We start from the raw sequence: 72,089 nt of genomic DNA on the forward strand, positions 1-72,089 counted from the left end.
ATTAGGACAGTCTCTCATATCGGCATCTGGCTTTTGTTCAAGATGTCCTTATTAGAGTTAATTAATGAATTTAATTGATTAGTCATCCTTATTAGTCATTATAGTCTTTCTTGGAAAAGATACGCGCCCGTAGAACTCAACTGTGAAAACGACGTGCTCTCGTGACTTTTTCATAAAAGTTTGTCCAAGCTGAAGCACACACACACAAAATAAACGGGGTGCCACAAACGCATACTTCGTGGTCGTAGCCATTTTTAATAGGAAATGTGCGACAAACTGGTGGCGCCACGACGTGGCTGGAGGCGGAGGTAGGCGTTGTGACCACATTACAGACAACAGTGTGTATTTGCGATAGCCGGAGCAACGCGGAACGTTCGGAATGTCTCGCACAAACTGTTGCATCGTAAATTGTAGCAACACACACAAGAAGTGCCCGCCAGGAACCAAGTTTTTTCGGTTTTCGACGCGGCCGTGCTTCCAAGATCAAAGAGAGCGGTGGATTCGCAGCGTACATCGTGTCAAGTGAGTGTCAAGATGTCGTCTACAGCTCTGTAAAAGGCTATGAGCTTAAATTGCAGAACTTCTTTGTAGTGGCAATGGAACTGAGTGGCAACCATCCATGTGGTCAAAGATATGCAGCACTCACTTTGTGGGCGGTAAACCGTCGACAGACCCTTCTTCTCCGTCCTACGCCCCAACCATCTTTCCGTCGTCGTACCGCAACGTGAGCACGATTGTCCAGGACAAAAGCAACCGCTACAATCGGTGAGCCACATTTGTGATTTCACAACTTTTTGTTCGTTTCCTTCCACAAACATTTGGATATTTAATTTCGGTGAAGGCGGCTACATGAATTCAGAACTAAACCAATTTGACAAAAATTTGATTCCTTTACAAAGCTGGAGAAAGCGGGCATACACTGCTGTACGTTCGACGAATACAGATGAAGCAGATGGAGCTGATGATGCCATTTTGACAAATGCAGATGGAACTGATGACGCCATGTGCTACAGTGACACACCAGATGAGGCTCCATGCAATGAAACGTTTGTGTCATCTTTTCTGAGTGAAGCAGATGCTGGCCAGATGCATGAGGTATGTACAAAAGGAAATACTTGAAGGCATGCGTGAAATGTACGCACCTATCAACCTGTCTCTTTTAGGTTGCTACACAAACAGACGAAAGTTGTGGCAACACAACTGGTATTTTCCTCAGTTGTGTACTTATCGCGACTGTTTCTGAGGCATCTGTACAATGCAGCTCGTTCCTGATGTCCCCAAAAGAGACACGTGAAAAAGGCATTGGAACCGTAAATGCAGATCAGTTTCAGCCCAGAGGCTTCCGTGGCTACGACTCTGTGACATCTGAAGGCGACCATGCTGAAGTCCTAAAAGACCTGACAGGAGCGTCTCCTACCTGCTTCGCAGTTCTGCTGGGGCTGTTGACACAGGTGCGAGGGTTATGTAATACCAGCAAAAGCTAAATTTATATTGAACCCAATATACGAGCCCAAAGAAGTTAGGATACTTCTCCAGTTATGCAAAGAGAAATAATTACACTCTTCTAACTGGTATTCCTTTTTTCTTTCCCTTTTTTTTTGTGTGTGTAGGTGAAGACTCCACATGCAATGGACATCAGCCGTGAGAGTCGCCTTCTGCTTTTCTTAATGAAGATGAAGTATGCCTTGACATTTGCTGCGCTGGGTGCCCTCTTCAGTGTGCACCGCACGACAGCTTCCCGCACATTCTATGCCACTCTGGACACGTTGTATTCGAAGAGGCAAGGGTGGTTAATATGATTTCCACGAGAGGTAGTGCAAGAGACGATGCCTCATTCTTTTCGGGAAAAGTACCCAACATGCAGGGTAATCATAGATTGTACACAAGTGCCAATTGAAAAGCCCCCTGAAGTCAGTGAACAAGTTAATTGCTGGAGCAGCTACAAGAGCAACTTCACATTGAAATTCCTAGTTGGTGTGACCCCTTGCGGCTTCATATCATTTGTTTCCCGTGTCTTTGGAGGGCGCTCAAGTGACACTTCCATTACAGCAAACTCTGGATTGCTAGACTTGCTCGAACCCAATGATCTTGTGATGGCTGACAAAAGATTTCCCTATATCCGGTGTGACCTAGATGCATGCCAGGTTACGCTGGAGATCCCACCTTTTGCTCGAATGAATGAGCAATTCGCAGCTTTAGAAGTGGAACGTACCTACAAGATAGCTTCCCATCGCGTTCACGTAGAACGCTGCATTCAAAGAATCAAAATATTTAACATCTTGAATGCAAAGTTGCCCCAAGAGCTCAGAAATCATGTGGACAAAATAGTAACTCTATGCTGCGTTCTTGCAAACATGCAACTTTCCTCCCAGTGTACTTAACTGAATGAACACGACCCCCAACAGCAAGATAACTATGGTTTTGAAACACAGCTGTACAACACCCTCTTTTATGATCACCTGCACCTACTGTATTGAAACATGCCATCTAAAACATGGTTACATCAATTTTAAGAAGTTGCTTTCATTACGCGATGTTGTGAATACCTGAAGCCCTTATGTCTTCAATTTAATGCATGTTCCTTTGCCTTTAGCAGTGTCAAACTCGCCATCCGCAGCCAGTGAAGCTGTTCCGGTGTACGTGGGACTACATCAAGGTTGCTGTTAGATTTTTTTCCTTTTAATCAAGGTATGCTTTTATAGCAGGAAGGTATTTCCATAACTGTCAAATAACAAAGATAACAAAATAAAATTTGTAATTAATTCCATTCAGTAGTCATAAGTCTTCTTTGCAACAGAACACACAAATATATGAGCATATAGAGACTTCAAGGCATACATAAAATGGGAAGTATGAGAGAGAGGGGGGCAAGTGTCCAGCTAGTGACTAGACCTGGAGAGTGTGGTTCAGCTTCAAGCTTGGTTGTGTGGGCAATGGAGAAGAATGTGCTCGAGATCTTCAACAGCACCGCAGTGACAGCACTGGGGAGAGTCAATTTGTCTCAGGCGGTAACACCACTGCGCTGTAAAAGCAACATCGAGGCACATTCAATGAACTAATGAGGGCTTCTTGACGAGAGGTATGTTGAGGCATGCGGAAAGCGAGCGCTGGATCAACTCTGCTCAGCATGGCTGGGGGAAGAATGTCAGCGGTTCGTCGGTGTGAAGCCAGGGAGGTCATGAGGCATCAAAGTACAGAACGACAATCTCCCCTCAGCAGCGCAATACGCGTCCGTCTCCGTGACGAGAGAGAGCTGCTTCTGCCACACTGTCGGCCAGTTCATTCCCTTTGACACCGCAGTGGGCTGGAACCCATTGGAAAACCAGCCTGGGACCTGCTTCATAGCCAGGGTTGTAAGCCATTAGGACATTCATCACCAACGGTGTGGGTGAGCCTCGGATGCCCGAATTTGCAATAGCTTGCAGCGCAGATGTAGAGTCTATGAACACGACCCATTCCCGTGGGGTAAAATCAACGATGTGCAGCAGACAGAAAAGTACGGCATAGAGTTCAGCAGCTGTGGATGAGCTTATTCTAATAAGAATGAGTAGTGGAAACAAGAAGTATGACGAATAAATGACACCCTTCATTGTATTACTTTGCTTCCTTTCTTTCCTATGATCTTTAACATTAAGAGATCCTCAATCATCGATGAAAGTCACTGAAAAGGTTAGCCAGCTGTAGGACTCGAACCAATTGAGCTAAGCTAAGACGCCTTCTCAGCGACTTCCTGGGTGCGTCATCTGAAAGGACAAACCAGTCACTCTCTCTCACTCAGCCTCCTTTCACTCTTACATTTTTGCTCACTCATACACACATTCATACGGCGGGGTCGACACAGGCGGCAACTGTTGAACATGAGACAAGTGATGTTCTGAGGCTGGAACAACATAGAAGTATGTATGTTTTTGTCCCTTTTATGTTGCTCCAGCATCAGAACATCAGTTGTCTCGGACTGTAATAACGATCGGATTGTGCAGCTGCATTTTTTGGAACGTGCTCCACAAACATGACAAAGTCAGCAGTGGTACGCGAGAAGGACATTCAATTTGGCACAACCGCGCCTGCAAATAATCAGAACAAATTAAGGAAGAAAGAACCAAAAACTAGAAGAGCTGTACTTCAAAAGGAGAAAAGTATTGTGTCTCAACGAGGTGTTACCAGTTTCTAAGTAACTTCAATAAGCTTACATCACTACCTGATTAACTGTCCTAACGAGCGTGATCTAATTGCGTGGAGTAATTATTTGGGCTGCTTCTGTGTGTCCATATTCGCGAGGCATTACGCTGAAGACACCGCTGTCGTTCACTAAAAGACACTTTCTCCGGCGATGCTTGCTATAAATCATAATAAACACATACACCTATCTAATACAATGGCTACGATTTTACGGGACGATCTCTTTCTGCCATGCGAGTCTATCTTTTCCGGGACCATTCCTTCTGGAACAATTTTCGTCCAGAACGCAGCACGGGAGATTATATGCATGATTGCTGTAAACCTCACATCGTTTCTTACTGAACTATTGGCTGTGAAACGTGCTCTCCACTATCCCCAGCGCTGCACCGCAGTGACGGTCTAAGTTTCGGAATACAAAACATAACGTAATTAAGAATCGAACGGCAGGACACCTGTGAAACACTGTTAGGATACATCGGAGTACTGGCACCTTACAAAATTGTGTGATGAAAAAACAACGATCAACGGTTGCAGCGCAATAAATACTCATAATCTTTGTTGCCTCCCATTGCTTCCTCTGGGCACACACGGCGTTTTAGGGCCCACCAACGTGGCGGCCCGAATGCGTGCCTCTCCCATGCGCGATTCAGCCTTTATATGGAGAGATCAGTGGTGTGAGCTTTTGCGCTGTAATCACTGACCGGGTTCCTCGGATAACGTCAGTTTAAGAACCAATAGTCCCACGCCAGTTCCACACCAAGAAGGAATCGCTCACCGCTCCAGGGATTGTTGACCTGAGGGCGTTTTACGCGCAATTGGGCTTTCAGAAACATAAGATGAGCTCTGTTGGGGAAGGCAATGTTATTATGATATTAATGCGGGGTTTTTAATGCACCGGATAAGTTTAATGTGGTATGAAATTAGGTGCCCAGATTTTATTGAATACATCTTGCTCGTTGAGTAAAAACTGGCTGCACAATGAACATTCGTCAGATCATACTCATACAGTGGCACGCCCTAACATTGCATGCCCCGGATGCAACTGCTTTGAAACGTCGCATAGAGTTCTTTTTTTTTTCTTTGTCTCGTAACTGACGCAACAAAGCTGCAACTGAACTACTTCCCCTTGTTTTTCAAACTGTCCCTGCCCTCCGTGACTTGTCAACGTGCCACAATGAAACGTTGCGGGGATGCTGCTCTCGCGAGGAAGCCAGGCAATAAAAAAAAATCTATATATATCTACAGAAACGAGCCACTCCGCCTTCGTTCGATTATTGCGAACTAAGCGAACTTTGTATGTGTAACGTCGCGCAACTGTTAAACCTTTTGGGCTAGACTCTCGTCAAAAGTCCTCCTCCCAAGAAGTGCTTGTGCTTGTGAACTTGTGGTTAGTATAGAATGGAATAGCTATTATGTTGCCCAAATATTTGGCGGGACGCTGTTCATGGGCAAGACGAATTGTGTGTCTTGGGCCGCCTTCATCCTGATCTGCGTCAATGTTTGCCTTTTTGGGCCAGATGAAACGTCACTGAAAGTGTGACGGCGAACTAAGAAAAAGTAATAACGGTACTGTTTGGTGTTTTAAATCGACCTCGCCCAGACTCCTAGTACACTGTCGTCGATGAGGACGATGCGGCTCCTCGTATTGTCCGAAGAAGCTGACAATGCCAATGTTGCTCCAGTTACCGAAATATTGTATCGCGATACTGATGCTCGTTAGTTAAGTGCAAAGTGTCAAAATACCGATAGCGTTATTTTTTTATTTTTAGTGCCCCTATGGTTAATAAAAAAGTAATCTAATACTTTAACTGGTACCTGAGTTGGAAATACGAAGGAGATGCAACAGCGAAATTTCGTGAATAGCCATAATAGCAAATTGGGAGAAGACACTTTCGCAGAATGAGGACAGCGTGTTTGTCATGTAACTCCGACACTTTGCTTGACGTTTATCAATAGCGAATTCTCAAAGTTTTATTCTGTCATCATAGCAGACCGTGGTCTCTGTGGCAGCGGACAGAGGCTGTTCAATTATTACGTTAGCTGTAGGCTCATATATATACAGCTTGGACTCCACTGAGCAAGGAAACCTATCCGAAGTTGACAATAACACAGCATATGTGAGCGTGACGCAGTCCGGCAGGGCAGTTTTGCAGCGGAACGCATGGCGCACCGTCAAGCACCTGACCTCTGTTCGTTGACCTCAACTGTTTTATTGAGCCCAGCGTGGTTATTTCCTTCAGCTTCGAAGGAAAAATAAAAATATGTACTCGTTTATTTTTCTTAACTTGCTTTCTTTTCTTTTTGCTACCGAACACGTTTTTGGTATATTTCCCGTTACAGAGCACGTAGGCGTGTTCACATGCTTCGTGCCGAGCGCTAGGCGGATCAGCATCAAGTTAATAAGAGCAAGAAATATCGTCGGTGAACAAAAGATGGGGCAAAAGTGTACCGTTATCGATACGGAGACGGCGTTGCCATATATTGTTTTAACGGAAATAAGTTTCCGATACCGATTTAAGGAAGTATCGCGATCCGCGCTTCTATACAAAAAGGTATCGTTTACGGTAGCGGCGTTACTTGTAACGGAGTTACGTAAAGCAGTGCGCAATACTTCACAATTGCGGATTTCTGCAAGAGGCGGTGACGTCTCCGCGAAGTTGGGTCTCGCTCCTAGCAAAAAGGAGAGCGTTTCCCCCTCTTTGACTCACGGTGGAAGTTTCGCAGCTCTGTCGAGCAGAGGGACGTCGACGTTCCGCCTGCAATGCTGCCACACACATTGCAGATTGCGTACCTTTTGGTGTCATACTTCTCCGAACTCCAAATTAATTTCGTAGTACTTGCTTGTCACATCGTCAAACAATAGTTTGGGAGAACGCAGCCAGATACACGTAGATTGGAATGACATCAACTAAAATAAGATATAATAAATATAAATTCGATAAGATTCTGAACGTACAATTCAGTATCCGTATAAATCAAACAACTCAGAAAAGCTGCTGATGCCTGGATTTGGACCTGGGCCGTCTTATTTCTGGTGAGGTACCCTACCGCGATACCGTGACAGATGAAGGCTGTTCGCAAGCGCTGTCGTGGTGTGGCGGTAGCATATCTGGCAGGAAATCAGGAGAGTCCAGGTTCGAATCCTGGTGTGAGCACCTTTTTCCTGAGTTGTTTGATTCAATATGATTCTAGGCATTGGAGGTTTTTCGTGTTTGTGTCGTCCATGTTTGTAGCCTGCTTCGGTTAATTTCTCGATGTTTCAGTTTAAACAATCCGGGGAGCGTAGCATGCGCCAGGATTCGTGGTACAGCATGGCCGTTCCCAGATTTTTATTTTTATTTTTTCAAGGGAGCGGGGGGGCGCAATGTGCGCAACCCGCTCACATCGTTCCCCGAAAATTGCTGTCGAAAACTATATGCGAACACCATGTGAGCATGGCTGCGAGGAGGAACTGCGTTTGTCGTAAGAAAACGACGAGAAAAATAAATGAGAAAGACACACGGATCGGGATTTGCATCTTTTCCCAACAGCAATAGAGGGTGAGGGAAAGACAGACTTAGTGTTTTTTTTTTCTTTATCTCATCAGTGTCACCAGTTTTTGTCACCAGGTTACGTACGTTACGCACTTAAGCACAAAACTTCCATTACTTATGTTTGAAAGTACTACGGTACTACATCCTATAAAACTTTTATAGATAAAGTTTTATATTGAGAAATTCCAATTTCTCGCCGCTGAAAATAGACCAAAGTGATATTGACCCATATATATCCCATATAACGGCAAAATAAAAAATAAAAAAATCCCAAAAGTTCTCGGTAGGTAAACGCCATTGACCTCACAATTTTCAGGCAAGTAGATTTTCAATATATTTTTGATGCCACATATAGGTAAAACACCTGTACAGGACCTGTAGGGAGGGAAACAAGCACGATATTATACAGCTCACTGGATATGAGCAAAAAGCGAATAAACGGCGAAAATGTGAGATACTGTTTCAGCACTTCACGCTACGTATTAGGTTTCCCCTACAAATCTCAGAGAAAATACATATTTAGCTGAAACCTCCGCAACTGCTCATCTTTGTAGGCCCTGTGTATGTCTTTATTATTATTATTATTATTGTAGGACGTGGGCAAGCGTAGGGAGTAACGACACAGCTCCGTATCATGTTCATAGAAACCTCAGCGTAACGTGACATACTGATTCAAGCTAGCTAACTCCAAGCTGGTAGCGAAAGCAATCAGCAATACCATGTCAGACCTATCGACACGCCTACCTGCATGATGAGCGAGCGATCCTTGGTGTTCCCCAACAACGCACTGTCTTCCCGGGATATGCTAAGAGCATCATGCATGGATGGGGGTGACATCCCCAGGAGGGTGATTCTGATCCTCAAATCATCAACATTCATTTTGGCGCTATATACCGTCCACACGGTATCCCCAGAACATCCACAGACGGTATGTGAGGACAACTTTAGAACAGTGCTAGAGCACTTCTAGGATGAACCATTCTTTTATATTTATATCCCTTTTCAGTGTGCACACTTATAAAATAGCCCCCACCTATGCCAGAGTTGACACATTGAACCCATATCAATGTTTTTATTGCACAGAAAACAGTTGCAGCAAAATGGTTGAATACTTGACTTCGCTTTTTATCATCCGAATGTATGCACTACATGCATTACATTAAAATGTGTAAAAAATATCCCTAGTAAATATACGATACAAAGAAGTTCTCTACGTGGCTTGACGTATGTTCTCTGGTACAGATATCACAGAAACATCACTTGCATATATGCGTCCAGACGTTCGAAATGGTGCATGTGAAAATCTGCAAAAAAATATAGAAGGTACTCGATGCAATATACCAGCTGCAAAAAAAAGAAGAAAAAGAAAGATACAAATGATGATGATGATAATGATCGGAGTTTTAACGGCGCATCGACAACATAGTCATAATGCGCCAACACTGTGATTAAAATGTGACTAGTTAAAAATAGATGGGTTGTTCAAAAACGAGAGAAAAAAAACAAATAAAATGCAAGCCTAAAACTACCAAAGATTCACAATTCCAATGTCTTTTAAAAAATTGAAAACTCTACGAAAGGGGATGATAGCCTCATCACCGAGCAATAGCGCTTGGTGAAGAGGTAGGAAATATGTATAAAACTCCGTAAAATGATGCTGACGATGAGTTTCGTGGTGTGAACGTGTGATGAGTATGTGCAGAACAGAGAGAAGCTCACCACAATGCGTGAACTGAGGCGGCTCCTCTCTGCAAAGTAAAAACTTGTGTGTGTATGCCTGCTATGCTCAGTATTTCTTTTTTTTTTTGCCCTCTAACGCACAAAGAGACAGTACACATGTTTTCTCTACATGCTTGAGGAACTTGGCCGGCTGGCCCAGAGGATCGAGCGCTCGCTCAGCCTGCGATAGGTACGGTGACCTATCCGTAGCTTTGATTGTAAAGCACTGCACAGACGATTATCCAGGTACTCTCCATCACTTTGAATGTGAGGTTTGATCAAGTGGAGTTTGTTGCATGTCTGTGTATCCCAGAAGCTCTACCACTTAGTGTAAAGGGATTTCTTGAGTGCTGACCCGATATCTTGGACGGGGATTTCGAATGGAGTTATGTCACTGGAAATGGCAGCTGCAGCAGCCTGGTCTGCTAATTCATTACCCAAAATACCAGTGTGGCTCGGCACCCAGCACAGGATAACAGAATAGCCCCTCATCTGTGCTGTGCTGGCCAAAGATTGTGCGCGTTGCACAAGTAAATTCTTTTGTTTGTGTCTGCTACAAATGGAATTAATGGAGCTCAAAGAATCACAGTATATGATGGCTGAATGTATGCAAACTTGAAGAATGTTCAGTAAACCCTCGTTAATCTGACATACTTGCTTTATAATCGTTTTTCTCGGGAACCGTTCCGCTGTCATGTAAATCCGTTTAAGGATGTCATGTAAATCAGTTTACAGGACAGTGACCAGGATTTTTGTCACAAAGGGGGTCAAACACAGGCATTATCTTCCCGCTATTATGACCACGTCACATGACCCTCAAAGTAGCGCCCGGGAGAGGCTATCTCGTACCCCGCTCAGAGGGTCACACGTGTTAAAGTAGGGCGTCAAGGATTGGGATGTCGGCTGCAGTACATGCAATCATATTGTGTAACAAAACTAAAGTATCTTTCTCGTCAAAGTCGGTCGTGACAGCGTATGGGTCACCGTTTGCAATGCATTCATCCGCAAACCATTTCGGACAATGTCTAGTTGAGCGGCACCACTTGATTTTCACCTTGGAAGCTGTACCGGGTGTTTCAGTTGAATCCCCGGGCTAAATAATTCGCGACCGGGTGTACCAATCGACGAACTTTCTTTTTTACAAGTATCTGTCCGATACCACCTACAAGCTACGCACCGTGTGAATGAGTGGGAAGCGCTCGTTATTTAAATACACATTCAAATGAGTTTAGTAAAAAACATAATTTCTAAAGCAGGACGCTGTCGGCATTAAAATGGGTGCTACCCCTTTTGGGACCTTCCGTGGACACCTTTTAGAGAAAAATCTGCCACCTAAGCGGGTTATTTGTTGCAGTAATTAATTGGTTTCGGTTTACATATTTTGTCGCGACTGGTCGCGGTGAAGCGCAAGAGGACGTAGTTCATTGGTGTAACTCACTGGCGTAATTCACTGGTGTAAGGACATACTTCATTGGTGGATAGGGCAGTGTAAGAGTGTCCATTTGCGCTTCACTGCGACCAGCCGTGACAAAAATATGTAACCCGAAACCAATTAATTACTGCAACAAATGACCCGCTTCGGTGGGATGATGTTTCTCTAAAAGGTGTCCACTGAAGGTCCCCAAAGGGGTAATACCCATTTTGATGCCGATAGCGCACTGCTTTAGAAGTTATTTTTTACGTTATTTTTACCTCTTTTTTCTTTTTACCTCTACTCTCTCTTTTTTTTACCCCCCCCCCCCCCCCCAGATTCACACGATCGCAGCTTGTAGCTGGTATCGGACAGATACTCGTAAGAAAGAAAGTTCGTCGATTGGTGCACCCGTTCGCGAATTATTTAGCCAGGGGATTTAACTGAGACACCCGGTATACATTAATGCAACTATGCAAGGTGCAATCCATTATTAATATGGGGCGGTCGGTTCCACAAGCTCTTCCAGAGACCAGTTTCTCACAGAAAGTTTCGGCAGCAGCCCATTCCCTACCAATGAGTACCTTCGCACACCTTGCCTCTTTCCCGCCATGCTTATCACCCGTTATTTTTCGCCCGTTGCTAGGAACGCACTACAGCCGCACTGGCTAAGGAAGTAGACTTCGTGCTTAGATTTGGTTCTGAGTGATGACGGATAGCAGTTTCAGATGTCTCACAAGGGCAACAAAAATGTGAATGTATAATAGAAGGTGTACTTTTGCGGCAGGCAGTGTAAGGAAACATCTAAAATGGCTATCCATCGTCACTCAGAACCAAATGTAAGCATGAAGTGCACTTCATTAGCCAGCGCGACTGAAGTCACCTAATGAAACATAGCCGTGTGTTATTGGTAACGGGTGTGAGAAAACAGGAGAAAGCATCCTGCCAAAGGGGCGGGGTGTGCGAAGGCACTCCAAGGTGAACTCTCCTGCTGCCGAAAGTTTTTGTGAGGAACTGGTCCCTGGTAGAATTTGTGGAGCTTACAGCTGCGTATTATAACGGATTACGATGTACCCTGCATACCCTGCATTCAGGTATGTTGATTTCAGGGTAGAAATTGACTGGCGCCACTAAGCTGGACACGGTCCACGTTTCCCGTGCACTCAGTGGTCGACGCCCGTGTGACTGTCATAGAGAGATGATAAAGGCACGGCGTTAGTAGCAGTTACCGTTGGAAAGGTAGGGCCAGCGCACACTCATTTTCTTGTTTTAGTTTCGTTACACGTTCTCTCCCATACTGCAGCCAATTAAACCTTCCTTACCTCCAGAAATCAAAATTGGCCGACTTTAATGATGTTATGAGACAATGACTAGTTATCCACACGACTTGCCATATCTTCTCTGCGCTATAATACATCACACAAGTATATACTGCAGAAATTGCATATACACATACACATCTTCAAAATGGTACGCGTGAAAGTACGCAAAAACAATGCAAGAGCTGCTCGGTACAACATAATAGCCGATATAAATTTTGCAGTGTTTCCTGAAAATTTCACTTCACTTTTCATGAAAATCAATTTTTGCGGCACGCAGTCAGAAAAAGCCCGGTACTTCACATGTTTTCCGAGCTATAAAATACTGCAGATGCATTGCGGGAGTTGTGTATGCGCGTACATACGTGCAAAAACTTGAAAATTTGTGAGAACAATGTGAAAACCATTCAGTCCAGCTGCATGAAACTGTTCAGTGTTTCCTGAACTCTCTTGCTGAGATTGGAGGAATGGAGCCACTATGCTGTACGTTGTTATGCTGCTTTCTTGCTGAGTCTTTCGCGTGCATGCCTCAGCCACGTTTGTATTGCTTTCTTTACTTCGGCGAGTGTCCCCTCATTTGTTGCTTTGCTGATAGCGCCTAGAAGAATCAACACATTGTGTGTGAGATGCAGGTACTACATTGGCATACACATAACACAATCCCCAAGAACACAATGACCTCCTAGGTATGTCCGAGGAAAATCATCAGCGGACAGGGATAACATCCCCAGGACTTCCCTACCAGGTCCTCAATTTGTTAGAAATGTGACAAAGTGAGACTCCCCGTCATGTCCTCAGGACCTCCTATGGGAGCTACCAAATGACGCGGCTAGTACAGTTCTGGGAGCAAGCAGATACCTTAGTGAATTATTTATTTTGGGAAGTTCGGAATTGAGTTTAACCCGAAGAAATCACTTCATATTATATGTTGTAAACCATACTTACTACACATCACGTTGCAGCACTCTAATGAACTGAAGTTAATTTTGCCGCCTGTCCCTGTCCTGTTGAATTGCTCCGCCACCTCATCTGCAATTATTTTGTAGATGATGCGCCTCGCTCTGTCTCCACTGCTTGTGTCTCCAATTTTTGTCATCTGTCGCTGCTGCAGAAGAGCATGTGAAGCATAAGATTGGCTGTAGAGTGGGTATCAGGCAATGGACATTTCCCTAGGCTTATTGATGTGCACGAGTAAGCATAGAACTCATCGAGTGTTGTAGGCTGAAACTGAGTTGTACAGTGAAATAAAAGCTACCGACAATAATGAAAGGCTTCACTTGAAATGCGGTACATTGTAGATGCGTAAAGTAAAGGTTCTTCAAACACAGGCTCTAAAGAACAAATAAAAAATACACAGATCATGTAGAATTTTGCACTGAGATACTGTCTGTCACCTATAATCGAACGCCGGGATGCTGTAACACTCAACAAGCGACACCCTGTATAAAAAAACACACACATTTAAAGCTGCAACTATATCTTGATATCTATCTGAAGCTGATTCATTTTCTTTTTTCTTTCATTTACTGTCAGACCTCCAACAGCTTTTGCTTCTGTTCATTTAAAAAGTTTGTCACATTTCGCTGAGCAGGAATCGGAAAGGTCTGAAACAACAACAACCTTATTACGAGACGATGACTGAGGAGTTTCATGGCCGGGGACGATACTCTACTCCATTGCTGGTGGTGATGCCGGGAATGAAATAATGAGGAGAAATAATAAATAATGAAATAGATATAATCCGAATATATACCCATTGTCAATGCGATATCTAGTATTTTGTCATTCGTATACTGCTGCGCGAATGTCTTTCGCTGTTTGCGAATATTTTAGCGAATACTGCTGTGCTCAGTTTGAATCAAGCTGAATGCCCCTTCCAAACGGAATGTATTCGAATAATTCCTAAGCTACAAAGCTACAAAACTTGCAATACATCTATGCCGTCACTACGTGTGTAAGCTAGAAAGCGCCGCACAACAGAAAGAAAAGTGAAGTAGCTTGTGCTTGTGCATTCGTGTGAAGGCTGGTAGGATCTGAGTGCTCATTCAATGGACACAAAGCGTTCCGAAGTGGCTTGAATGTGATAATGTTCGTAAAGCGCTGGCGAATACAAGAACAGCCCTTGTACATCGATTTAACTAACATGCAGCAGTTCGTGTGACCTCATTAATACCATTCGTTTCATGACTATTCGCTTCATATATGAAGGGCAGTTCAGATATTAACTAAAGCTGACCCTATTCGCTTCGGCCTGAAAAGCACTGTTTGCACACGATCAGTTGCTTTTCATGTGCTACATGTCATAGGTTTAAATGTGATATGATAGAACATACTAGATTTTTTCTTGTGAGAGTGTTGCAGTTCTTCGTCAAACTTTATCAAAACTTTCACCATCAACAACAAATGGATGTGTAATAATGATGCTTGACTCGTCTGTCTCTTTCGGTTCTTGCAAATATCATAACATTTTATCCAGCTGGTTGGAGTGCTCTAGAAGCCGCAGTGACATGATGTGGAGGCTGCTGAGCACGTTCTTCTCTCTACAACTCTACAAAATTGAAAGCAGGTGTGCAAAAAGAGTCAGATGAACACTTTAGTGGAGCAATTTCTGCAAAGTACCTGCTGCCTACAACCAAGGAAACAATGCAAACCAGCTGCAAAATTGAAGACTGGATATTATTGTTGCCTAGTAAGCCTCGCAAATTTCAGTTTTTGGCCATGTTCGATAACACTTTAATGCTCCTTTAAGGTTTGTGCGTTCTCGTTTTCTCAACGCAGCATAACAGCTTGGCATCCAAAGTAAACAGCTTTGTGTCGTTTTCTGTACCTGCAGAACCTGGTTGAGTATCACTGACGAACTAAATGCGAACTGTGGGACTGTGTGTGGTGTGCCTGCGTGATATGTAGTTTGGTGAATTCGAATGGTTATTAAATATATTCTGATGATATCCTACAGGGGTAACGTTTAATGCTGTCTGTGTTTAGTACGATATGGCTTCTGAAAATGCCTTCCCAGTGTCGACATCAGTTTGCAACGGAGTTTTACACCACTGTTGAAGTCGCACGTTCAAACAGTACGTAGCGCAGTTATTTCACATGTCACAAGTTGCAAAATGCAGATATATATGTTCACATTTCTTCGATTCATGTGCTATTTTATAGGTGCTTTTCATATCTTGAACTGGGGGTGATGAAAGCAGCGGTGGCATATTCTATGAGCAGTCTGATAGTACAGATAAGCTTGGCTGAAAGGAAATGAGTTACCTATTCATATAACACTGCGCTATTCTCCAAGGTTCCTTGTTTTTTGCATAACCGCTAATCTGGTTGTTGTTGAGTAAGTTCGTGGTTGCCTTTGGTTATCTAATAGCTTCAGAGTTGTCAGAAAGCCTGAACTGCGTCTGAAGAGCGAAAAGCACGCGCGCGCAGCCAGCTCACAATGGTGGGCTGCACTGAAAACGCCGGGCGGCGAAGCCCGTTGCCTCGAATGCTCGAATAAGTACTTCAGTATGAGTTGGGAAGCGCATTATACCTACATGTTCTCGTTTTCACATTACGGCTTTCTTTTTTTTTATTCCGCAAACGTTTGTGCAAATGGTTGCGTGTGTGGATGACAAAGTAACAGTGCAAACGGCAAACGTCTTACTTTACTGCATGCGAACTGCCGTTCCATGCAATTTCACGTCGTCAGGCAACTGCGTCTCTCCGTTTCTTGTCTGCATCGGTTTGCATGCACCTTTCTATCATATTGCTCTGCAAAATAGACGCTTCAACGTATTTTAGGCTGCAACACATATTATGCGCCAATTCTTCGGAGTGGTACGGGGTACGTCCAGAAGCGATATGGCATGAGAGCAAATGAAACGATGGAAAGCACCCATCTATCGGTTTCCTCGCTGTGACTACTTCGCCATCCGGTCCACGTTAGTCGCTTTGCATCTTGGTGCTGTTCACAGCACTGAACCGAGCTTCAGTGTAAGCTGCGGCATTGGAAGATGCTCCGAGGTGCACAGGAAGGTTAGTTCGTATCGTTCACATCTTTACCGTGCGCACTACAGCGTCCTATTTCCCACGAATGTGCCGAGCGCTTCAGCGAGCGGAAACGATGGCAGCGACTCTGCAGCAGCACTCGACGTTCCTTCCGAGGATTGTACCGACTCTGTCGAAGAAGGATACAGAGAAACGCAAGGACAATCACCCGCAACGGTTTTATCGTTCGAAGACTTTCTTGAGAGCGCTGAATCGCTAAATCGATGTGCTTGTTTTTTTTCTGAACCTGACTGAGGAGTACAACGTCGCCTATCGCGCTGCACAAGATATATTTGAAGATATGCAATTTTAGATTGAGTCAATCATTCAGGTGTATGCTCAACAGGTGAAACAAAGGTTACCACCATGTTGCGCAGGTAGCACAAGGTAATTTTACCCAGGTAGCGAAAGCGAGGAAAAAAAAAACAAATCTGACCCGGCAACACTGTCATCTCCGTGACTCGAGCGATCCTGCGTGTTGGTAGCACGGGTACGGTCGTAAACAAAAAAATATTTACGACGCGCGCATGGGTCTTGTATAAAGTAATAGTTTATTCATAATTCATGTATAGAAAAAGCTATCTGTTGCACCACTAGTACACATATACGAAATCATCTACCACCTGAGTATGTTTCCGTATCCTGCTCCACTGCGCATGCGGAGCAGTACGTGTCCGTGCATTCTTTTATCCGTGCCGTGTACCCGTGCATTCTAAGGCGGAGTTCGTACACTTTTTGGATCAAACAGGAAGTGACGTTCACATTTCGAAGCTGTAGGCCAAGATTAACACGTGTGAACAGATGAGTATTATGCATCCCGTGTTGCTGGCCCCGAGCAAAAATAAGGTTTCGTCATGGCAACACCGGCCATGATAGCGTGAGTGTTAGCGAATCAGCTGTGCACCAACCATGCCATGTTTTTTGCAACAGACCCATTATGACCACTCGTTGAAGAAATATGAACAGCTAATCACTACGTGTGGACATTAAGTGAAATTTCCTGTTTATTTGTGGTTATCAGGTGCCCTTCGTCAAAACCAGTGATAACTCTATGTATTTCGAACTGATATGTGATTTCTTCTTCTCTGTTCTCGTCTGGTATTGCTGTCCTGGGTGACTAGTATGGTTCCGTAACGAAAAGGGGAAGGGTATAAAACGCAAACGAAGTACCCGAATGCAAACGTGTCATGGCTAATTATGCACTGCTTATTATTGATGCTGCTGACGTCATATGTGACGTCATTTATTTACAAGAGTAGTAGTCCGCGCAACGGATGGATGGCGCTGACAGTCTCTATCATGGCGCCATCTGAAGACGCAGGGCCCTATTGGAGTTTCGCTACCTGTTTATACAGGGTGTCCACGCTAAGTGGGAACAGATTTGTTGTTGGGAACAGATGGCGTTCCTTCACGAATTTTTTGCGGACCATCTACCGAACGCATTTTTGTTCTGAAAACGGTTTTGGTATCTGGTGACCGAAGAGATCAGATGTTCTTGGAGCAACTTCGTAGCTTTTATAATTAAAAAGTTAATTATTGAAAGTTAATTAAGACATTGCCTTAGGAGTCTGTTAATGCCCCCCCTAGGGAGTGCCCTTCAGCATATGCTGTATTGCAATTGATTTCATCTCGGAAAAAGTGATTGATATATTTTTAAAAAATCTGTTCACACTTAGCGTGGACACCCTGTATATACCTGGGGTAGCACGCCTGAAAATCTGGCAGAGCTGCTTGAGTGCGCTTTTTTTTACCGCGCCGTTGGGAGGGCAGGAGGGCTTACGCGAAACGTTCGTTTCTATATGTCGAACCCGAGGAACATGAAATTGAAGGCAACAGTTTTCAGTACATCCCGACTGGTAAGGTGCTGAGGGATGTGCTTCAGCAGGAGGATATTCTCGAACGCATGCGTGAAGCACATACAGCAACAATAATAGAAGACGGAGACAAAGTGTTCCATGACTTCATGGATGACACAGTGTATAGCAAGCTAGAAACTGTTGTTCACAGCCAAAGTAGTGGGTCACACACACTTACAAACACTGTGTACATTGTGTGTACGTTCGCTACTGACGATCCGATGGCCTCAGGAGGTAAGCAACCCGTCCTCTCTTTCTCACATGTCGCACTCCTAGGGGATAGCTGTTACAAGTACATACACGAACACATCCCACACGGAGAACATGGACCTCACATACACTTTTCAAGCGGCACAAGAATACGAGACATCATGACACATGTAACCACTGCTCCACCGAACATCACGCACTTCATACTCCACGTAGGGACCAACGACATCGCACGGTCGACAGCACAACATGTCATCCAGGAATTCGAAGCACTAGTTTCCTTCATCACAAACAACAGACCAGGCGCTGAAATAGTACTGACAACGATACCTCCCCGAAGACAGAACAAACACCGAGCATACATATACCAGGACACATGGCTACACGAGTTCGACAGGAAGGCGCACGCTGTCAACAACCACCTCATCCACATGCGTCAGGTACACACCAACGTTATGGTTATCACACACGCAGCTTTCGAATACCACGCTGAAGCACATCTCGCTCGGGACGGCATCCACCCAAACCACGCAGGCGTACGAGCTATGGCACACAACATCAAACACCTAATGGTCCATAGATGCCATCCTGCACTGACAAACGCTCAAACACAACATCCTCAACCAGCTTACACTTTAAGTGCCAGCACCGCAAACACGCCAGAACACACGATGGCATCAAAGGGGACCACAACGACCACTGCACCCACGCATACACACGCGGCAAACGACAACACTCCGAACACAACCCGCACACACACAAAGTTCACGCAAACTGTGACACGGAAAACCACAAGCACGCAAACACAGACAGATGACATCGAGGAACACAGCGAGTCTCCACAGCCACTGAACCCACAGCCACCGACCCCACAGACACGACGCACGCGCACATCACGCAGAAAACACCGTTGACTATCTAATCACCAGCCTACCATGCAGTCAACGAACTTTCTACGAATGCGAAAACTCATGGAGAAACGTAGCCGATACCTACATCATCTACGGATCTACACCCACCACCTGGCTCACAACACAGTACCTAAAGGCCTCACCCCTAAAACAGTTCCTGCATTAGGAAAACTGACACCTGAACTAGAGCTAGAGTGGGCATCAGCCCTTAACAACACAGCCCGCACGTTTCTAGAAATATTAAAGAAACAGTGCCACGCGCAACTCGCTACGATCCAGGCCCATATGAACAATATCAGTCTCATCGACGCGGAGGCAAACACTCTCGAACTACACATTCAACAACTCAACCGCGAGCTAGCTAACAAGGAACACTCAAAACTCGGAAAACCTAATTCCAACAACGACACGGATACCAGACCCACTAACACGACACACGCAGCAGCCGAACAAATAATTTCCAGCACCACAACCACAACTCCCCGCAACATCGCTGAGTCACCGCGAGAAAACGCTGACGCAAGCACCGTAATAGATATATCACGCTCACTAACCAGCGACGAACTACAAGTCCTCTCTAGGGGGTTAACATTCTGCCCTACACTCAATTCTGTTAACGAATACGAAATCCACAAAGACATCTCAGACTTTGCGAGACGGCTACGCCTTTGAGAACTCTTCGCTCATACAACACAAGAAAACAACAACGACCTCCGACTACCATCAACCTGGACACCAAATCACGGCCGAGAACCCGCATTAGACCTGTACATTAAGCAAGTAAGCAACGACATCCTTCGCGGTATTTCCCAAAGCTCGCGTGGTCACAACCTCACTAAAACACAGCGTGACATCACCAAAGCGCTAGCTGACAGAGATGATATCATTATCAAGCCCGCAGATAAGGGTGGGAGTATCGTCATCTGGCCCACAGATAAATACATTTCTAAAGCTCATAGGCAACTCAACAATACGCAGCACTACCTCAAACTGGACCATGACCCAACAAAGGAGTACACGGCGCTAATAACCCATACCATACAGGACATCCACGAACGAAAGCTCATCACACGTGATGACCTCAGATATCTCACCCCATCAAACACAGGCGCAGGTCGTTTCTATTTACTGCCCAAAATCCACAAGGTACACGCCAACGAGCTCTATACGGCTGACATCCCCGGCAGGCCAATTGTATCTAATAACAACACACCAACAGAAAGACTCTCGAAATTCCTGGACCACTATTTAAACCATATTCCGACAACACTGCCATCGCATGTACAAGACACACCCCTCCTCCTCAGAATAATCAGAGATATAAACAACACTCGTACATTTGGTAGGGACACAATACTAGCCACGCTGGATGTGACATCACTGTATACTAACATCCCACACAACGACGGAATCACAGCCCTCTGCAATACCCTTTCTATAACAAACACCAGAAAAGACACGGAAACCATACTCGCTCTAACGGACTTGGTCCTTAAACTGAACTACTTCGAGTTCAATGGCGAACACTACCTACAAGTACACGGTACAAGTATGGGCACACCTGTTGCACCCACATACGCAAATATCTTCATGGGGTTCTTAGAAAACAAAGTTCTCAGCGCCCTCTCATTGAAACCCACGGTGTACCTTCGATACATCGATGATATACTGATAATATGGGAACACGGGGAACATGAATTTCAAAAGTTCATAGATCTACTGAACACCGCACATAGCAACCTAAAGTTCACATCACAACAGTCAACTCACTTAATTAACTTCCTCGACACCACAATATCACTAGACAACGGCAACCTCATCACAACCCTGTACAAAAAGCCAACTGACAAACAACAATACCTTCACTTCAAGAGTCACCACCCGCGTCACTGTAAGGTTGGAATTCCTAATGGGCAGAGTGTAACACTACGCAGAGTTTGTTCAAACGACACAGATTACGCTGAGAAGCTTGACGAACTCTGCAGTACACTTGCCCAAAGGGACTATCCAGACTCCCTCCTAACCGAATTCCGTCGCAAGGCACTCACACTCGATCGAGACGAGGTTCTGGAAAACCGAAAAAATCCTGACGCGTGCCAAATAAGCTTCATCACAAGATATTCCAACGCACTTCCAAACATCAAAGGCATTCTACAGAAGCACGAGCCCCTCCTTCAAAGCAGTGACCGACTTAGCAATATATTCACAAATCCCATACAGGTGACATACCGACGAGCAAAAAACCTGGCAGACTCCTTGGTCAATGCCAAAATCAGCAAAACAAGCACCCCGTACACGGGAACACGACCCTGCAACCTCCCGCGCTGCAAAACATGCAAGCACGTTCAACACGCTAACTCCATCAAAAGCACTGCGAGCAATTACACCCACCCCGTTAACCACGCATTCACATGCACAAGCTCCAATGTATTGCATTGAATGCGGCGATTGCTCTATGCAATACATTGGTGAAACCGGCCAACAAATGAACAACCGCCTTACCGGACACAGAACCGACACGTCCAACAAACTCCCCAAAGCAGTCGCCGAACACTTTAACGTTCCTAGTCACAATTTTGACAACATTAAACTATATATTCTAGAAACCGGGTTTAGATCCACACGTGACAGACGTGATAGGGAGTCTTATCTCATATACAAGTTCAACGCTCTTCACCCGTCCGGTATCAACAAATCACAAGGCACCCTAGAAACACTTCACAAATAAAATATGCTTTTCCCTTCTACATCCATTATCATCTGTTATGTTCTGCATGGCCACTGCTTTCTACTTTCTTTATTGCATGTCACAACTTGGCATTACAAAAAAAAAAAAAAAAAAAACCGTTGCTGGTTCTGGAATTTTCCCCACGTAATCACTAACCTCCTCATCTTTCGCTATGCTTGCCAATTCTTGCCTGTTGTCCCGTTTCGTCCACGTGTTCGTGAACCTTCCATTTTTCTGTAACCGGTCTGTAGCCTAGATCACTACGTTCACATAATCCCCTCCACACTGTAACAAAGCAGCCATTCACTCCGGCCGTAAAACCCCGTACGGAACCTTTCTTCCCTCCGGGCTGTTGACCCACAATTCGCATGCACCTTTAAACACGTCACACCTAACCCTTTAAATACCATGCCAATGATGAGGACGGTGCCCAGAAGAAGAACAGTCTCTGTTCGAAATATCGGCGGCTTCTGTCCTGAGGCAACTCCTTCCTACATTCTACCGGTTCGCTGGATTTCTACCCATCTACTGTGTACATTACGTTGTACACAGATGAAGTTGACATAGGTAACCCACTTGGTGCAAAACGAGAGGGGGGGGGGACATGCTCCACTTTGCTAAACACGCAGTCCCGGTACAGATCGAAGTTGAGCTCAGCTTACCTTACTCTTATTGCTAAAAATTCAGATATTGAGAAACATGGATAACGCGCGATCTGGTCTCCACTAGTGAATGAGCTGAAAGATCTCAAATGGTATGCGTGTTACCTCCGAAGGCACACACTATACTGTTAAAGTTCTTGCTGTGCGTGGTGACAACCTTTCACAACATAGACTTGGTGGCTACACTTGCAGTTTCCCCAGAGGACGTGTGTGCCGCTACTGCATGGCTAATGCCAACACTTGAATGACATAATCAAGGAGCAGCACTGCCAAATTCGAACTGATGGAGTTTACGAGAGCCACCTTGCACCTGCCGCAGTGAACCCAGAAATTAATGGCAAGCTGTATGGTGTTCGTGGTCCCTCACCAATGACCAGCTTAAGGTATTTTGATGTAACATCACAGATGGCTCCAGATATTTTGAGGGCTGTATGACCCTTGTTTAGACCTGAGGAGCTGTACGACTCATTTGTGTTCGGGACTCCCAGCTTAAAGGGCACGGCCTCACAGAAATGGTGTTTGCTGAGATTTTACCCTCTGATTTTTGGGCCGCAATTTCCAGAAGGGAATTGTCACTGGGACATTTTACTGAAGTTCCATTCCCTATGTCAAATTGTTCTAGCAGAACAGATCCCGGACAGCATGATTTGCTATCATGAAGTGCTTGTTCGAGAGTTCCTTCAGTCATTCAGAGATGCATGCCCTGATGTCAACATCAGCCCGAAGCTTCATTATGTTATACACTAGGCAAGAACGACAATGAACTTGGCGCCGCTTCGGCAGTACAGGTGCCTTAGATTCGAAGCGAAGCACGTCAAGAGTCAAGAACTTCCGAAATGTCTGCAAGAGCTTGGCATGTCGTCATCAGTTCCTGCAGGACTCCGAAATGCACTCTCACAGTTTCGGCAAAAAGGTGTCTGCGGTGTGTGCTGCTGAAGCTCTCAGAAGTTGACCTTTCTCCCTGTGCGGAACACCTTAGTAGACACTCGAGTGGCGTGGTCACAGTTAAAAGTTTGGAATGTCACATGGGTTCATACAGAGTGCATGACGTGCATGTAATGAAGACAAGTGAGCCACCTGTGTTCGTCCATGTCTCAAAGATCTATGTGGCCTCATGTGAAGTGTTTCTCCTTGTGGAGAGCTTGAATGTGGAATGTTTTCATGAATACTTATCGTCATACAAGGTCATAAAGACAGGAAATATTGAACTTCAGGTGCCAGGGAAAGCAGCGTCTTCAGAACACCTGGATTTGTACTGGGAAGGGAGTTGGTCAGTAACCATTAAGTCGTTTCATTAACCTTAATCCCTTAGCACAGAAGATCACACCTGAATGTCCTCCTGTAAGTCGCCTACTAGGTAGTACCAAAGCCCGGGCGTCTTAGACATGTGTCAAAATGTCATGGTTCAGTCTTGCAATAAGCTTTGCAGCTTGTTTCACACAATTTTACTTTCACCTGGAAAGTCTTTACGACTTAAAACAGCTGATCTGAAAATGCCTGATTCTTCCCTGATCTTCGTTTAGAAAAGAATCACCCTATTTTTACGCAAAAATTTCAAACCTAATGAAATCGGAAAAAAAGACCCTTTTTGTACGGGCGTGTGAGTGATCACCATTAATATGACTAAAACTGAATTATGCCACGTGTGCACTGACTGAGCTAGAGTAAGGGATTACATGTTGATATAAAGCATCATAGGTAGCTTCCTTCTTGTCTGATGTAATACTGCCCCCTAACGGGGTGCACAACTGAAGTACGCCTTGTCCCGTATTACATCATTCATGATCATCATTACATCACTCATCATCAGTCATGACCTGGTAGATGTGCTATTCTGTATCGTGTTACTAGTTGTGTTTTGTTCTGCTATTTGAACATGTCTGATGTGTAAAACACTTGTGTGTATGAAAAGGAAAACAGCATGTATCGCTTACGCCTGGCTCCCCGAATTTTGTCATTAGTCTACACGTCGGTGCGTAACGGGCCCAAGGCCGATAGCATGTCTTACAAAGTGTATTCAGCCAATTAATGTTGCTTATGCTCCGCATTACCTATTCCCGAAACGCTGCTTCAGTATGTCTATAGCATCGTCATAGCATGCCGCAGTTGCCTGCAGACCTCGAATAGCTGATGCTGCATCTCCTTTCAACAAGGTCCTCAAGTATTGAAATTTCTCACTCTTCGTCAACCTTGCGTTCTCATCAACTGCCGTACGATATTGCTCCCAAAAAGATATCCAGTTTGTCAACTCGCCTGAGAAGATTTGAAGCTGCAACTTCGGGAGTTTGACTCCGCTCTGCGACTGTACAGGGTTGACTTCGCTCTGTGATTGCACAGGGTCCAGTCTCAACTTATCCAAACGTGACTTGATCTCCATTATGGCTTTTACGGTCTTCTCTTCGTAGCTGATTGCGCCCTGACACTCCTCTTCAAGCTCCTCTACTCCAAACAGAGGCTCGATTTCGTCGTTCACCGCTCGAAGTGTCAGCATTCTGAAGGTCAAGAGTGCCTTCAGCGTTACGTCCGTCACTGTTCGGTCCGCTCGGAGCTCAGCAACCTCGTTGCAGAGCCTCGTTACTTGAGCCCTTCTGGCCGCTCTCTTGTACTTGACCAGATCCATTGTTGTTGGACAGAAATCCGGATGAAAATTGCAGTGAGGTCAGCTCCCGGGTTTCGGCACCATGAAATGTTGAAGAATCCGAAGATACCTCTCTGTGGAAGAAGTGAAGCTGAGACCTCGCAGCTCTTAGAAAGTCCAGCAACCTTTTAATCCGTCCACCTCGTCCTTCCAGAATCGAACATAATGAACGTGCTACGAGTCCGTTCACCAAAAAAGAGAAGAAGAACCATCACCCCAAAAAACCACAAACTTCGTTGTCTTTACATAACATATTCAACATTACCATATCGTTAACAGCTCCTTCTTTTTCATTCAGACACCGAGAGCTGTTCGTGGCCCTGCGATCCCCAAGCATGTAGCTCCGTCACCTGAAAATTGCACAGTTGTTCTACTATGAAGCGAATGGCTCCTGTGCCTCATTACATGCTATGCGCATAGTAATATCTACTTCCTCAAAACCGAATAGGTTCCTTTATAGATTGTATATGATAGTCAGGCTTTCAGTTAGTCTGCAGTACTTACTCTGCAGTATTCTGTAATCGTCGTGTAGATTTACTTTCATTCAAATGTTGCTTATTGTTTATACAGGGTGTCCGAGCTTAATGGGAACATTTTTTAACCATATATATTGTACCATACACATATATGCGACAGCGACGATGCGACAGCACCAGAGGACACGTGTCAGTCGCCCTCCCAGGTGTATATCGCTCGCTGAGCGACCCCCGGTTTTCCAATCCCGAACGATGCGCAGCTCAAGAGCTGACGAGCCACAAACACGGCGAAACACATGTCCTCTGGTGCTGCCGCATCGTTCCATGAGATCTGTTTCTCAGCGTGCAGACATAGAAGTCATCTTAATCTGTAATTTTGAATTTCAAACACGTCTAGTGTCATTTACTTGTTTCTTTAATGGCTTTTTCGCCCTCATTGTAATTCACTGGCTTGCACTGTGGCATTGAGGAGTGCTCAGTCACCCTCCCAGGTGTGTATCGCTCGCTGAGCGACCCCTGGTTTGCCAATTCCGAACGATGCGCAGCTACCCAGAGCTGACGAGCCGCAAACACGGCGAAACACATGTCCTCTGGTGCTGTCGCATTGTTCCATGAGCCATCTTAATCTGTAATTTTTAATTTGAAACACGTCTAGTGTGATTTACCTGTTTCTTTAATGGCTTTTCCCCCTCATTATATATATAACTTTTTTCCGAGATGAAAACAATTTCATTATAGCATAGGCTGAAGGGCACTCTTTAGGAGGGCATTAGCAAACCCCTAAGGCAAAGTATTAGTTAACTTTCAATAATTAACTTTTTAATTATAAAAGCTGAGAAGTTCTCCCAATGAGAACATCCCACACAACATCCCATTCCTTTGGTCACCTGATACGTGATCCGTTTTCAGAACAAAAATCCGTTCGATAGATCGTCCGCGAAAAATTCGTCAAGGAACGCGATTTTTTACTTTGTTTTGTTCATTGCGCATTTTCGGAGACGCGTCTTTCCTTCACCCGCAATGTGAGAGGGTGAAGGAACACAGTGCTGCCTCATGCGTGCAAGATGAGCTTTTGGAAACAAAACAAAAACGAATGTAGCGGGTGACTCTATCGGAACTGCCCTTATCTTAGGTTGCATTTTCTGTTTTCATTTAATCTTTTTCCAGGACGCAAGAAGCGATAGTGTGCCCTTTGGCACCCTCATATTGGGCAATGAAAAAAATAAAGAAAGAATGATGTTCCTTCGCGAGGTTTTTTTTTTTTTTTTTTGCGGACGGTATATCGAACGGATTTTTGTCCTGAAAACGGCTCCGGTACCAGGTGACCAAAGGGACCAGATGTTCTCATTGGGACAACTTCGTAGCTTTTATAATTAAAAAGTTAATGATTGAAAGGTAATTAGGACAGTGCCTTAGGAGCTTGCTAATGCACTCCTAAGCGGTGTGGTTCAGCCTAACGATGTAATGCAATTGATTTCTTCTCGGAAAAAGTGATATATATATATATATATGTATATATTTTTTTTCTCACGATATGTTGGCATTTAGCTGGGCCACCCTGTATGTTTACCGTCTCAATAAATTTGTACATGTACATATACATGTGTACATAGAGGAAGGAAACACTAGGATCGTTTCTTCCCTCTAGACTAGCGCAGCCGCCCTCTACCCGTCGGTCGAGTCAAAATCGCCATTACGTCCGGTCCACCACGTGATCTCCTCTAAAGTTTCGGTTTTGCAAGGCTTTGTTTCTCGCGCAGCTCTCCGTGTGATTTTGATTTTCGAAAGTGATTTATTGTGAAAATGTGAGCACTATCGTGGAAACGACGTATGGTAACGGGTTCCTGTCTCAGCTGCGGCTCTCGTTGAACGGAAAGCAGCTGTGTCACGGGAACACGTTTTGTTCGTAAGCACACGGTTAGTTGTTTTAGTTGTCTGTGTGTGTTCGAGGTCATCTTAGATTGTTCGCTGGGACCCGACACGAGGGTTAGGAGCCCGGGATCCCGAAATCCCGGGATTTCGCAGGACCAAATCCCGGGATTTCGAGATTATGAATTTCAGCTTCTTTGATAACAAATATTCGGTGGTACGAGTGAAAGAGAAAGAACTGTGTCCTATCGAGTTTTTTTTGAAGCGTCCCTTCCTCGAAAAATATCATTTGCAATCCGAAACCGAACCAACCTTGTCGTCCACGAGACATTACAACTACGTTAGCTGCTGATTCATGTTAACTACATACATACATAAACATTTTATTTCCATCAGTAGATGGCAGGAGTCGAGGCTAAAAGCCAAAGGGCTTGAGAAGTGCCTCGACTCCTCTACAGTAGCAGCAACCGTTCACATTTGCATGCAATAGCCTATGCATCAATTAACACATGTACATTACATATTTAAGCGATGATACATCTAGATATGGACACTATAACAATAGCAAGAATACAGTGCCACTGGAAGGGTGAAGTGCTCATGGGAAGAGAGAGAGTACATAAATCAATAAATATAAAGTAGTAACAGATTGTGCACAATTTGTCTATAGGGTTTCTCATGAAAAAGTTAACTCGTTGTTTTCTTTAAATGTTATTTTCAAATCACGAAATGATATTGTGTGTATGTCGACACCATTTCGGTATAAAGTGTTCAGAAGACGGGGTACTGAAGACGACAGCCTTTGGGTTCCATAGTTGGTTCGAGAGAAAGGCTCAATGAATCTGTCCGTGTTGCGAAAGGAATAACGTTTAGTGCTGAGTCGAACATTGGCGAGAGTGAATAAGTCATTTGCCGTTTTTATAGACTGTTTATATGATAAGGCTAGACGAGAGGGATAGTGCTGAAAAACTGGGAGGACACCGTGCTTGCGAAAGAGTGCTTGAGTCGTAGCATCATATGGAATCCCCTCGATGAACCTGAGGGCTCTTTTTTGTAGCAAGAACAGACGATGGAGGGTAGTTTTGGTGGCTGTTCCCCAGACAAGAGAGCAATAGCTCAAACGTGAGTGGATTAGCGTTTGATAAAGCATAAGCTTGCACCAGCTGGGCAATATGTATTTTAACTTACTTAATGCGCCGCGAACCTTGCTGATTTCGGACGCTATTTCAGAAATGTGGTGGTGCCAAAGCAGCTTATTATCGAAGGTGACGCCAAGAATTTTTATGCATTCAGCGAATCGTATTTTTGAACATCCCACGTACAAATCCATAGTTGATGTGACATATTGCCCGCGTGGAACAAACAAAGTAGCGACAGTTTTCTCAGCATTTATGGACAACTGGTTATGGTGAGCCCAGTCAGTGATGTTTCCAAGAACACAGCTGGCCTCATGAAACACTTCGTGATATGTATTTCCAATAACTAGGAGTGACAAATCGTCCACATAAAGAACAATGTCTGGGTGAAGTGTAGTGATGTCATTTATGTAGATGAGAGTAGTAATGTATCAGCTCAACTGGCCCACAACTCACACAGTGGCCTGGACGCCATTAATGAGCAATTAGAGCAATTTGGGACCCCCCACATTAATTAGGATCATTCAGGGAGTCATTACACTAATTGGGGATCATCTAAGACAAGTCCAGACCACTGTGTGAGTTGTGGGCTAGTTGAGCTGCTAAAAAATAAAAAAAATAGGTAGAAAATAAAATAAAAAGATGGAAATAGAGTGGAGAGAAACAATTTATTCGAAAATCAACGATGCCGCGACGGAGCACGGAGGCAGGTTGCAAAGCATCGCAGCACCAGTTCCAGACATCCTGTGACGTCAGCTGTGACGTCATCATGGCATGTCTGGGCAAGTTAGGACAGCTCTGCACATGCAAGGAGAAAAACACTCGTAATACAGAGGCTGGGAAAGCAAGAGTATGCAAACCATCAATAGCTAACAAGAAAATAGAACTAGTTACACAACAAATGATCCCACCACAACAGGAGCGCAGAACCATGCGACTGCTCCATCCGAGAGGCAGGCAGAAACTGACTCGTAATGCTTTTTTGTCCTGTATAAAGCCCCGCAGCTACACCCCCTAGCGGTTACTTTCTCAACTAATCTCACAACAAAATTATTAAGAATCACGCCAGCGCTACTGCCGTTCCCAAGGCAGAAGAAGATAGAAAATGGCGGGGATGCCAGAACAACAGCAACCAGCACCCGACGTGCACGGGCACGAAAATCGCAAACAAAGCGGGAACAAAGTTGGCGAAAGCATTAGTTACACAACAAATCACCTCACCACAGTAGGAGCGCAGGCCGATGCGACTGCTCTCGTCGACAGCCAGGGATCAAGTGACGACGGAGCGAACGACCGCACGTCTTCTCCCAACGAGAGCCAGAGGTGGACTGACGTAAGCGCCACTCTACGGGTGCTACGCATGCGCGCGCTCGTAGCGCCCTCTGCGCGCTCCTACCGCCACCTGCGAGAGGCTAAGAGAGAAGAGCATTCCTGCGCCCCCTGCTGGCCGTTCTCATTGGTCGTGAGGCTAAGTGAGAAGAGCATTCCTGCGCCCCCTGCTGGCAGTTCTCATTGGTCCAGACATCATCCTATTGTCTCAGGGCTACACTGTTCTTTTCCACTAATGCTCCTTTGGTCAATCTGCAGTGAAGCCACGGTATGACGTCATCATGCACCTGCGTGGCTCAAGGACGCGTGCGCTCTAGACAGGGGACCTATTATTTATTGAATCACTATCCCAAGATTGTTTCCTTTATTCTTCTATAACGATTGCATAGGAAACTATTGCAGAAGAGCACCATGCATGAAAACTGATCGTAGGAATTCCAAAGTCTTACTAAATGAGACTTGCAAAAGAACAAAATATCCTAACATGTAACTCCATCAACGGCTAATAAGAGGACTAGGCACTCAACAAATCAACGCGCGCAGAACTCAGGGCAGCACTATCGTCAAGACGACAATGTTCCTTGTCAAAAAAGAAAAAAATACAAAGCGTTAACACAGGAAAGCATGCATATCGGAGCATGTCAGGACAAATTCGCACGACTGTTGGGCAACAGAGGAAAACGAACACTTGAACAGAGTGAAAAGACACTCACCATCATTTTTCCCGTTCACAGCATTCCCTCATTGTAAATCCGCTCGTCACAAAATCCACCTGCATCGTCGAACACCATTCACCAGTAACGAACCACAGATCCGCACCCCATCAGAGGCAGACAGAACCCCACCTAAGCTACGCTCTTCAACTGACGATCAACGCAATTGTCAGGATCATAATTACCGTGTCTACACCCGCCAGTGTCCAAGAGAGAAGTGAATCCTTGCGCCCCCTGCAGGCCAGTCTCATTGGTCGTGACGGCATCCTATTGTCTCAGGGCTACCCTGTTTTTTTCCACTAATGCTCCTCTAGACAAGGTCAACCTGCAGTGAAGCCACGGTATGACGTCATCTTGCAGGTGCGTGGCTCAAGAACGCGTACGCTCTAGACATGGGGCCTGTTATTTATTGAATCACTATCCCAAGATTATTTCCTTTATTCTTCTATAACGATTGTATAGGGAACTATTGCAGAAGAGCACCATAGAAAAGAGGAGATTATAGCATTTCATTCCCAAAGTCTTACTGTACAGGGAAAAAATGGTGCAGCAAGACATGTTCATCCCACCCGAGAGCCAGGTAGATAATTGAATAATGATGCTTTGTTCCTCCTGAATAAAGTCAAACACCTGTCCCCCTCGCGGTTACTCTCTGAACTAAATGAATCGCAAAAGTATTAAGAATAGCACTATTCCCATTCAAGGCAGCACTATCGTCAAGAATATTCCTTGTACAAAAAGAAAAAAACTACATGTAGAAGGAAAGCATGTCAGAACAAGCCCAGGCATGTCAGCGCATGTTTGTCAGACAACAAGGGGGAAAAGCGAAAAGAAACAAAGAAGGAAACCAGCATCAAACTATTTCCAAGCACACGCACTCCTCTTGTTCAAAAACAGTGCTCATCATAAATCTGTCCAGGGGAATACACACCATTTTGCTACACTTTTTCCAGTAACAGTCAACGCATTGCTACAGACTGCGTGACATCATCACATCCTGTCTGAAGAAGACACCGGCAAAGACTCCTATTAATTATTGAATCGCAAGATTATTTCCTTTGTCCTACTCTGAATGACATTGATTCTCTCATTAAAATTCAACAAAAAAGCACCCTGCATATTAACTATTTTCACCCCAAAGGCTCATCATGGTCATTAGAATTACAGTAAACTACCACTGCTCCTTAAAATAATAAGTGAGACCACTCAACGTCACCTCCAGGCTTATGTAATACATGACCCTTTCTATGCTCATACATTCGTTGTCTGAGGCTACACCTGCAAGCAAAAACGCGCGGAAGCCGGGTGGGCAAAGTTCCATTCGCGCATTGCGAGCATAAAGGCGGGAAAGCCTGGGAGCAAAGTTCTATTCGCGCACTCCAAAGCACAAGACAGAACGCCTTTACGGGAACATGATGGCATTCCTATACTATATTAATGATTATTGCATTGCAGTTTCGAAAAGCTTCTACAAAACTATAATTTTAGGAGCCCATTAAAATTCAACTTTCTATGGAAACTATAATTGCCCTATTACTTGGATCGCTACTAATGAAGCGCTCCAATTTTTTCTCTCTTCCCTTTTCAGCCTTGTCATGCAGTGAAGCGGACTCATATCCAAAATAATTAATTTACACTGAGGGTGCCGTGCTTCAGGAATTCCTATCCTGCGTTCAGATGCAAGCATTTCTTCACGGATACCTTTAACAGCTGACTTCCTCAACATACCGAGCTCCTAACAACATCTAACAAACAATCAGAGAAACCCACTTCTCAGCTGCACCATGCGACTTTCTTCTGCGTAAAATCGGTGATTTGAGGAAGAGAGCAGCGAAAAATTGCGCGCACTTGTGCTTGACTTAAAAAACCTGAAGCATATGCTAATAAACTAAGAAAAAGACACTCAGGTCTGGTATGTGATAGTGCCACATACGCAGACGCATTGCCCTTGCGTAAAGAAAGCACAGGACAGGGATACACAAATTTCCTTAGGTGAGCAGGGAAAAGGCTTAAGACCTCAGGTCACCACACATCGCCACGCGGCTAGCACAACATGACACCAACAAGATACTAGCAGCGGGAAGAACTGCAACACTGCTAAACAAGTCCAGACATGCCACGATGACGTCACAAATCAGGAGAAAAAAAGCACACGCATGCACGCACAGAGGACAACGCATTAAACACACGGAGCGCTCAGGAATAATCGTAGCGTTACCGCACTTCGCTACGAAGCTCAACGTCTAACACAAGACGACACAACAACAAGATATTAACGAAGGGTAAAAATTGCAACACTGATCAAGTCCAGACATGCGACATCGCATACAAAACACTGCTCATCGGGGAAAAGGCCTAAGCCCGCGGCGGATCATCATAGAGCATACACAACTTCATTTTTCTACTTCGCGTGAACTAAACGCGGTCTGCTTGGAAAACGACGTACAAATTTTCTTAAGGAGCAGAGAAATATAGAAATTTCTACTCCGTGCTCAGATACCAGCATTTCTGCTCAAAAACCTGCAAAATTAAGCACTGCTTACTTCGTCAAGATATCGAACACCCAACAAAATCAAACAAACAACCCCACTTCCACTGGTAGAACACTATTCAGCTTTTACGCAGGAGGCTTTCTTCTACATAAAAGTAGAGAAAATAAGAAAAAGAGCAGCGAAATATTACACGCACTTTTGCATGACTTAAAAAACCTGAAGCATATGCCAATAAACCAAGAAAAAGACACTCATGTCTGGTATATGATAGTGCCACATACACAGACGCATTACCCTTGCGTAAAGAAAGCACAGGACAGGGATACACAAATTTCCTTCAGTGAGCAGGGAAAAGGCTTAAGCCGTACCGCCTAGGAATAATCGGAGAATCACCGCTTATCGCTACGCGGCTAGCACAACATGACAGCAACAAGATATCAGCGAAGGGTAAAAATTGCAGCAAGAAAGACACTACTGAACAAGTCTAGACATGCGACATCGAATGCCAAAACACTGGTGATCGGGGAAAAGGGCTAAGCCTGCGGCGGATCATCATAGAGCATACATAAGTTCATTTCGCGTAAACTAAACGCGGCCTGCTTGGAAAACGACGTACAAAGTTTCTTAGGGAGCAGAGAAATATAGCAATTTCTACTCCGTGCTCAGATACCAGCATTTCTGCTCAAAACCCTGCAAAATTAAGCACTGCTTACTTCATCATGATATCGAACACCCAACAAAATCAAACAAAATCAAACAAACAACCCCACTTCCACTGATAGAACATTATTCAGCTTTTACGCAGGAGGCTTTCTTCTACATATAAGTAGAGAAAATAAGAAAAGAGCAGCGAAAATTACACGCACTTTTGCTCGAATAGCAATAAGAGAAAAAAATAAAATAAAATATCGACACACACGCTAATAAACTGTGACAAAGACACCCATTTCTGCTATCAGATAATTATTGCATAATGCTAAATACTCATTTGCATTGTCCCTGCGTGAAGAAAGCACAGGGCAGGGATACACAATTTATCTTAAGCGAGCAGGGAAAGTCACTTCTACTCGAACAGCTTAATACCATAAAGTCTGAATTTTTGCAAAGCAAATAAAGCTTGAACAGCGCTACGAACGTGACAGACACATACTAACAAACAAACAAACAAACACTTCTATTCATTTCTATTGATAAAGGCGTAAACCACACTACAAGAACAAAGCACGCGGCTTCAGGAAAGCGTATCAAATGCATCGCAACAGGACCGGCTCTCATAAAATAGCCTGCCCAAAACGAAGACTTCACCAGGTTCGCGAGGTAATTCCATTAAAAACGCTCTCGGTCTATCATACAGATAGCAATGCAAGCGCTGCTTCCCTTATTTTTTAAGCCACTATTCCACGCAATGGCACATAAATGTATCACTCGTGTCACATGAAAAAGCACACACAAAGAACTTACTTGTCAAGTGGGATCCCTGGTTCACACATACACAGACACACACTCACATTTTCACAATCACAAACACAAAGTCCACCACAACCACATAAATCCATATTATTCCTCAGGTCAATAATTATCCTACCATCGTCAAAAGATGGCTCACTCTTGTATGCGATCGCAAAGCGATAGGTCCTCGTTCCGGATGTAATAGGATATCGCCACTCGGCCGACGCGAACCAAAAAAGAAAGAAAGGAATGCGCGTTCGCTATACCTCCACAAAGAAAACGGTGCCGTGCTTCTACGCAGCGCTCATCATACAGGAGTGAATTGTCTTCTTCGTTTTCCTTTTATTTTCTTGCACCCATATATTTTGCAAGAATACTATAGAGCAGAACGGACAAATGTGAACATCATTCGCTACACACTGTAGCTCTCACCATTTTTAAACCAAACCACTTAACATGTGTTCATAGGTCTTCACTAAATAGGTGAGCCGATAATGACTCAAAATGAAATGAAATCAAATCAAATAATCATTCCAGCATCGCTGGCTGCAAGCTTGGGTACCCTGCTTGGGTCTGCTGGCGCTGGAATAGAAGATTTATCGCGAGGGTACTACAATGGTGAGCTCTGCTGCTGTTTAAGTGATAAAACAGTGCTCCCGAACCGCGCCCCACGCGAGCCGCGCGCGGATCCGTTCTCGGGACGCGACGCGCGCGATTCCCCGTGCGAGCGCAACGCGGGCCTCGCGGTTTGGACGCGCGCGATCCCTTTCCCCGAGCAGGTGCACTGTTTTATCACTTAAACAGCAGCAGAGCTCACCATTGTAGTACCCTCGCGATAAATCTTCTATTCCAGCGCCAGCAGACCCAAGCAGGGTACCCAAGCTTGCAGCCAGCGATGCTGGAATGATTATTTGATTTGATTTCATTTCATTTTGAGTCATTATCGGCTCACCTATTTAGTGAAGACCTATGAACACATGTTAAGTGGTTTGGTTTAAAAATGGTGAGAGCTACAGTGTGTAGCGAATGATGTTCACATTTGTCCGTTCTGCTCTATAGTATTCTTGCAAAATATATGGGTGCAAGAAAATAAAAGGAAAACGAAGAAGACAATTCACTCCTGTATGATGAGCGCTGCGTAGAAGCACGGCACCGTTTTCTTTGTGGAGGTATAGCGAACGCGCATTCCTTTCTTTCTTTTTTGGTTCGCGTCGGCCGAGTGGCGATATCCTATTACATCCGGAACGAGGACCTATCGCTTTGCGATCGCATACAAGAGTGAGCCATCTTTTGACGATGGTAGGATAATTATTGACCTGAGGAATAATATGGATTTATGTGGTTGTGGTGGACTTTGTGTTTGTGATTGTGAAAATGTGAGTGTGTGTCTGTGTATGTGTGAACCAGGGATCCCACTTGACAAGTAAGTTCTTTGTGTGTGCTTTTTCATGTGACACGAGTGATACATTTATGTGCCATTGCGTGGAATAGTGGCTTAAAAAATAAGGGAAGCAGCGCTTGCATTGCTATCTGTATGATAGACCGAGAGCGTTTTTAATGGAATTACCTCGCGAACCTGGTGAAGTCTTCGTTTTGGGCAGGCTATTTTATGAGAGCCGGTCCTGTTGCGATGCATTTGATACGCTTTCCTGAAGCCGCGTGCTTTGTTCTTGTAGTGTGGTTTACGCCTTTATCAATAGAAATGAATAGAAGTGTTTGTTTGTTTGTTTGTTAGTATGTGTCTGTCACGTTCGTAGCGCTGTTCAAGCTTTATTTGCTTTGCAAAAATTCAGACTTTATGGTATTAAGCTGTTCGAGTAGAAGTGACTTTCCCTGCTCGCTTAAGATAAATTGTGTATCCCTGCCCTGTGCTTTCTTCACGCAGGGACAATGCAAATGAGTATTTAGCATTATGCAATAATTATCTGATAGCAGAAATGGGTGTCTTTGTCACAGTTTATTAGCGTGTGTGTCGATATTTTATTTTATTTTTTTCTCTTATTGCTATTCGAGCAAAAGTGCGTGTAATTTTCGCTGCTCTTTTCTTATTTTCTCTACTTATATGTAGAAGAAAGCCTCCTGCGTAAAAGCTGAATAATGTTCTATCAGTGGAAGTGGGGTTGTTTGTTTGATTTTGTTTGATTTTGTTGGGTGTTCGATATCATGATGAAGTAAGCAGTGCTTAATTTTGCAGGGTTTTGAGCAGAAATGCTGGTATCTGAGCACGGAGTAGAAATTGCTATATTTCTCTGCTCCCTAAGAAACTTTGTACGTCGTTTTCCAAGCAGGCCGCGTTTAGTTTACGCGAAATGAACTTATGTATGCTCTATGATGATCCGCCGCAGGCTTAGCCCTTTTCCCCGATCACCAGTGTTTTGGCATTCGATGTCGCATGTCTAGACTTGTTCAGTAGTGTCTTTCTTGCTGCAATTTTTACCCTTCGCTGATATCTTGTTGCTGTCATGTTGTGCTAGCCGCGTAGCGATAAGCGGTGATTCTCCGATTATTCCTAGGCGGTACGGCTTAAGCCTTTTCCCTGCTCACTGAAGGAAATTTGTGTATCCCTGTCCTGTGCTTTCTTTACGCAAGGGTAATGCGTCTGTGTATGTGGCACTATCATATACCAGACATGAGTGTCTTTTTCTTGGTTTATTGGCATATGCTTCAGGTTTTTTAAGTCATGCAAAAGTGCGTGTAATATTTCGCTGCTCTTTTTCTTATTTTCTCTACTTTTATGTAGAAGAAAGCCTCCTGCGTAAAAGCTGAATAGTGTTCTACCAGTGGAAGTGGGGTTGTTTGTTTGATTTTGTTGGGTGTTCGATATCTTGACGAAGTAAGCAGTGCTTAATTTTGCAGGTTTTTGAGCAGAAATGCTGGTATCTGAGCACGGAGTAGAAATTTCTATATTTCTCTGCTCCTTAAGAAAATTTGTACGTCGTTTTCCAAGCAGACCGCGTTTAGTTCACGCGAAGTAGAAAAATGAAGTTGTGTATGCTCTATGATGATCCGCCGCGGGCTTAGGCCTTTTCCCCGATGAGCAGTGTTTTGTATGCGATGTCGCATGTCTGGACTTGATCAGTGTTGCAATTTTTACCCTTCGTTAATATCTTGTTGTTGTGTCGTCTTGTGTTAGACGTTGAGCTTCGTAGCGAAGTGCGGTAACGCTACGATTATTCCTGAGCGCTCCGTGTGTTTAATGCGTTGTCCTCTGTGCGTGCATGCGTGTGCTTTTTTTCTCCTGATTTGTGACGTCATCGTGGCATGTCTGGACTTGTTTAGCAGTGTTGCAGTTCTTCCCGCTGCTAGTATCTTGTTGGTGTCATGTTGTGCTAGCCGCGTGGCGATGTGTGGTGACCTGAGGTCTTAAGCCTTTTCCCTGCTCACCTAAGGAAATTTGTGTATCCCTGTCCTGTGCTTTCTTTACGCAAGGGCAATGCGTCTGCGTATGTGGCACTATCACATACCAGACCTGAGTGTCTTTTTCTTAGTTTATTAGCATATGCTTCAGGTTTTTTAAGTCAAGCACAAGTGCGCGCAATTTTTCGCTGCTCTCTTCCTCAAATCACCGATTTTACGCAGAAGAAAGTCGCATGGTGCAGCTGAGAAGTGGGTTTCTCTGATTGTTTGTTAGATGTTGTTAGGAGCTCGGTATGTTGAGGAAGTCAGCTGTTAAAGGTATCCGTGAAGAAATGCTTGCATCTGAACGCAGGATAGGAATTCCTGAAGCACGGCACCCTCAGTGTAAATTAATTATTTTGGATATGAGTCGGCTTCACTGCATGACAAGGCTGAAAAGGGAAGAGAGAAAAAATTGGAGCGCTTCATTAGTAGCGATCCAAGTAATAGGGCAATTATAGTTTCCATAGAAAGTTGAATTTTAATGGGCTCCTAAAATTATAGTTTTGTAGAAGCTTTTCGAAACTGCAATGCAATAATCATTAATATAGTATAGGAATGCCATCATGTTCCCGTAAAGGCGTTCTGTCTTGTGCTTTGGAGTGCGCGAATAGAACTTTGCTCCCAGGCTTTCCCACCTTTATGCTCGCAATGCGCGAATGGAACTTTGCCCACCCGGCTTCCGCGCGTTTTTGCTTGCAGGTGTAGCCTCAGACAACGAATGTATGAGCATAGAAAGGGTCATGTATTACATAAGCCTGGAGGTGACGTTGAGTGGTCTCACTTATTATTTTAAGGAGCAGTGGTAGTTTACTGTAATTCTAATGACCATGATGAGCCTTTGGGGTGAAAATAGTTAATATGCAGGGTGCTTTTTTGTTGAATTTTAATGAGAGAATCAATGTCATTCAGAGTAGGACAAAGGAAATAATCTTGCGATTCAATAATTAATAGGAGTCTTTGCCGGTGTCTTCTTCAGACAGGATGTGATGATGTCACGCAGTCTGTAGCAATGCGTTGACTGTTACTGGAAAAAGTGTAGCAAAATGGTGTGTATTCCCCTGGACAGATTTATGATGAGCACTGTTTTTGAACAAGAGGAGTGCGTGTGCTTGGAAATAGTTTGATGCTGGTTTCCTTCTTTGTTTCTTTTCGCTTTTCCCCCTTGTTGTCTGACAAACATGCGCTGACATGCCTGGGCTTGTTCTGACATGCTTTCCTTCTACATGTAGTTTTTTTCTTTTTGTACAAGGAATATTCTTGACGATAGTGCTGCCTTGAATGGGAATAGTGCTATTCTTAATACTTTTGCGATTCATTTAGTTCAGAGAGTAACCGCGAGGGGGACAGGTGTTTGACTTTATTCAGGAGGAACAAAGCATCATTATTCAATTATCTACCTGGCTCTCGGGTGGGATGAACATGTCTTGCTGCACCATTTTTTCCCTGTACAGTAAGACTTTGGGAATGAAATGCTATAATCTCCTCTTTTCTATGGTGCTCTTCTGCAATAGTTCCCTATACAATCGTTATAGAAGAATAAAGGAAATAATCTTGGGATAGTGATTCAATAAATAACAGGCCCCATGTCTAGAGCGTACGCGTTCTTGAGCCACGCACCTGCAAGATGACGTCATACCGTGGCTTCACTGCAGGTTGACCTTGTCTAGAGGAGCATTAGTGGAAAAAAACAGGGTAGCCCTGAGACAATAGGATGCCGTCACGACCAATGAGACTGGCCTGCAGGGGGCGCAAGGATTCACTTCTCTCTTGGACACTGGCGGGTGTAGACACGGTAATTATGATCCTGACAATTGCGTTGATCGTCAGTTGAAGAGCGTAGCTTAGGTGGGGTTCTGTCTGCCTCTGATGGGGTGCGGATCTGTGGTTCGTTACTGGTGAATGGTGTTCGACGATGCAGGTGGATTTTGTGACGAGCGGATTTACAATGAGGGAATGCTGTGAACGGGAAAAATGATGGTGAGTGTCTTTTCACTCTGTTCAAGTGTTCGTTTTCCTCTGTTGCCCAACAGTCGTGCGAATTTGTCCTGACATGCTCCGATATGCATGCTTTCCTGTGTTAACGCTTTGTATTTTTTTCTTTTTTGACAAGGAACATTGTCGTCTTGACGATAGTGCTGCCCTGAGTTCTGCGCGCGTTGATTTGTTGAGTGCCTAGTCCTCTTATTAGCCGTTGATGGAGTTACATGTTAGGATATTTTGTTCTTTTGCAAGTCTCATTTAGTAAGACTTTGGAATTCCTACGATCAGTTTTCATGCATGGTGCTCTTCTGCAATAGTTTCCTATGCAATCGTTATAGAAGAATAAAGGAAATAATCTTGGGATAGTGATTCAATAAATAATAGGTCCCCTGTCTAGAGCGCACGCGTCCTTGAGCCACGCAGGTGCATGATGACGTCATACCGTGGCTTCACTGCAGATTGACCAAAGGAGCATTAGTGGAAAAGAACAGTGTAGCCCTGAGACAATAGGATGATGTCTGGACCAATGAGAACTGCCAGCAGGGGGCGCAGGAATGCTCTTCTCACTTAGCCTCACGACCAATGAGAACGGCCAGCAGGGGGCGCAGGAATGCTCTTCTCTCTTAGCCTCTCGCAGGTGGCGGTAGGAGCGCGCAGAGGGCGCTACGAGCGCGCGCATGCGTAGCACCCGTAGAGTGGCGCTTACGTCAGTCCACCTCTGGCTCTCGTTGGGAGAAGACGTGCGGTCGTTCGCTCCGTCGTCACTTGATCCCTGGCTGTCGACGAGAGCAGTCGCATCGGCCTGCGCTCCTACTGTGGTGAGGTGATTTGTTGTGTAACTAATGCTTTCGCCAACTTTGTTCCCGCTTTGTTTGCGATTTTCGTGCCCGTGCACGTCGGGTGCTGGTTGCTGTTGTTCTGGCATCCCCGCCATTTTCTATCTTCTTCTGCCTTGGGAACGGCAGTAGCGCTGGCGTGATTCTTAATAATTTTGTTGTGAGATTAGTTGAGAAAGTAACCGCTAGGGGGTGTAGCTGCGGGGCTTTATACAGGACAAAAAAGCATTACGAGTCAGTTTCTGCCTGCCTCTCGGATGGAGCAGTCGCATGGTTCTGCGCTCCTGTTGTGGTGGGATCATTTGTTGTGTAACTAGTTCTATTTTCTTGTTAGCTATTGATGGTTTGCATACTCTTGCTTTCCCAGCCTCTGTATTACGAGTGTTTTTCTCCTTGCATGTCCAGAGCTGTCCTAACTTGCCCAGACATGCCATGATGACGTCACAGCTGACGTCACAGGATGTCTGGAACTGGTGCTGCGATGCTTTGCAACCTGCCTCCGTGCTCCGTCGCGGCATCGTTGATTTTCGAATAAATTGTTTCTCTCCACTCTATTTCCATCTTTTTATTTTATTTTCTACCTATTTTTTTTATTTTTTAGCAGCTCAACTAGCCCACAACTCACACAGTGGTCTGGACTTGTCTTAGATGATCCCCAATTAGTGTAATGACTCCCTGAATGATCCTAATTAATGTGGGGGGTCCCAAATTGCTCTAATTGCTCATTAATGGCGTCCAGGCCACTGTGTGAGTTGTGGGCCAGTTGAGCTGATACATTACTACTGATGAGGAACAAAACAGGTCCGAGAATGCTGCCCTGAGGAACCCCCGTTGTAATGCAGATAGGTTCCGAAGCGAAAACGTTATTGATAGAGACAAACTGGTAGCGATGAGCTAAGTAGGACTGAAAGAATAGAAGGGTAGAACCGCGGACCCCGTAGTGATTTAGTTTGCCTAGAAGAGTATTATGATTAATCGTGTCAAACGCTTTGGAGAAATCAACGTACACCCCCAGAGTGATGTTCTTTGCTTCAAAATTGTGCAAGATTAATTCTTTCTGGACGAGGAGTGCAAGTTCTGTGGATTTGTGTTGCCTAAATCCGTACTGTTTAGGTGAGAGAATGCTGTTGCGTTCAAGGTAAAGGACTAGCCTTTTGTAGATAATTTTCTCGTTCACCTTGGAGAAGTGTGGGAGAATGAAGATCGGCCGATAGTTAGTGAGCTTGTTCCGATCACCTTTCTTGAAAATGGGTAGCACTTTGGCAATTTTCATTTGATCTGGAAATCTGCCACATTGCATGCAAAGGTTTATGTTGTGCGTAAGAAGAGGAGCAATGATGTGGGCAGCATGTTTCATGCTCTTTAAGCTTAGACCGAATGCATCAAGGGCGTTGCTATTTTTCAAGGACTTAACGGTGGCAAGTACTTCAGGCACGTCAGTCGGACCAAGAAACAATGAGTCAGCAGGGGACTCGTCATGAAAGACAGGCTGACTGTAATCACTGGTGCCAAGTGGCTTAACAAAGTGATCGTTAAATGCGGAGGCAAGCTCTGTACCACAAATTTCCCGACCGTCAACAGGAATGGAAGTGCAATGACGTTGAGGTTCACGTCGTTCCATGAGAGAGTTTAAGTTCCTCGAAAGCACCGCTCCATTACTCACTTCTAACTGGTTTCTAATGTGCGCTATCTTGCTTGCTCGAAGTTCGCTGTTAAGGGAGTTCCTGAATTGTTTGTATTTGAGCCAATTGGCTTGTGTGCGATGTTCTTGCAAACAACTTGTTGCGCTTCCGCATTTTGCGCAAATGGAGTGACATTATCCAGGGTTTACGTGCAGTTCTATGCGTGACATAGGTTTTGACAGGAAAGCATGTGTCATGTCACATGTTCTTTGTATTTGCTCAGCATAATGTTAAACGCTACATCAGGGTCGTTCTGCCCCAGTACATCCCAGGAAGTTCGACGTAGTGTTTCTTCGAACGTCGTGAGGCCCGCGACAGAGATAATCGCTACTCGATAGAAGTCGCTTTGAGGGCGGTATCGAATTTTCCTGAGGAGCGGGTGGCGGGGAATCTGAGCACGCAAACGGAGGTAGTGCCGAGCCGTTTCCCGTTCACGGAGAACCTCAATCGGGAGCTCACCAGCTTCAGCCAGTACTTGCCGTGTTTCAGCCGTTCTTGGAACTCCGAGGCACCGACGAAACCTTCGAGCAAACAGGGACCGAAGTGTATTTGATGAAGTTGTTGATATCCTGTGCAGCAATAGGAAGGCTGTAAAGCACAGTCGCACTCACCAATGCCGCGTAAACCGTGAGCAGGGAACGCTGATCACAGCCCCATCCTGAGCAAGAAAGATGTTTAATTGCGGGGAGCCATCGCTGCACATTAGTTTCAAGGTGTTTAATGTGCCGAGCCCAGGGCAAGTCCGAGTCGATTACCACGCCAAGGAAGCGGTGAAAGCAGACCGGTTCAAGCTTCTGTGGACCAAGCCAAAGAGGGAAATTGGCCATAGCTTTACGCGTGAAAGGCAGCTCGACACACTTTTCGGGTGAAAGGTCCATCCCAAGGTGCGTGAGGTAGGTATGGATATCGTTTAAAGCGAGCTCCAGGCGGCGCTGGAGAGCTGGGCGTGATTTTCCTACTGTCCAAAGGGTGACGTCATCTGCATACACGAAAAACGACACTTTGCGAGGAATTACTGATTCTAGGCCAGCCATCACCACGTTAAAGAGCGTCGGGCTGAGAATGCTTCCTTGGGGGACTCCTTGAGGAACAGGATGCTGAGGGCTTTGGCCTTGGAACGTACGGACAGCGACAGCTCGGTCCGTAAGGAAGTCTTGGAACTAGATGGAAAGCCGACCGGATACTCCAAACGAGCGCAAGGCGTGCAGCACACAAATATGCGAGACGGTATCATATGCGTGCTTGATGTCGAGGAAAACCGATCGTACGATCCGTCGATGGGCACGAGCATGTTGAACTGTAGAGACTAGGTTGAGAACTGGATCCATGGAGCTTCGGTGGGGACGAAATCCAGCCATTTCGTGAGGGAACGCACGTTGTTTTTCGAGCCACCAGTCGAGGCGATGCAAAACCATTCTCTCCACCAGTTTCCCCATACACTGTTATTCTAAAAGGTGTTCACATGGAGTGAAAAAGGTAGAGTTCCCATTTCTACTCTTTTTACGTCAGATTTACACCTCACAAAAGGAGAAAAGATGAACATCTACCCCTTCGTTTGAGAGGAAGGCGTATAAGAGTTGTACGAACCTCACTGAGAAGCGGTAACGCGTGCATCTTACTCCTTCTTACACCAGCTCTCACCAACTCCCCATAGCGCCCATAGTATAGATAAATTCACACAACACTGGGCACATGACCAATGAGAATGCAGCGATTGCTTCCTCAATCCTCCAATCAGAAGTCTTTCCGTCGGGCTCGCAGCCCGACCGGTTCTGGCTGTTGCTGACTTCTGCTTTCCATACTGGCCTGTACCGGCTCCCCCTGACCTCTAAGTCTACTAGCTTTCACGCACGCCGTAAAGTTATTCCGTGATCCCCAAACAACTGTGAAAAGTGTCGTAATGAACAGAAATTTATTTGAGTCATTATACTGACACAGTTGGCAGTTTGACGCATTTACATGCACTGAGCGTAGAGTCCATTGTGTAGCGCTTCCTAGGACACTGGAGCAAAGTCCAAACTTGCAAAACACGCATATCGACACAGCTTATTCCCAGCAACGAACAACTGTCACATACTTGAGCACAATCTCTTGATCATCATCTCCTTGCCTGCTACACGTCAAACATAAAATGCTGCTGCTTCATGAATCCTATTTTCTTGTCACCGCTATACAGATCTGACGGCGCTCGAACATGTTCATCGAGCCAGAATTCACGACAACACTTCACTTTGAAATCCGATTGGCAGTTCGTAGACCGATGCTTGTATCGAGGAACAGTACAACACGATCGAAGACACCATAATACACGGATAAGACAGCGAACGCACTTGCCTCCCAACGAAAGACACCGCCGACCCAGCGTCCGCCGTTCAAATTTCAAATGAAACACCTGCCCCTCGTGAGAGACTCCGCTCGGTCTATTGCGCATGCGCCAACCCGCCGTCAACTCTCTCTCCTTCCGCTTGATGGTCACGTGATACAAAAAAAAAACGACATAGCGAACGGTGGTTGTTATGGTTGTTACGTGAGTTAGAGACCTTATGTTCTGAGGCTGGAACAACATAGGTCCTTTTCTGTAACTTCCATCTTTCATTGTTATGTGGTTATGTTTCGTATGGGTACGAAAGTGCAAGGTAGTCTGTGTCTTAGAACTTCTTATGTTTGTGTCGTGGTTTGTGTCTACATGTCTGTGTCACAGTTTTTGCACCTAGTTTTGTGTTGTGTTATGCAGTTAGGTCGTTGGTGTAGCCGCGTTGTGAGCAGCTGTGGCCTGTGGCGGTTGCGGGCTGTGTGGTGTATGCTGTTTTCCTACGACAAATGCATGAAAGGAAGTGCCTCTGTCGCCAGGTAATTCGCTCTCGTCATTGGAGCCGACTATGACAAAACTTTCAATTGAAATGTAATATTCTCTTGTTATTTCATGCTGTGAACGTAAAAGTGACACGTTTTTCACTGTTGCCAAACACACAAACGACAGGCGTGTCTCAAATGTTTATGAGAACCAAGACGGCGTAGAAAAACGTGTTCGAGAAGACAGAATAGGAGAGGTGCATGGCCAGGATGTTTTCCAGGGGGGGAACAGAGGACGTAGACAGAAATAAAAAGGAATCATAGTTTGTTTGTTTGGGGGGCAATGGCAAGCCTTGTTTCAGTAATTGATCATGAATGTAATATGTGAATCATAGTTGTTTCTTGTTTATAATTGTTCCTATAGTGCAATATAATTGTTTACAGTGTTTTAGCGTATGACAATACACTTCAGAAATTGTTCCACATGAGCTACGAGCTACATATGTAACAAACATCAACATATTGATTATTAGGGCCCAGAGGCTCATGCAAAATGCATATTTTAAGAATGCGTTAAAAAGGATATCATAGCGTTTCTCCATGCATTACCAACCACAACATAAAATCTGCAATGTTTCATGTGTCATATGGGCGCATATTTCGCCATGTTAGTTCTGGGTCACCGTATTGTATGACTGTTGCATATGGTGTCATATTTCGGCATCATTTGGTTGCAAATGTCATATTTCCGTGCCATTTGGCTGAATATTATGTAATCTTTCTGTGCCATTTGAATCAGTTTTTAACATTTCCTTTGTTGTGCCACAATATCTTTGCAACTGCAACTTTGTTTTGCCACTACTCACGTTAGTTCAAAAGAGAGGTCATCGGCCGAAAACCCATGTTCCAGTTAGACATCTAAGCTGCTACCAGACTTGTGCCTGTTACTCGGAAAAATAATTGATTACCGTTACTTCTACAAAAAAAGTAATTGATTACCGTTACTTCTAAAAAAAGTAATTGATTACCGTTACTTCTACAAAAAAGTAATTGATTACCGTTACTTCTACAAAAAAGTAATTGATTACCGTTACTTCTACAAAAAGTAATTGATTACCGTTACCAGTTACTCGGCTCCAAATGTAATTGGGTAACGAGTAGAAAAGTAGCGCGTTACTACGGCCGTTACTTTGCATTCACGCACATTAAACCTGCCTTTCTGTGCCTCAGAGAAGAAGGAAAGAGAGAGAGAGAAAACAGGTTAAACAGCGGAGCAGCTGAAATAATACGAAAAAGAAAAATGTAGGACAAGTAGATCTGGACGTCCGCTGTATTTATCACCAGGGAAGACATTGACTCTATTCTGGAAGAGCAATGCAGGGAACTTCACAATGACTCACTAAACCTCCAAAGCTTCAGGTTCCACCACACTGGTGTAGGAAGAGATTAGGGAGAGAGACCCTGAAATTCCAGAACGTTGTTACAATGGCCTCTGCGTGCTATAGTAGAACGTCCCAACAAGGGCTGACAGCAAGAGGGGCTTGACTTTGGGCAGAGCATCTGAAAGATAAGCTAATCGCTGCCGGAAAAGTAATTAATTACTGAGTAATCGATTACTCAGAAAAGTAATTGATTACTCAAAAAATTACTTTGACATTAAAGTAACTGATTACTCAAAAAAGTTATTGATTACAAGTAACGCAATTACTAGTAATGCGTTACGAACATGTCTGGCTGCTACACTGCTTTTAGGCTGCATTTTGCTATGTAATCGGTGGGTTCAGATGGCACCACTAGCACCCAGAAGAAAATTCTAAAAGCAGGGTGCCGTTACTGAAGCCAATGAATGGGACAGTGAAGAGTTGTCTGCACAAGGTGTAGGTAGCTAGCTAGTCCGCCCGAATAACATCCAGCTACATACCACACATTTTTGTGGTATATTGCTTTCTTAACTAGATTCTTAACTCATCCCATGTAGAAATGCATATGTATGTGTGTTGCACTGTTGAAAATCCCAAGTATGGTGGCAATAATGGCATATGATAATGGCCAACGAATAATACCTGAGCAGGCACATCTAAACGTATACTCCCCAAATGCGAATAACATTTGTATAACACTCTTATACCCTAGTTACACTAGCTTTCTCAACCACGGTTGAGTCGACTGCATTCGAATGGCTCAACCACGGTTGAGTGAACCGAGCAACGAAATCAGTTACACGGTGAAAGATGAAAGTCACTGAAAAGGTTAGCCAGCTGTAGGGATCGAACCCACATCTTCTGGATTGCCGGTCCAGGGCTCTACCAATTGAGCTAAGCTAACACGCCTCTCCAGTGACTTTCGGGGTGCGTCATCTGAAGGGACGACAAACCAGCCACTCACTCTCACTCACCCTCCTTTCACTCTTACATTTTTGCTCACTCATACACACATTCATACGACGGAAATCGACGCAAGCGGCACCTGTTGAACAAAAGATAAACTGATGTTCTGAGGCTGGAACAACATAGAAGGGACAGATACAAACAAAGCCTCAAATTGCCTAAGAAATCAACGATGAAAGATGAAAGTCACTGAAAAGGTTAGCCAGCTGTAGGGATCGAACCCACATCTTCTGGATTGCCGGTCCAGGGATCTACCAATTGAGCTAAGCTAACACGCCTCTCCAGTGACTTTCGGGGTGCGTCATCTGAAGGGACGACAAACCAGCCACTCACTCTCACTCACCCTCCTTTCACTCTTACATTTTTGCTCACTCATACACACATTCATACGACGGAAATCGACGCAGGCGGCACCTGTTGAACAAGAGATAAACTGATGTTCTGAGGCTGGAACAACATAGAAGGGACAGATACAAACAAAGCCTCAAATTGCCTAAGAAATCAACGATGAAAGATGAAAGTCACTGAAAAGGTTAGCCAGCTGTAGGGATCGAACCCACCATCCAGAAGATGTGGGTTCGATCCCTACAGCTGGCTAACCTTTTCAGTGACTTTCATCTTTCATCGTTGATTTCTTAGGCAATTTGAGGCTTTGTTTGTATCTGTCCCTTCTATGTTGTTCCAGCCTCAGAACATCAGTTTATCTCCAGTTACACGGGCTTCTGTGAGCTCAGTTGAGAGTAGCGCTAGCAGCGTCGCCTGATGAGCAAACAGAGAAACCCCAAAACACATAACAATTTTAAATATTACGTCGTCAGAAAAAGATAACGCTTTGGACGCTTTCCAGAGGTGTATAATGCCCCAAGAATGTGTGTTACTGTGTATTGGAAGGATTTCGTACGCAACTCGACATTTTTAGTACTGTTTCGCATTTCCAAATTTATATTTCAGCCGAATCGCAAAATATGTTCACAACGCTAATTCGCACGAACGCTTCTGCTGTACTTCTGCTATTTCGTGCGTCGCCGTGCATTTTTCTTATCCGCGTTATTTAGTCTTTTATTTTGTTGTACATGTCATTGTCCTCGTTGAGTTCTACACATTTCGTGTATATATTTCTTGTGCTGCCGTGTCTGTACTGTGCGTGATCGTTCTGTTGGACAAGCGATGTGTTCGAGCAAACCGAAGAACGACGTGGTGCGAGACAGGGTCGGGAATGTTTTTCTGTACCTCCCCTACTTCCAGTCTCGACTGAGGAAAACAGAGTGTGAGCTGGATGCTGTGCGCGCGCGGTAGATAAGCGAGGAAAGCGGAAAGCAGCACGGCAACAGGTGAAAATTCTGACAGCAACAGCCCTGTGACTGTGCACAAGGGAGAAGCAACTGCGCAGCTATCGACGGCCAGCGTCTTGGTCGGAAACCACACTGCGCAACCTCGCTGACGAGTTCTTTAAACCGAAACGGGACTATCGCGTCACCTGTGCAACGTTCAGCTACATGGTAGGCGTCGCCATTGCACATTTATGGAGCAACGCCTTCATGAAGTCGACATCTAGCGTGTCACCCCCACACCAAAAAGGGCCTCGAAAAGGCCAACACCAATTGTCTCCACCAAAGGACATCTCAGCATTAAACAAACCCTGCTTAAATGCTAAGCATTTGCTTGTGAAGTAAATTATTAAAATGCCCATAAACCAATTAGATTGATTAGCATAGCAAAACGGTGCAGTATTGAAACTTTTTGCCGTAGCAAATAATAATGATTTTAAATGAGAGGTGCTGAAAGCGCCCATCATGCTTCAATAACATCGACGATTCCCCTCCCTCGTCAGGAAAAGCCACCCTAGCTCTACGAGTTGGGAGATTGTGTACGTGTACTTGTTAAAGTTGCAGCCAAGGGCAACTGTGTGTCCTGTTGTATGAGGTTCGGTCATGTCCGTTGCACTTAGCTGCAACTTTAGCAAGCAAAAACTGTCCATCATAAGAAACAAATGTCCACATTATCAAATACAAAAAAAATGAAGAGAGCAACACCAATGACATTTTACAGTCTATGTTTATTTGAACTCTTATTTCGTTTACTGGACACATCCATCAGGTGGACCCTGTTTGTTTGTTTTGCATGTTTTTTTTTCTTTGCCTCTTCGTCATCTTGAGGTTGGTTTTTCTACTGTTTTCTATTCACGAGTTCTGCAGTAGCTGACCCGAACACCTCCATATTTTTTAAAATCTCATTCAATCAAACAACATTTTACAACACTATGACAGCATATTTATTGCGGGCAAGTACATTTCTCTAAAGTGGATAATTTTACTGTCATGTTTCCTTATATGTAGATTTTATAACTACCGTAATATGCCTATGTTTTCTTGAGTTTTTTTTTTTTTTCACGCAATGACCCTTTGTCAGCTTAAGTGACAAAAGCCGAGAATCACTGACATAATACGTTACACATATACATTTAATGAGGCTTTGCAAGGACAATGCACTGTTATAAAGCTAAAAAACAAACTACGTATGCAAGATTTCTCTGTTATGGAAAAAAGAAAATTATTGTGGTGGCGATGATTGAAAATAAGTCTGCATCGAATGAAACATTTCTTTGAAGGAGGAAACATTTCCTTGCATTTGAGGAACACACAATATGAACTGAAGGAAATGTTAGCTCTTTCCACAGTACACCATCTCGCTTGCACCATTTTAATTTGCTTATCGAAGCATTTCTTGTTACATTCTATTAACTCCTTCCTGCAGCCTCAGTACTTGTCTTTGAAACCTTCGTTCCTTTTTTCAGCTTTTGTAGCTCTCATTTCCACAGCTTTTTAGAGCTCTAGTACCTGCATCATCACAGTCTGGTTTTTGGGCTACTTTCTCTGTGAGGTCTGTGCAGGTTCCGAACTTGTCTCTTGTTGCTCAGTTGTTTGTTCTTCAGGCTGGGATGCTGCAACAATGGTTTCCATCTGGCTGTTCGTGTACAATTGGAACCTTGAAGATACACAAGAATGTGTGAATCATTCAGTGAGACGACATATTACTGAGGAAGATGTCTCGATGTTTCCTCTGCAGTTTTTTTTTATTTGTTTTGTCACTCCTTCGAAGTTTATTGGTACTACTTCCAACATAGCATGCTTATAGTGCATCACATACACATACACAGGGGATAAATAGCATGCATAACAAATGACATACAATACACACAAGCTACTGTTATTGTCTTTTCTTGTTGCACATAAATCTCCTGACTATGGATCCCCACCCACTAGTTGCCTTGCTATGCTTAATAGTAATATGCATATGATTACATGCAGCATTGCCAGCACTGGCACTGATTTCCAGCCTAGTAAATTCTATCCATATTTATCATTTTAGTGACTTCAGAATTGTTGCTCTTTTATTTTTTACCACTTAATAATGCCTTTACAAACTATTATATGTTTTAAGCACATGCTTGGTTCACAAGAGTTCAGAACAAGCAGTGATATACTAACTGCAACACATATTCCAGCGAAGAGGACGTACACACCCCATTTCGATATCCCCTAATCATCCTGAAACAGATCAGTCAGATGCAGAGTTCCACACATCATATCAGCACACAGATTCAGATTGCAGCTGTGGTTATGCTCACCAATCATGACATCACTGTTTCTGAAGTAGTCGTTTTGTAGCAGTGCGAAACCGTGCAGTGTGGCTGTAGTTTTCATAGGTGAAGCTGGAAATTCAAGTATGACATGTCATCAGTTGTACCAAATAGTATGAAACATCGAAAAGGACACCAAACAGCATGTACATCATACGCGCTCGCAGGAATGCGACGAAAACGCCACTGATCGCACGGAATCATCTACCAGCATGTTGTGGTAGCTGGATAAAATATGCGTAAGTAGCTGTGACATACACAACAAAGCAAGCAGAAACAAGAAATGAACTAACTGAGTTTCCTACCTGTATTCCCATCGTCAGGTTTTCTATTTTAACCCGCACTTGCTTGCCGACGAAAACCGCAGTAACTGACTCGACGCGGTCGTAATCGGCGGCGTTTCTTTTCTGGCCTCTTTGGTCCCCGATACGGCTACACTGTCTTCCCAGGGGTTTATCAAGTGCATCGTCATGACATCTGACCAAACGAAGTGTGTTTTACTGCACGGCAGCTCACTTATTGCTTCCGACGACACTACAGTAGCTGAAGTGGAGTCCGCCATCTTGCTTTTCAGTTGACCCGACCGTGGTTGAGGAGCTCGGTCGAAACTCAACCGTGGTTGTGCAGTCAACCACGGTTGGCGCTGCAGTGTAACATTCTCAACCACGGTTGAGTTCAACCGTGGTCGACTCAACCGTGGTTGAGAGCGCTAGTGTAACTAGGGTATTAGACAATTTACGTATTTACAGTTCCCAGTTACAAGAAAGCTCCTGGAGGAACATTCCCGGCAACATAATATATCTGCATATTTAGACATTTCATGCTATATTCTGCATGCTATATTCATGCAAGATTCTTGGCGCATAAAGTCCCGGGCCCTATTGATTATGTTGAGTGTTCACAAACTAGCTGTGCCCATCACCAGTTCATGGGTGGCATATAGTATACCTAAGCTCATCCATGAAAACAGGATGCTGTTATGTGTTCCACTTTTCTGTTCATGAAATGCTCAAAAGTGAAGTGCTTTGGAAGAAATCATTTGCCAAAAGAAGACAGTAAGAGAGAAATAACAATACATGTACTCACACTTCAATTTTTCGGAACTAGCAGGTCACATCCTGCTTCAAACAGGTACTACAAAAATAAATTCACAGTACATGACAAAATGCACGGGTTAAAAACTTGGGTGGCCCCTGGCATTGTCTATTTAAAGTATGTGTGGTCAAACCCAGTGTGGTGCACTTCTCCGTGGTTCAGCAGTAAAGATGCTACTTCATTTCTACTTTCATGTGTTGGCTTTGCCATGTGTGTTGCTGACACTCTGGAGGTTTTCTTCCTGTTGCTTGTGAACCGTGGCTGGGGTGTTATTTTTTTGTTTGGAGCTTGTCTTTGCAGAGGTACTGAAGTAGTCGAACTGCATGATGCTACAGATTCAAGGAGTGGACGCAATGTAGATTTGACTGTTTCCTTTGTTGCTGCATCTACTACTGTGGATTGAAGCTGATGAAATAAGGCCCCAGCCATTAGGATATGGCTTTTGTCTTCACTATCGTTGTCACTATCATTACCATTGCCCTGTATAACATCAACAGTGACTAGTGACTCCATGAGGCTTTCACTGTTGCATACCTGCAAAGAGGAAAGATGAAACAAACATCACTGCAAGGTAGTGAATCCAATACTACTGCTGTGGCACAAAGCATGATGAGGCACGCAAAAAGATAAGATTTTATGAAGAGGTATTGATATCAAATAGTCATTGTAGTAGTCATTGTACTAAAAGTGCTGAAAGTGCAAGAAGATATTATACTCATGCAGACACAATCACGCTTGTGTGCATCTGTCACCTTTTTTCATGTTTTTAGAAATTTTAGCACAATGACTGATTACCAACATAGTCAGATACACAATTAGGTGCCAGTGTCGCATATAATCATGTGAATGAAATCATGCATGAACAACACCCTTGTAAAAGCGTATAATGCACACAATATCGTACCTGTTCATCCAGTTGCAGTACAGTTTCTTTCAGGTGTCCAGCGTTCATCAGAGTGGCAGCAACTGCGTGGATATGCTTGCAAAGACCAAGCCTCACTGTGTTGTCGATACATGTGCAAGTGAAGTTGTGGACACATATGACACATTTTGGACACCTGAAGCTGCATATCGATGAAGTACAGTCAGTGTTTGGCTGCTGTGTCACAGTGTACGACACACCCTCAGAAGACTGTGACTTCACTGACCATTGGTATGTGCCAACATTACATATGTGTTCTTGCGGAATGTGAACACCAGCTTCATGCCGTTTGGCGATTTCCTTTACTTGTGCCCCGGGCACATTCTTAGAAAACTTGATCAAGCGATCAAACAGCTTGTTTTTCATAAGTCTCAAGAGAGCTGATATGAGCCTATCTACCCTCTTATTGTGCTTCCCTTGAAGGTAGCAATACTTGAGAACCCTATGCAGTGCCTCAAGCCGCATGTTTGTGTTTATCCCGGCCCCTATGCGGTAGCAAGCTGCCCAGACATTCGTTCGTCCAGCATAGTGGCGCGTAAAGTACTTTAAAAAGAGTTCCATTGCCGGCTGAGTTTCACACTCTTCAAGAAAGGCTTTCAACAGCTCTTGGAACCTGCCTTCATCTGCTTCGTCCATTAGTGTCCGCAAAGCCTGCGGGTAATCCCAGAGAGAAACCAACATGAATACATTATAGTACTTCAAAATACGATGATTACGGTCTCTGGAAGAACGTGTGTTTCAAAAGCTATCAGGTCTTCAAAAAGCTAACTGAATGTGATTAGCATAAGCTATTGCTGCTGTGCGATGCTACATGCCACTAGTGTCATGTAACCTGTTCTTACCTTGTATGTGAACTCCTGTGCTTCTTTGCCTTTTACATGCTTTCTGATGCTTTCTCTCCAGTTTTTATCCACATGCCATGTGCATAGTAGTTGCCGGTCAGCCTTTCCCATGGTGTCTTTCCAGTCATTGTAAAACGCTGGTGCATCATCACTCATGAAGGTATTTACGTGCAGGATTCCAGTCCTTTCTTTTATGGCACCAAAGAAGATCTTCATGGCTACATAGTCTGTGCGACTTGTGATGCAGAAAGCGCAGGGAAACCCACTGCCAAACTCGTCAACACATAGGAGCGTCACAAGTTCAAAGTCGAAACCTATGGGGATGACACAGACACAGGGTGAGAATCCCTTTGCAACTTCAGTTAAGCTGCTCATATAAAGGGTGTCGAAGAACGAATTAGAAGTGTTCCAGTGGGCTGGTGTATTGTAGAAAGGGGCAACGTTTCTTTCAGCCTGAGGAATACACAAACAATAAATGGACGATCAAAAAGGACGACACAAGACACAGCTCTGCTCCATGTCTTCTTTGGCTTACACCTAAAGGAAATGTTGCCCCTTTCTACAGTGTGTCTCAGGTATCGTGTACCAGTATCCTTTAAAAAAAGACTTTACACAGATGAAACTGACTGGCTGTTATTAGCCTGATGGCAACTATTTTTTCATTGTGCGTTTTTCATAGATATAGTAATTAACAAACACTTAAACATGCTACATTTAGAATATTGATTTTAGCAGCCAAGATATCAATGGAAACGTTGTGAATGCCTTGATAAATATCTGACAAAGCTGTGTCCAATAAGGTCCGCTTTACATTGATTTTTTTTCCAACCTAAAACGAAAGCTTCTAAAAAGAGAAGAAAATATTCTTTTCTTAAAAAGAAAGTCCTATGGCAGAATGGTAATGTCATTAAAAAAAATTTTGCCTAATTTTATTACATGCAAAAAATTGTTTTGCCTTTCCTTCAAATTTCAATGTCCTCCCAATGTTAAGGAGGGACTTTATAAATTATACGTCCTTCCTGCATTCTAGAATGTACATCTGTTGTATGAGATTCTCAGCAGGAATACTTGGACAGGAACAACAGATAAATTGACGAAGATGAATTGAGACTATTTGAAACAGTTAATAGAGAAACAATTAAAATTAATAGAGGCCGTACAAAGTCAGGCAGCGAGGTTGGTGGCAGGTAATAATTCCTTTTCAACCAACTCCACTGAGATAAAGAAAAGGTTAGGCTGGGAACTGTTATCAACACAAATGCCACTTGCACTTCTTTTTGATATACAAATATGGTGACACTGGGCTTGATAAGCATGTTTTCCTTGTGTGGTGTGAGTACTTATCAAGTAGGATAGATGATACTAAAAATGTAAACTGTATGTCAGTAATGGTGAAGTCCTTCTTTGTCCTTTTTTGTTGCATGATGCCTAAATGGATTGCCACATAATGTTGTGAGTGCATCTGATAACCCTCATCCTCGTCAAGACTCCTTATCAAGACTCCTCCTCGTCAAGACTTCGTATGCATGTTATATCCTTTTTCCTCCCTGCATGTTTAATTGTCTGCATCTGTAGGTAGACATCCTGCACGCTGCCCTGGTACAATGCATATAGTGACACTCTCTGGTATTGAATGAATAAATAAACTGAACAGGCCAATAACCAACCGCTACATGCAGAATATCCTAGAAATTCAGACATGTACAAGATACCCAAAAAGTATTTAAAATAAGATAGCAAATTGTGCCAGGAGAGTGAATGTACCTCTTTCGTTGGCTCCAGTCTGTGAACTGACAACCCTTGCAGTATAACTTCTTTATATCGCTAAATAAAAAAAAAAAGAACAACAACAGGGCCTGTGGCGGTGACTGACCAATCTGTCGTACACAAAGAGAAAGAGTAGAAGCTTGCCACGTAGGGTTGTCCTAGAGCTGGAAGGCTATGACTGAGACAGAGGTGATATTTAGGTCAGAACTCTGTTGCAGCTGCAAGGCACACATCATGAAACCCTTGCCCTCCCTGGAATTGTGCACCTTGCACAAAACCTTGAATTTGGATGATTTTCCAGAATGGTCAACGTAGGGGTTCGAATGGACATGGGAATGGAAATTCGTGAACAGCAAGCATGCGAGTACAAATACTCCCCTAAAAAGTATTGACTAAGATACCAAAATACCAGAAATAGTGTTGAAAATACTGTCATAAATACAATACTCTAAACATGTACAAGTCTGCCTAAAATTAGCATAACCATGATAGAGGTTACTATCCACATAACAAGTAAAGACCTACAACTTGTGTAGAGCTTGCAGCTTATCAATACCTGTAGTCCCATGAGTGCCGTCAATGCATAGTCTGTCAGTGCCAAGGGCCTTTAGGAGTTGCTCTTGTGGTGGCATCATAATGACAAGCAGGAAATCTTTTTCATCAAGCAGCTCACCCTGTGTTCGATTTAGGACACTAGGGTCATCTTGTTGGTCTTGATGTTTGAAAAAGGGAATCGGATCCTGACACTCCATTTTCATTCTCTCGACCCATAGTCTGACACTGATGTAATCATTTTCATGAAGCTTTTCATTGTAGGTGATTTTGAAATCTCTCATTATATTGTGGAGATCTTGTCGTGTCGCCAGGTGTATGCGGTCAAGGGTTCCATCGAGGTTGTTGCGTATGCCATCCAAGACAGCGTCCATGGTCACGCCTTCTTGCAGTTTTGCTGAAAAAAAGGTTATACTTTATAGTACATGCAAGAAAGGCTGAAACCACCTATTTTTGTGTGTTATGTGCCTGCAAGGGTCACTAGGTAACATCTTCATAGTGAAAACTTAATTAGCAATGGATACTAAAAAGTAGTTCTCAATATTGTGCATGTAAATCATAAGTTTTCACATGGTTGTCTGTTGGTATATGTTATAATACTGATTGTACATTCTGTTACCTGCAATACCCGCCTTTTCAGTTGTAGACAAAGTAGTGTGGCACAACTCAAAATTGTGCCCCAGGTGTGAACTCTGGTAATTCACTCTCACTTCTGTACCATCCTTGCAGACTGTCATGTGTGCTAGACATGTCCCACCAGTTTTAACACTGCCTTGGGACTTCAACTGTCTTGCACCTGTGCCTGTAAGGGACAATTAATGAATTGGAATAAAATACAACTTTTCAATATATATGTGTGTCTGTGTATATATATATATATATATATATATATATATAGTTGAAATAAATGGGAGACAGAAGACGAAAGTAGGGGAAGTAACAAAAAAGGGGTTTATTAAAACTTAAAAATCATAAAAGTTAGGGAGGATGTCTACGTTACGGCGGAAGCTCCGCCTTCTTCGGGACAAAAGAGCTAATATATATATATATATATATATATATATATATAGTCATAGCTATATGTTACAAATATGTACCCTTTGGAACATAAGTGCCTGACCGGTGACACCGCAAGTACCATTTCTTGACACCACCAGCAATTGTTCTTGATCCGGTTGAGGCTGAGAACTTGGTGTGTGTGGCCTTCTCCACTTCTTCCTTCCACGCTTTGAATTCTGTTGAAATCATTCTGAATTTAAGTATATTGTTGAGGCGTGCCACTAATTACCATCCACATTTGTGCTCTTGTACGGAATGTCGAATCAAGCATTTGTACTGAAAGCTGAAATGTATGTGATGTGCCTTTCACAATTAGTATGTGCAACACTATCAGCCAGGTGATATTTCAATGATGTGATGTTACATACTTATGCTTTGAATGTGGGATAGTGAAATGAGCTCAGATAAGCAGTGTCTGAAGACTCAGGTGAGGGTATGTCTTTCAAAGTGCTTTGTATAAAATTTTCACTCTAATCACTATCATATACATTTCCAAATTATGTTTTTAGACAAATATAGAACCTTTCTTCCAACCACTTTTCCTGTCCTAGAGATTTTAAAGTTGTATAGACCATAATATATGACCATCCAAACACATAATCTAGTACAAGTATGTACATGTATGAGGCAAGGTTGACAATCCTGTCCAAAACAAAACTTTCTCGAATTTTGTTTCACATATTCTGAAAAACAAACCAACAAATAATATCTCCTCGACGTAGGTTCCCTATGTTTGCTTTCACAACAGCGTAGCGCGAGTCTGCTTGAAATAAGCGCGGCAAAGAAGTGCTGCAGAAGGCCGCATGAATTGCAATTTGGAACTTCTGCTCTGCCAGCGCCTCTGGCTTAGCAAATTGTCCCTTCTTTATACGTAGGGGATGAGATTAGAGACCTACCTTGCATCGAGGTAAATTTCCGCGACTCATATTTCACAGCGAAGCTGTGGATCGTTTCATGGTGCGCTACCAAGTCCTCGTAAAAGCGATACCCGGCCGCAGTGACAGCACATGAAGTTATTTTTCAGTTGTGGAGAGTAATTTACCTTATGGACATTCAGCACATGTCGTTTCAAGTTGTACAACTTACTGAAACACCGATCGCAGTACGGACATTCATCCGTAGCTGGTTTCTCCATTTCAGACCGAGAAACCGAAAGCAAATTGCCCGCCAGCGGTACACGCGGATTTTTTTCTTCTCTTTTTTGGTTGGCGTGCAGACCACATGGGTCCATACAAGCGGAAGGAGAGAGAGTTGGAGGGCGGGTTGGCGCATGCGCAATAGACCGAGCGGCAGGGCGGCAGGCAGACGAGGGGCAGGTAAATGAAACCGCCGAGGGAGTACGCAGCACGCAGGCGAGGAAGCGCGAAGTGCCGTTTTCAAATTCCGGCAACCAATCCGGGCACGCTTGTGGCGTCCGACCAATAGAGAAGCACGGATTGCTCCGTGCGCAGTAACACGGATTTTGATACAGATTTTGCGAGAGCTGTGTGGGGCTGCTTACACCACTGATCTCGATTGTAAAAGGCTGGATCGCGGATAGGGAGCGCGAGCGTGAAGAAACCGGCCGCCATCTTACTGTACCCACAACAGTCGCCGCAGCGATCATGGCAACTTCTTGCAATTACGGTCGTACCAACCGTACTGGCAAGGTTACAGGGCCTAAATTTATACAGGTGAGTCACTCTTCATCGAGGAATAAATAGGCGTCCATTCTGTACATTTAGTTGACCATTATCAAGTGTTTTTTTGCCCAAAACGAGCACTGGATGCAGGTTGCTTGATCGCTCTTCCGACGTTCAATCGAGCACACTTGCATTTTACCCGGCGGCAAATACAGTTTGAGTGCATAATATGCTTGAAAGAACATGTTACACTACACAGGTAATGTTGTCATCAATATATGTGCAAGCACTCGAGCGCTTTTTTGCATGCATTGCTAGCATGGTACACGGTGTTCTCTGCAGAAGCAAGTGCCACATTCATTTCTTTGAATTACCTTCGCGCACAAGTTCGGTATTACGTCATAATGAGACCACGATTGTCACCTTTTTTTACATGTATTGGTATTGTTTTGTGCCTTGGTTTGATTTGTGACAAAGAAACTACGTAACGGTAGTGTGGCGCGACTTCAATAACGCCTTTGTGTCTGAGCTGTATCGTCAGCTTGTTACCATAGTAATAATTTGTAGCGTGTCGTGCTATTTGTAGCAGTTTTTAAGGCAAAAGTGGTCTCTCAATACAGGTTTCGTCATGAGTGCTACCCAGTGAATAATCTGTGCAGTGTGATACGGCTGGGTGTACAGGTAAGTATCATGTTCCTCATCCACTGGTTTCTACTTTACAGGAAGGAACAACCTCAGTGCACGCACTGTGGTTAGGCTCTCTCAGTTTTGCATATTTTCTTACATGTTCACATCAGAAACACACCTTACACTTTAGTCTCCTTCACCCAGCAATATAATAATTAGAGATTATAATTCTTTTTAGAAGAGTTCCCCATATTCTTTTTAGAATAGTTTTTAATCTTTTTAATTTTTAGAACATACAGGGATTGTAAACCATGTTTTAAACTGATGTTTTAACATTTGTCCCATGCATTTATTAAACAACATATTCATTTTTAACTGGTTGCACCCAAACCAATGTTTTGATGTATTATTTCTTTTGTTGTCGATGCACCATAAAAATTGGAATAATCATCATCAATGCAGGTTACTTCACAGCTGCCTCGACATACTCAAGAAATGGGTGCAGAACCTGCGTAATGCCCACAAACCTTGACTACCACAGCACATCCAGAAAGTAAAGGCATATGTGTCACATGGGATTTTTAAAGGCATTCACAGTATATAATACCTTGTATGAACTGTTGTAGATCTAAGCAGCCTCTACAGTACACTCTCAGAAATTAAAACTTGTCATGGAACTGTGATAATTGTTTCAGTTAATAGGCATTCACATATACGCTATAAGAAGAAAATTATTTATTGAGAATGCACTTCTCTGGCTACTCATGTTGTTTACATCTACTGTTGATCACATTCATTTATCACATACAGTGAAACCTTCCTATGTTGGACACCTGCGGTGCAGCAGAAACGTGTCCTACTTATAGAGGTGTCCGAGTTACAGAATATGAGGGAAACAAAAAAATGGAAAAGATCACAGCTGTGTTGCCAGAAATGTCCCCCTTCTTCAATTTACGGTCCTGAGTGGTACCTGGTGGTGGTGCCTAATAGTGGTACCTGGTGGCAGTGGTACCTCTACCCACTCTTCACTGATAATTATTACTGATTTTAGTAGATTCAATTCTGTTCAGATTCCACTCAATGGCATTACCTCTGGAGCTTTTTGAGCAGCGATGACTTGTCTCTGAAGCGTCAGCCCACTTTTCGTTGCTTTGGTGCAGTGTGCGTTCAAAGGCTCTAGACAAACCGAAGACAAGTGCTCACGCAAAGAATTACGATGTACACTGACAGCACTTGTTTTTGGACTCGGAAAAACTAAAGCAACAAAATTCTGAGACCAGTATAGGGAAAAAAAGGGGCGAAAGTCAAGGCCACTGGCTCGTTTTGGGTATTTTTGGTGCAAAGATGGGCCGATATGGGCCGGTAATTTGGCCAGGGTTTTGTCCGACTTAGCAGGGAAAACCCTGTCCTACTTACGAGATAGGGAGGTGTCCGACATAGAGAATTTCGTCCCCGTGTAGTTTCAATGGGAGCCTGCCCGTGCAATGAAATCTTGTCTGACACGGGGAGTTGTCCGAGGTAAGGATGTGTCCGACTTTGGAGGTTTTACTGTATTATATTCTTATATATTATTATTATATTATCACATATTCGATCACATTAAATTTAAAATTTAGCATATATGAGAAAATATCAGGAGGGGAGTTGCTATTCATTGCTCATTCCAACCTAAAATTGAGAGAGCGTACCTGACCATTGTCATTCCTAAAATATATATTGCCATTGTAGCAAGGTCACAAAACAATAAATGTAGTCTTTTGCGACCTCCCTGCACGTTCATTGTATCCTGAAACGCATAAGTGCAAGAAATAAATCTTGAACTTGAATAAACTTGATGTTGTATAAACTTGACATAAAATGTTGAATAATATATTTTTTTTTTTTGATTGGGTGTTAGCGCCACGAAGCAACTATGGCTATGAGCGACGTACAGATGTGAACAGACGGAGAGAGGATAGCAGGAAGGAGTGGGGGACTTCAGGGGGAACTGTGCCAACATTCGTCTGGAAAGTCTTCGGAAAACCCAGGGAAAACCTCAGACAGCACAGCCGGCGGTAGGATTCGAACCCACCACCTCCCAGTCTTCAGCACGACCTTGGTTACCACCAACGAGCGGACGCCTTAGCCCACTCGGCCATGCCGCTGGTGTTGAATAATATAATGAATGATATAAAATATTGAATAAACTTAAACTCGTATATTCTCTTTACTCATCATCAGTGATCTTCATTACAAAAGCATATCGTGTTAGACTTTTTTGTTTGCGTTTCACAGACTGGGTACACGAGCGCCAAAATGACAAAATCACAACTGTTTCAAGCTCCAAAGAGTCCTGTTGCAATTTGAAGACCATACGTGGAGCTGCATTTTTTGGAACATGCTCCACATAACAAGCATGACAAAGTCAGCACTGGATAGCAGGACCCCGTCCCCAAGCAGCTTTTCTCACGCTGCAGTTGTATTCAACAAAAGCATGTGAGTGCTGGAGAAGGACATTCAGTTTTTGGCACAACCGCGCCTGCAAATAATCAGAACAAATAAAGGAAGAAGCAAACAAACATAGAAGGGCTGTACTTCAAAAAGAGAAGTCCTGTGTCTCAAGGAGGTGTTACCACTTTTCAAGTAACTTAATTGATTAAGCTTGCATCACTACCTGATTAACTGTCCTAACGAGTGTGATCTAATTGCGTGAAGTAATTATTTGGACTGCTTCGGTGTGTCCATATTTGCGAGGCAAAGCACCCCTGTCGTTTACTAAAAGACTCTTTCTAAGGCGATGCTTGATATAAATCATACTAAACGCATACACGGCTAAAACGACGGCTGTGATTCTACAGAACGATCTCTTCCTGCCATGCGAGTATATCTTTTCCCGGACCGTTCTTTATGGAACAATTTTTGTCCAGAACGCAGTACGGGATATTATATACATGGTTGTTGTTAACCTCAAGTCGTTTCTTATTGAAATATTGGCTGGGAAACGTGCTGTAGTACAATCCCCAGCGCCGCACTGCAGTGACGGTCTAGTTTCGGAAAGCAAAACATAACGTAATTAAGAATCGAACGGCAGGACACCTGTGAAACACTGTTAGGATACATCAGTATACTGGCACCTTACAAAATTGTGTGATGACAAACAACGACCAATGCTTGCAGCGCAATAAATACTCACAATCTCTGTTGCCTCCCATTGTTTTCTATGGGCACACACAGCACTTTAGGGCCCACCAACATGGCGGCCCGAAGGCACGCCTGTCCCCCACGAGCCCTTCTCCCATGCGCGATCCAGCCTTTATACATAGAGATCAGTGGCGTACACCTTCTCTCCTCGACCGCTCCGCCGCCGTGCACCTTCATCCGCGCATGTAAGGCACATAGTTCCCAATACTTTTAAACGTTTAAACACCTTAAATCTCAAATATACATTTCCATGATGATATAAAATACGTGAACCCTGTCTCTCGTTAGTCGTCAGTCGTCACAAATGCAAGTGAATTATTTGTGGACATGTTTGATTCTCCCGCACTCTTGTACGCTTACGCGACCTTTCACGTCGGTCTGGAGTGTGGCGAACGCGGGCAACGCGGGTTTGCGTTCGGTCGTTCGCAAACTTTTCACTGTGGCAGAGGCGTTGAAGATCGTATGTGTGAAGCTGAGTGTTATCAAGGAATTTATACTCTTCGGAATGATTCCTCGGACTGAATACATTCGTTTGTATAAGTCCACCCACGGCCGTGACAGATGTTCTTGAATACGGTAAGGCTTAACAAAACCGTTTCATGCTGATAACCTTTGTTCGATGGAGTCAATTCAGCGAGTTATTTATCATTTTCAGGTTGCATACCAGCTTGACTGGTAATGAATCGTGTCACTGTGATTGAAACACAGGTGAGGTCGTGCTGCTTTACAGGTCCTTACATTGTGTTTGGGGTGAGTCGCTTACGACGTACGTCTGTTTGTTTTGCAGTTTTATCGTGCAAATTGGCCGCTGGACGTTCGAACACTGGAAAAGACATACTTTCGACGAAATTGTGCACAGAGGCGTCATGGTGTTAATGCGTAAGAACTCGCAGTGTTTCTGTAGGTACTGTGACATTCCCGATTTGCATTTCTTTTCCTTGTGTGTGGGGGTCGATATGGACTCTTCAATACCAATGGCCAAGCCGGTTTGGATTCGAAATTGGACGTATGTACTATTTCACTCTTTGTACCTGTTTCGTGTCTCATTGGTTAATAAATGTGTGTAACACTTCACATTCGTTGTTCTCTGGTGTCAAACTTACGTGTTGCACTTCTCTCGTTCGGTATTTCGTATTTCACTCCTCATTTGGTATATCATGTGGGCTACAGAACTCCATCGAAGCAGTGTATCTACCACAGCCCAGAAGGAGTACATGCCTACTCCTTCTAGAAGTGGCAAAAAAAAAACTCCTCTGGAGGGGTTCGCTATGGGACAAGCCGTTTACTCCTCTTTAGGAGTAAATGTCTACCTTTTTGGATAACAGTGTACAGCTTGTCAGGCTCAAAGGGCGAAAGGAGGATAGGGCATTTGGGGGCTTGCCTGGTTTCAGGATGGGAACAACGAATGCCTCCTTCCATGTATGTGGTAAAAATCCTTGTTGCCAAGACGTATTATACACGTGAAGGAGAGCTTGGAGTGACCTCCCGTCAAGGTTTCGTAGGGCGGCATAGGTGATTTTATCGGGTCCAGGGGACGAGCCGGCGTTCACAAGCTTCAACGCTGCCTTTAGCTCGATTAGAGTGAAGTCGTGGTCCATAACTTCCGGGGGACGGGGCCAGTCTTGGTGAAGTTCAGCTGTCAAACTGTGGAGAAAACTGACCCAGCCACGAAGATCTGGCGGACAATCCGATCTCTGAAGGAGGCGCCCCCTCAAAAGAATCCTCTCGCGGCTTTGGCTATCGTTAAAGGTCAGATATGCCGATTTTGAAGTGCCACAGAACTGAGCGATATTCGCGCTGTGTGTTCATTACCGAAGACTGAATGTGTGTGCGAAATATCTTGCTCCAACTGTTCGTAGTTTTTTAGAAAACAGTTTTTTTAGTTCCCACGCCCGGCCGTCAGACCGTCGGCAAACCCTGCGCACGGGCGCACCGACGTCACTGCTCTCGGTTTATCTGTCTTTGGCTTGGCATGGACTCTTGGCTTGGTCGCTTGGCTTCTTTCGTTTCGTTCTCTGTGCATCGTACATAAGCGAACAGCTGTTATGTTGCTGCTAAGCCGGAAACAAAGCATGTGAATATTGTTTTTTTTTTGGCACGGCGTCGTTTGGAAAGTGCACTTCCTTGTTCGGACCTTGCCGTTTATGGGCTGGAGCGATATGATACGTGATATGCCACGGCGAAGTTGTCGAAGATGCGACAGTGCTACGCTGTTAGAACAATTCATCGGAGCATTCAAGTGTTACCTATTATAAGCTGCCAAAAGACCAAGCAGTGCGAAGCTCTTGGCTGACAGTGGTGCCTGCTAACTTCCACTGCAAGGATTTCGTCAATGAATGTTATCATAGGTTACGCGCGACTTCAGAGGCACTTTGGGATCTCGGCACGAAATCGTCTGATGAAAGTCTCAGGTGCAAGACGCACAACGTTTTGAACGTCTCCCGGAGGATCAAGGCAAAAAACGAGAGCAAAAAAGGTAAGCCGAGGTTCAGATATAAAAATAGCAAGCTTAATGAATCGATTGTGCAGCTGTCCTACTGCGCTTACTCTGATATAACCACGATTAACAACACAATAGTATTGATAATCTAACTTCTGAATTATCACAGGTGCACGCTGAAGGCGGAAATGAAGCATGATCTGGCTTGCATCTGGTGTATGAAGAAATTGCTGACACGTTAGTTGCAGTCTACCTCCACCAATAGGTATGACAATGTGATGTTATAATTTGAGTATTCACCTATGTTCAACTTTTCATGTGCGCTCGCATGCAGACATCTTGACACCACTTTTAAATCTGCCCTCAAAGTTACAACCTGTGCTTTCAGGGTGGAAAACAAAGGTCGCCATTCCGATTAGCTGCTATCTCCCAGTTCAAGTACTTTCGCTGTCTGGACACTGGTTCCTGTGGACGGGGAGTTACAAGCTTCACTGTCTGATATAGAAGGTACGTTACATTAGTTCAGTTAATTTGTCTTTTGCACATTTTTGTTACTGTTAGCTGGATTACTGTTGGACATACAATCCTTTGGCACACCGAAGCTGATGTCGCCTCTGATAACGTTTTAGAATTTTCAGTGTCATCAACGTCCATTGAGGAAGGTTCCTTTACTATCTGTGAATCTTTAATTGAAGAATAGCCCAGAATTCATGTTAACATTGTCTACTCTTATTAATTCACTGCCTGTGTTCTGAGAGCTAAGAAAGATGGAAACTATTTATTTGTCACAACTTCACACTGGATGTGGTACTGGCTTGACATGTAAGCTAAAATACCTGGATTCTACAATAATTGTGTTCAACTTGGTGCATTACCGTGGGCAATGCCACATTCACTACATTTTTAGTGGGTCCGGTGCACAAATACTGTGTGCATACTGCATACATACATACTGTTCGATAGACAAAAATACCTGAGCAGTGCTGTGTAGTCTTTTTACCCAAAGTCCATACTCTTACTGCAAAGTCATAGTACGTAGAACAGTAATGTGCAGGTATGCTGCGATAGAGATTCACAACGGAAAGAAGACTGTTGAGAGCATCTAAATTTTAATGAGACGAGACTTTTGTGCACAAGGCTGCTCTTGTTAATGTCTAACATGAAGTTACAAAATCCCAGAATATATAAAACATGTTGTAATGTAGAGAGCGAGGGTTGGTACAGACATAAAAATAATTATACAATCATATATAATAAAATAAAAAGGGGTACAACTTCCCCTTCAACTCAACTCGACAACTCAATAACTCTACTTATTCTCTACCTTACAACATGTCATATATTCTGGAATTTTGTAACTTGATGTTAGACCTCAAGGAGCACAGCCTTCTGTGCAAAAGTATTCTTTCTGTTGTGCACGATCATTATACAGTAAATACGAATATCCATTTCTTGTCATTAAATGCTTTTTCTTTTTTTTTTCTGCAGTGATGAGCATCCATAAGGACACATGCCAGAAAGGGAGTCTCTTTGGGATGACAAACCCTCATCACCTCATGAGGATACAATGGTTGACGAATGGTTCTCAAGCACATCGAAACTTCAACAAATAATTCATGAAAAAGCCAGTCAGTGCTAGCACCAGGAATTGAACGGGGACCGTCCTGCTACCAGTCAGAGATGTTACATTTCAGGCGCTCATTGACTTTTGGTGAATTACTTGTTGACTTTGTCCCAAGGTGGAGCTCGCCACAGATAATTTGCCTATCTGTTAATGTTGTGGCGTGTGTTGCGTTTTTCTCTTTGTGTGTTCCAGACTCAGAACTGTTAATTTGGATCAGGTCAGGTACGTTTCATTTAGACATGGCAAACATAAAGTGGTGTTTCTCTACACAACTTAGCAGTGGCCTTCATGCATTACTGCTACGGCCATTAAGCGTGAATGGAAAGCTGCACATTATGCATGATGTAAAACCCTCAAGACTAGGGAACACGAAGGGACAGACACAGACACGTCCCTTTGTGTTCCCTAGTCTCGGGGTTTTACATATGCATCATCTTCACCAGCTCGCTTGCTTCCTAGCCATTTTTTCTGCACATTATGTTCACTCTACTTTTATCGTGTGCTATATAATCTTGTTCAAGTTCTGTCAAACGACGTGTAATGCTATAAAAAAATTCAGTACACTGTTTATGTGGGTTGAATGGTAGCGCATGAATGCAGGAAGGAAACTGTCATGTTATGGCAAGTGTTTACGTATTGTACATTTAACTACTAATTTTATTGGTTAGCTTTTGCCGGCGTATCATGTCAAGCCATGTTATATTAATTTGGAACATGTTCTTCTTAGTAGCCAGAACAGCTGATACACAGTGAGAACATAGCCCGTGTGTGTTTGGCTTTTTCACCGCAGCCCTTGGGTTTCCTCCCTGATGGCTACACATGTCAGGGATAGGTTTCAGAACCGGTAGTTCCCGCCAAGTGTGAATTGCTTTTCAGGGGAACATCACGCTGGCAGATGAACCATATGGTTTAAATTATTTGCAGGACGGGAATTGCGTAGCTTCACACAAATACTACTACTACGACGTAAGAGTGGTTTCAAATTTAGCTTTTTTTGTGTTCCTGACATTATCGCAGAAGATGTAGTATCCACTATGATCCTTTATATGGGGGGTATGTACAGTGCAATCAACAGATGCTATTTACAAATCTGTGTTTTCTACTGTGTTGAAATGGGGTAGTTTGTATCTGAGAGCCATAGTGAAACACAGGCAGCCAAGGTCAGACTTTTGATGCCCTCGAGAAACATGGCAACACATTGCAGGGACTCTGGATGCTGCCTAAATTTCCAGAACACACAGCTCGAGGCAGCGGTTAAATAACAAGTGGTTAGAGAAATCCAAGACAGTTGCATGTGTAAGCAGTCCGCTGTTGGATTTGCTTCTGTCCGAGATACGTTATCTCAAAGGGAACGCACGGGCACACTCATAATTATACTAGGGCTGCCTGTGAAATAGAATGAGGAGACGGGGAGATATATAACCCTTTTTTCTTGTCTGTTATTCTATTGGTTAAATTGTCATTTGCTTAGCAGCATATATGTGTATAGTCCAGAGTCTGCTAATAAATATATCAGTTTAGAGCTAGCAGCCGCACTGTAGATGTCTCATCCTGCCCTTGGCTGCTTGTGTTCCACTATGGCCATGCTTGCTATTGCAAAAACAGAAAACAAAAAAGACAATAGAAAAACACGAAAAGAACGACCTAAAAAGCTGCCTGTTCTAGTGCTCACATGGAGGCAATGCAATGAGGTAGCATGTTCCATTCATGAACTGTGCATAGTAGTACATATCACAATGGCAACCGATTATTCAGATTTTTCTTGAAGTACTTTGTTTTTTGGAGCTTTGTTTGCACAGTCTATTATTGGAGCTTTATGTGATTCCCCTCTTGAGATACTTTAAGATTGCTGATGCTGTGCAGTTTGTTAATTTTGAAACTGTACTGTGCTGAGGTACAAAAACATAATTGTCATATCTACATTTGAGCACATAGGAATAATTTGTAAGTACTTTCCTTGTTGACATTACTATTTGCACCAGGTCACAACATTGTTGATTGATGGAAAATGTAAATAAATATATTTATTTGCTTGCCAAACAATGCACAAATGTCTTCTTTTCTAGTGAGATATTCCCTGCTTACCAGACATAAATGTGGAAAAGTTAAAGGGGCACAATTATGGTAGAGTCTAGCGTTGCTTTTTGCCGCTTCACATATATTCACTGTTATTCGTGTGCACATGTAGGAATAGGAAGGTAGAGCATGCGCTTAAAAAATTTCGTATGCAGCCACACATATGGTTCAGATGATTAATTAGATGATGTCCAAGCATATATAATTGTGCTTCATGTGCAATGGGTATGCTAACGGATTGCTTCCATGAATCCTTTTTATTTATGTTTTATAAATTATTTTTATAAAGGTTATTTTTTATTTTATATAAATTTCATATTACATATTGTATGCTTATATTTTTATAAATTTTATAAATTAAAAACTCAAGGTACACGGCCCCTGTTAGAGTGCCCTTTGCAAATGGTTTGGTAACATGTCTCTAACTGTAAAGGTAAGAGGCAATCGAGAATGCTGCAGACAAGGTTGCAACTTACATATTGCTTATCATGTCCTACATACAAAGTGATTTGTACAATAATTCCTGAGCACAGAATTAATTCCAAGGCTGGCCAGTGATGTCACCCAGGACGACTGGTCACATAATTGCCTCTAACACTTTTACACCCCATGGGCTGCGTTGTGAATTAAAAGAGCACTCTACAGAAGGATAAGGTGCACCTGATTTCTAGGATTTATGCTATGTCCTAACTCTTCAGACACCACATTTCTAAAAACACCATTTCTAAGTGGCAATATGTGCTCTGGTACTTCTTTTACGTCTGCATAGTGTGCAACCACATGGCTACTGGAGCTTTCGTGTGCATGTTTTTGTGCGACGGTGCTCGTTACAAACAATATCCAGATGTTAGACATAAAATGCAGTAGTTTGTAGCGTGCCACACAACGCAGCGTGACATCGGAGTGTGCGATTCAAAGAAACCTTCTGGAAAATGCACAGAATCCCACAAAAAGTTTAAAATGTGATTTGTATTTCGTTTTACGTCTCTCATCGTTACATGCCATCGTCGACGCTGTTGCACATTGATAAATCGTACGTAAAACTTGTGCCATAGCAGTATGCGGTTTCTCAAATACATAGCACAATTTTTTCCTGCAGGAATAAAACGCTGTCGGCATTTTCTTGCTAACACGGCTGTCGAAACGTCAGTCTCTACAATCGGCAAGTGCTGTAAAGGGGCTAACGCAGACGCGACTTGATACAAATTGTACGTGCTCACAAAACACAAACGACGAATTCCAGTCACAACATCGCACAGAGGTTGGTTCGCGAATGAGTTCGCAGCTGCTGCACTGTTTACTTATCACGGAACGGTGGAAGCCGGCTGTCCGCCATCTTCAGGCACAGATACGTGAAGCCGCGAGAAGCCTTAGCTGAAATCCACTGACAAGTACGAAGGCGCGTACACGTCACAATGCCCGTTCGGGTGCATCTACGTCATAAAAATGCTGCGCCCATGTGTGTTTCGGAATGAATTGTCTATTTTTTTGACATGGTACTGTACCGAACCGAGAGAATGAAGGTGCATTTTGGGGAGAGCTGGATGTGGGCTTTCAGAATATCACAACCGTTTCGACTATTTGGGATATCGGCATAACTGACCTTTAAGGGTGTAGACGAACTCACGCTAGCGACGGACTTCTGTGTGGTACTAACGACTCCGGCGGCTGCCTCGACCACGTATATTTGAAATGTTAATATATGTATACATATATTTGAAAGTAAAAAGAGAAAAACCTTTTCAGAAAATTATAGACTCCGTTGCTGCAGACTAGAACACAACGGTCCCTGTGGATGAATGAAAGGCAAGACGACGAAACCGCATTATTCCATGTATTCACACAAGCGACATCCCCAGAATACTCCACCGGATGATGCGAAATACGTTATTGATTTTAGCGGTTGCGTAACTAGCATTGCTGTACGTCATAAGTATATATCTTCTCGTGCACTACTAACTGCGGGAAATATCCTGCGGCGCAGCCAGAATATATTCCGTAGCAAACGACAAGAACAGACGCATTTCACTGCGGCATTTCGGTTGACATTCGGGCATGGTGCGAATGCTCAATGTAATACGCAGGTTTTGCCCCGTGAGCAGCTTTTTTTACGCTTTTTTTTTCCGCTAGAATGTTCCATGGGGATGACAGAAGACGCGAACTATATCGAAATTTGTGATAGCATGGTCGTGCAAGTGGACACAGTCCTATACGGCATCCTGGGTATAGTTGCGAAAAAATCCCGATCCCGTCCCGGGATCCCGCGATCTACATTTCGAAATCCCGAAATCCCGGTAGTGTAAAAACGGCTCGGAATTCCGAACCCTACCCGACACTGTGCCGCCGATTTTTTCATATCCTCTGTTGTTGTACAAATCTGATTAATGGTGCTCTGAGTGCAGCATTCTTTTCCACTTAAGCAGGAAACATACATACGTTGGAAGTCACCGTTGCCACACGTGATGTTTTCGGTCCCGCTTACTCCTTTTGCGTTCTGCCCACTGTGACTGGTCTTTTAATAGAAGAGGAAACAACCGAACCACCGCGGGGAACAGAGGGGGGGGGGGGGAGGCAAATCCGATGGAGCCTGCAGCGCACATGCGCAGTTCAATCAAATCAGTGCGCGCTTTTTGGCGTCAGATGCCGACGCTGCCTTCGCGATTCGCTACGGATGATCACGTGACCGAGGGGGGCGGTGGTTTTCGTTCCGAAACTGTGGAAGCTACAGCTGCACTCGACTGGAATCTTGCCGCCATTGACAGCAGGCAGACCTCACTCCTTTTCTCTATAACGTCTCAACCCTCACCAACTCATTGGCACCTGCGGCTTCTCCCCCGGTATGTCTTCCCCGGTATGTGAGCGCTCATTGGAAGGTTTAAAATTACGAACTTTCCGTGGCGCGCACAA

The 72,089-nt window shown here is 43.9% G+C and overlaps 1 protein-coding gene, 2 long non-coding RNA genes and 1 pseudogene across 3 annotated transcripts; 2 read left to right on the top strand and 2 right to left on the bottom strand.

Moving 5' to 3' along the window:
• The first annotated feature begins 1,271 nt into the window (after window positions 1–1,271).
• On the top strand, window positions 1,272–2,381 carry LOC135369150 (uncharacterized; annotated as a pseudogene).
• A 22,223-nt stretch (window positions 2,382–24,604) lies between these two features.
• On the bottom strand, window positions 24,605–25,177 carry LOC135369151 (uncharacterized). Its single transcript, XM_064602810.1, has one exon. It carries the CDS (start codon window positions 25,175–25,177, stop codon window positions 24,605–24,607), a length of 573 nt encoding a protein of 190 aa, XP_064458880.1.
• Window positions 25,178–29,372: 4,195 nt separating this feature from the next.
• LOC135369210 (uncharacterized) lies at window positions 29,373–34,945 on the bottom strand. The gene is made up of 4 exons (XR_010414974.1): window positions 34,672–34,945; window positions 30,904–31,043; window positions 30,719–30,777; window positions 29,373–30,257 (listed from the first exon to the last, which is right to left on the bottom strand). It is a non-coding gene; the product is annotated as an uncharacterized LOC135369210 (long non-coding RNA).
• Window positions 34,946–35,808: 863 nt separating this feature from the next.
• Window positions 35,809–41,296, top strand: LOC135369211 (uncharacterized). The gene is made up of 4 exons (XR_010414975.1): window positions 35,809–36,082; window positions 39,711–39,850; window positions 39,977–40,035; window positions 41,280–41,296. It is a non-coding gene; the product is annotated as an uncharacterized LOC135369211 (long non-coding RNA).
• Window positions 41,297–72,089: the final 30,793 nt, after the last annotated feature.

This window comes from Ornithodoros turicata, chromosome 9 (genome assembly GCF_037126465.1).
Source record: "Ornithodoros turicata isolate Travis chromosome 9, ASM3712646v1, whole genome shotgun sequence".
Taxonomy (NCBI): domain Eukaryota; kingdom Metazoa; phylum Arthropoda; class Arachnida; order Ixodida; family Argasidae; genus Ornithodoros; species Ornithodoros turicata.

Bases quoted from the DNA above. Each gene is read 5' to 3' on its own strand.
- LOC135369151 (XM_064602810.1), bottom strand. From the start codon at position 25,177: ATGGATCTGGTCAAGTACAAGAGAGCGGCCAGAAGGGCTCAAGTAACG.